Source organism: Pipistrellus hanaki (assembly GCF_964339955.1).
Source record: "Pipistrellus hanaki genome assembly, chromosome: 4".
NCBI classification, from domain to species: domain Eukaryota; kingdom Metazoa; phylum Chordata; class Mammalia; order Chiroptera; family Vespertilionidae; genus Pipistrellus; species Pipistrellus hanaki.
In genome coordinates this window covers 81,513,388-81,585,476 of record NC_140506.1, presented here as the reverse complement: position 1 = coordinate 81,585,476, position 72,089 = coordinate 81,513,388, and the positions used below count along the sequence as shown (strand labels likewise).

The 72,089-nt window shown below is 42.3% G+C and overlaps 1 protein-coding gene across 1 annotated transcript; it reads left to right on the top strand.

Annotated features, from left to right (window-relative positions):
* Positions 1–23,245: 23,245 nt before the first annotated feature.
* Positions 23,246–54,186, top strand: ERCC4 (ERCC excision repair 4, endonuclease catalytic subunit). The gene is made up of 11 exons (XM_084881119.1): positions 23,246–23,642; positions 24,998–25,178; positions 28,445–28,640; positions 29,816–30,023; positions 31,198–31,378; positions 32,379–32,507; positions 33,876–33,986; positions 35,944–36,541; positions 38,537–38,629; positions 47,063–47,175; positions 52,490–54,186. The coding sequence occupies exons 1-11, from the start codon at positions 23,436–23,438 to the stop codon at positions 53,221–53,223; spliced, it is 2,751 nt and encodes a 916-aa protein (XP_084737245.1). The 5' UTR covers positions 23,246–23,435; the 3' UTR covers positions 53,224–54,186.
* Positions 54,187–72,089: the final 17,903 nt, after the last annotated feature.

Sequence of the window (72,089 nt, the reverse complement as noted above, 5' to 3'; positions counted from 1 at the left end):
GTATTTGCCAATCGCCATGGTGTAAACACTCCTGCCGTGGCCTATGTCAGGCTACCCATGTGACATCACCACATGCAGAGTTGGGAAAGGATGCATGCAATTGGCTCCTGCAAGCCAGCACCAGCGAGCACTGCCTGCTTCCCAACTAGAACCAACATTTCTCTTTGTGGTAGAGAATATGTCGCCAGATTCTTTGGCATTGCTCCTCAAGGGTCCTGCCAGGGGAGGAGAGGGTGGTTAAGCCTCAGTACTTAGGGGGAGTTGGATACCTGACTCTTTCCCCAATAGTTTTGTCCCTTTTGTTCATGCCAGCCCATGGGAGAAGGACTTGCTGTGATTGATGGGGACAACTTGAGACAGTCCGGGGAGCCCATTTGACTAGTCAACAGGGTGTGATGATAAAGGTAGGAATCACCAAGACCCTTCCTCTTTCTCCTCTGTGCCTGCACAGGATGGGCCCATCCCTACTTGTATTTCTCTTTCCCAGTCATGAGGCAAGAAGACAAAGCAGCAATGGCTGGTGGAGTCTGAGGTCCCTGAGTAGCCCACACACTCAGCATTATGAATTCTAGGGAGTAGAGTCCAGGAAACCCTCTAGGACTCCCACATCTGGACACACATACAAGAGAAGTCCACTGCTGTGGGGACAGAGGGAGGAAGGCACCAGGCACTGTGACCACCCTTAAGGCAGCCTGCACTTCACTTCTTTCTTGACCATCATCTTGGGGGGTTGGGCAACCTTAGATACAAACCCTGAAGCTCTAACCCCTAGCTCACTGCGTGGAAAAGAACAGGTACTTAGTTCTTTATGGCATGAGAAGAGCCTGGGTTTGGTGTCAGACAGTCCTGAGTTTAAATCCCACCCTATCACTTATGGGCCAATGGCTCCTGAAATAATCACTCAACCACTCTGGGCCTCAGTTTCCTCATTTATAAAATGGTAATAGTGAGAGCTACTTTTCAGAAGGATTTTAATCGAATGAGATGACGTGCATAAATCAGTGCCTGGGAGATAGTGAGCGCTCAGTAAATGACTCTTTATAAGTCTTGTTTTATGGTATCTTAAGCCAAAAGGCTCAGGTTTAGCCCAGTGTCTCAAGTTCAGCCTTTTAAGAGCTCCTCAGCCTAGAGACCTTGTAGGTCTGTGCTGCCAACCCTCTCTCCAGGGCAGCAAGTCCTGTAGGGTAAGGTGGGCCCCACAGTGGACAGCACGGTCCCACGAGGTAGCTGCAATGCAGATGTCTCCACTCTATGCCCAGTCCATTCCAGCCAAGTGTTCTCTACAAAAAGTAATTTACCGTCCAGGGGCTGTTCTCTTCACCAGGTAGCTCATCTCCTTCGGGAAAGCAGGGCCAAGTCCAAGTTCTCTGCCTCCTTGTTTAAGGGTCCTACAAATCAAGGGCTGTGGCTGAGCATTTGTTTCAGTGAACCTGACATTTAAAGAAATCCTTATATAAGGATGGTTGTACCCAGGGGCATAGAAGGAACCTCAAGGTGATAAAGATAGATTCTGTTGCTTCTCACTAACCATGCACAGGAATCCCCTGGGGTTGTGTTAAAATGCAGATTCTAATACAAAAAAGTCTGGGCAGGGCCCAACATTTTGCATTTCTATCAATTCCCAGGTGAGGCCAAGGCTGCAGGCCCATAGGCCCTGCTTTTAATAGTAAAGGATTAGACAATAAAGAGATTGCTGGCTGGGAGACTGGGGAAATACTGTCTGCAGGGTATAAAAGCCCCCATCACCTGGCTTCAAAAACAAATGAGGTTCTCCTACAACCTTACTGAAAGGGAAGCCTTTAGAATATGAGAAGAGTTTGGCTCCTGACTATATAAAAATTCAGGAACATGAAGTTAAGCTTATTTATGGTTTTATATTTATATCTTTAAAATTTATCGGTGGTGTGCAAATGCCATCCTTTTTTAATATATATATAACTTCATGCTGTTGTTACCCAGACATAATCCAGCCATAAATTAGAGTTATTGTGATTTTGAATTTAATTTAGAATTTTCTTTTATGTAATCATGCTTAGAGAGATATGCAAAATCAATATGTCATGTTTTTGCATTTCATTGGTTAGGATTTAAATACATTCGTTCATTTGACTATTCAATAATTACATTCTTAAATATAATCTATTTTAATGCCATTTTTCTCTATCACACACAAAATATTTTAAAGCCATAAAATTTTGTGATGAACAGTAACTCCTATTAGAAACCAATGCATTAGTGATTCCTTTGAAAACATTTTTTTAAAATAATTCATCAAAGATGAAATAATGTGGTTGTGTCTATGTGACATCAAAAACATCTGCAGCAGGACTAATTTATCTACCCTGAGCTGAGTCTTGAGATAGTTACACAGTTGAAGACAGAGCGGAAAGGCATCCTGGCAAATGATTGATGCCTGCATTCCAGTAAAGATGGAGATCACACCAAATAACAGCAGGAGTTCAAACATCCAACGGGGAAATAAGAAGCCAGCAAAGGCCACAAAGCACCCACCAAGCATCCCAATGAAATTACAGCCCACTTCAGTCTAATTCGTGGCTTCCTCCAGTGGAAAATCCAGACCAGAGCGAGGAGGAGAGGCTAAAATACCGCCAGGCCAGTTCTACGTGGGAGAGGATGGTTCTGTCAAGTTTAAAGCAGAACTTGGCTAATTCTGTTGCAATGCGGCCTAAATTCTAAAAAGTGTAACTGATTGTTTCAGGAAGCAGGACTCCACTGTGAGGGAACCCCAGATCAGGCTATCATTGCCGTAATAATGCTGCGTAACAAACACTCCCCACCCCAACCCCAGTGGTTTACAAAACGAGGATTTATTCTCCTGTGTTCCTGGGACTGTTGATCAGATGGGTTGGCTGATCTAGGCTGCAATTAGCAGGCGCCTTGGCTCCAAGCACTGAGTTCCTTCAGTTTAGGGTTGCTCCAGGGCCCAAAACTGAAGGAGCCGTGGTTTTCTCGCCACTAGAATGCAAGAGAGTAAGTCCTACTCTACAAGCACATTGCAAACCTCTGCTCACATGACACGCTCTAGCATCCCACTGGCCAAAACAAATGACACCCTGAACCCAAAGACAAGAAATGGGGTGAAGGATTGAAGAACTGGGGCCACTAATATAATCCACCACGCTAGATACACCAGTGTTTCTCAATCTTATTTTTATTGTCAACCCCCCTCAGGCTTTTTATTTTTCTAGTCTCCCCTCCCGCCATGATATAAACAGTTTTCATACTGTTTATATCTGTGCATTATATATAAAAAGCATAAGATTTATTTACACACCTCCAAAAACCAGCATTTGTCCCCTTGGAGGCAATAACGACCCTGTTAGAATGCATGAGATGCCCTTTACCAGAAGTAAAGCAAAGTCCCCTCATTCATTTCCTCCCAAAGTTGTCATCTGAGCTCACCTCCACTGCTCTATGGAAAGATGAAGCCTGCCACACATTTTCACTCCCAGTCCCTTTGTTGTGCACATCCACTCAAGCACCCGGGTGACCTGGATCTCTCGTTGACATGAATCATTTTCGTTTAAAGAAATCATCTTATTTCATGCACGGAAGACTCTCAAATGCAGCAGGAACATTATCACCAGTTTACCCATGTTTGCATGACCTCTCAAACAGCCAGCCAATCAGAGCACTGGTTCTGTGGTTGCTACCAAGATCATGGCTGCAGCTCGAAGTATCGACTTCTATCAGGGTAAAGGCAGGTTGCAGCTAACTTCAGAGCACGCCACGAATGCTTGTTATTGATATTACTAGCTTAATTTTAGCGTCTACTTCCCCTTTAATAAAAACCCTGCCATTTTTCACATTAGTGACAACAGTGATTAATGTGCCTACAAGCACATCACGGAGACAGTGACAAATGTCCCTGCATCAGCGAGGAATTGCATTCAGCAGCTAGTGACAAATCCCTAAAAGATAACAGTGGCTTAAACAAACTCAGGGGTTATTTTCCCACACGTAAATGAAGCCCAGGGGTGTACAGAACAAGGCTGGAAGGAGATGCACATCATGTAATTAAGCTTCTGTTTTCTTTCTACACTGTTATCCTCAGCATATGGCGACTATCCTCAATGTTGCCTCATGGTCAAAAAATGGCTGATAGAGCTCCAGATGCCATATCCACGTACCAGGCAGGAAAAAAAGGAGGGAAGGTGGGAGGACAAAGGGTATGCATTTCAGCTGATTCCATCGAGCTCATTTATTTCAGAGGCTGCTGATGTTGCTTCTGTGCACCATCTCAAATTGTCTCTTGTACCACGGGAGGTACATGTTACACACTTGGGCCGCAAGTACATGGGTGCACAATTGTCACTCTTAAATCTGTCCTCTCTGAAAGACTTCTCTTCCCCTTAGTTCACTGTCCTTCATTCGCCCCAAGGTCACCCCCACAGTGTGCAGTTACTGTCCTGTGACATTCCTTATTGAAGATCCAGGTCAGCTGCAGAAGGAAACTTTGACATAGGAAGGAAAAGTTTCAAGTCCTCACTTTTGGGGATTTTCTTTCTTTTTTCTTGTTCTTAATCCTTGCCTGAGGGTATTTTTTCCATTGGTCTTCAGAGAGAGGAGAGGGGAGAGAGGGGAAGAGAGGAAGACATAACGTCTATGTGAGAGAAGCAGATTGATTGGTTGCCTCCCACATGTGCCCCAACCAGGCCAGAGAAAGAATCAGCAACCCAAGTATGTGCCCTTGAGTGGGAATTGAACCCAAGACCCTTCCGTGTGCAGGGTGAAGCTCTAACCACTTAGCAACCCCGGCCAGGGCTAGGGCTTTTCTTTGAGTTGCCAAAGAAAAACCACCTACAAACATGGTCCTTTCACAAGGCTAAATCCTTCAGGTGCCATCTTCTCTGCTCCTGATCTGGCTTAGCCTAACTCAGGTCTGCAATTATCCCCCAGAACTTTTATCCAGATCTCTCCATTCAAATCTTTATCAAATCTTCCTGGGAAAGTGGGGAGGAGAGCTACTATTTTCTTAAAAAAGAAAGAATACCAGCCCTGGCCAGTTGATTGGAACACCTCTCTTCACTAATCCCGAGTTATTTGGTTTTCTTTTCTATGCATCTGCTGAACCTTATTCTAACTGAAACAGCAATCCTGGCTTTAAAAGATTTCATTCCAAATGTGAATGAACTCACTGGCTCAGTGGTTCTCAAACCTTGGCATGCATCAGAGTCACTGGTTGGTTTGTTAAAACACAGATTGCTGGGCTCATCATTGGAGGTCCTGACTTGCTCATTCTGGAGTAAGCCTGAAGATCTGTACTTCTAACAGGCCCAAGGGAGGCTGACGCTGATGACCTGGGACCACACTTTGAGAAACATTAAACTGGCTCATTCCTAATTTATTTGGGTCATTTTCTTCTTAGAGACTGTGAAGAAAACAACCCACTGGGAACTGAGTCATTCTTATTCTTCCCTTTCTGGCTTTTTGGCCCAAAAATTGCTTTCCCAGACATAACACAGTGTACCTTTTGCCTGATTTTTTTCTTTTTGGGCAGCCTGCCCCTCCAAGTCTACCATTGTATGAACCATTGCTAACTTGCTAACTCGGGCTTTTGGTCCTGGCGGCGATCCATGCAATTAATGTAAATCCACAGTCTGTGCGCACTTTATCTTGTTATCTTGTATTTGCACATTTTTTATTTTCCTTTGATCTTCAATGCCAGGGTTTCCACAAACAATAGCTCAAAATTGTGTTGCAAAGAAATAAAATAGGTTTTTGTGTTTATGGCTTTTGGTTTTATTTTGCATTCAAACATAGTTGTATACTATATATATTTTTCCACTAACATAGTATTTTGATTCATAAAGCAGGTCAGTTCACCCACAGCCAAACATGATTTTTTTTTTTTTCTTCAGAGCTCTTTCCAGTTAACACCTGTGTTTTTCTCTTCTCAAGGTTTCAAACCAATGATAACATATCAGTCAATAATTTTTTTTCCGCCCAGCCCCCGTTCTTCTGCATTTTGATGATAAGAATCTGGTTTCCACTTAACAATAACCTCCCCTCGCTCTCAGCCCTTCCCTTACTGTGGATCATGTAACCCAACCATAGCCAACCAAAGCCCATATTATTCTTGTTTTGGGCTAAATTGTGCCCCCTCCCCAAATTCATATGTTAAAGGCCTAACCCTTAGAACCTCAGAATGTGACTGTATTTGAAGATAAGGTCACAAATTACCTGATTTTAAATTAATTACTAAAGAAGTAATTAATTTAAAATGAGGTAATTAGTGTGGGCCCTAAACCAATATGACTGCTGTCCTTATAATGAAGGCAGTTGGACACAGATATGGAAAGGGAAAACATGTGAAGACACAAGGCGAACTCAACCATCCAAGGAGAGAGGCCTCACACAAAACCTAGTGACATCTCATACTTCCAACCCCCAGAATCATAAGACAATAAAGACGGTGCCTTTGTTTTGACAGCCTGAGAAAACTAATACACCCCTGATTCTGGAGCTGAAAAACTTTTTCGGTAAAGATCCAGACAATAAATAGTTTCACTTTTGTGAGCCACACAGGCTCTGTTATGACTACTCATGTCCGCCATTTTAGCATCATTGCAGCCATAGGCAACACTCGCAAACGAATGGGTGTGACTGTGTTCCAATGAAACTTTATTTAAAAATAAGCAGGTTGCCCTAGGACTGCCATTTGCTGTCTCCGGCCCTAGATAATTAGTCCAGGAGTAGACATGTGACTGAGTCTAGCCAATCAGCATGATTCTATTCCTCTAGCCCAGGTGTCGGCAACCTGCGGCTCCAGAGCCGCATGCGGCTCTTTTGAAGCTTTACCGCGGCTCCGACAACTTGCAAGCCTGTGTAAAAATGAAGGTAATGTCTTACAGCCCTGATGTGCTGACACTGTGCACTGAGGTTCAGGAGCAAAAATCCCATTAACCAGGTAAATTAAATATTTTAATTAGCTATTAATTTGCAAAAATATATTTTGCATTGTTAAGTGAAAAAGTCCTTTTTTTCTTCAGATTGACAGCTAACTGCACGATCCGGTATATAGCATTAAGGTAAGAAACAATATATGCAGTGTTATATTTGTTTTAAATGTTGCAACGGTTTTGCGGCTCCCAGGGTTTTTTTTCCCCTTCGGAAAAGGGGCCAAGTGGCTCTTTATGTCTTAAAGGTTGCAGACCCCTGCTCTAGCCAGAATGTTTCAGTGTCCATTGAGAGTGGCTCTCAGAGATTGCTCCAAACTATCAGGAAAAACACTCTCTTTTTTAGTAATGAGGATGTGCAAATGCAGCTATTGTTTTCAGAATAAAACCCAGAGTCCCCTGTAGGACTCCACGACATCCTGAACTTCAGGCACACACCTACCATCGTTTATCTCGTCTTACCAGAGACCAAAAGCCAGCAGATGCACGTAAATCCCTAAAGAACAAGTAATCAGTAATCAACAAGGTAACCTTTAAAAATGAATGGCCTTGGCTGCTCCCTTTTAACCAAGTCAACTGGACTGTCAATCATGTAACCGGAACCAAGGTTCAGCGGCCTGCACCGAGAAAACCAGACTTGTGAGGCAGATGCTGGTGAAAAAGGAAAGTGGTTCTATTCAAGTGACAGTCACCCGAGGAGCTAGAGGACTCTCATCAGCCCATCTCCACATCGCAGCGCAGACAGAGGTTTTTATAAGGAGGGAGAGGGAAAGCAGGACAAAGAAATTAAGGGGGAAGAGGTTGAAAAGTTCTCTATGTAGAGGCCAGCACAGTCCATTGACCTTGAAATTGGTCAAGTGATGGTCTAGTGTGGGTCATCCTGGCTCTTTGTCGTCTTGGTTCTACGTTTGAAGGTCACAGTCTGTATCTTTGAAGTTAGTCATAGGGTTCTTATACAAGCATGCTGCTTTTCTACAAGCTACATATACGTCGGAGTCAGCATTTATAGAAACAATGTCAAAGGAATGGTGAGGTGGGTTATAATTTTCCACTGTTACAATTGCGCTGCTTGAAAACAACCTAAAGTCATACATCATGCTGTATTTACCTGGTGCTGATGTAGTAGGAGCTTTAAAAGAATAACAAGGCCCTGGGGAAAAGGCAAGAGGGAAGTCATTTATCGAGATTCTCTGAGAATGCCCAGAAACAAAGAAACGTTGAAAACATGTCTGATCAATAATAAATAAAAGAGATGTGGGGCAGGCTAATGTTTTCCCCTCCAACTAAGTTATGAGATTTTAATTTATATCACCAACAAGAGACTTCAACTTAGCTTCCCAGTATGGATCAAATAAGAGAAAATTTTGGAGTTAAAAAAATAAAAAAAATTGAAAATCAGAAATTTTTTTTTTCAGATTGACATTTATTTTTGTGTAGTAATTATTAGCTAAATCAGATGCAGCGAGGAATAAGATATGCACATAAATGAAAGAGAGGAAACCATTCAGTTACTACTCAGTTCAGTTGTTCTTCAAAATGTACCTGTATACCAATGGCTGCCCATGACACTGTTTGCTGACCTGTTGTATAAAGAAACAAACAAGGAATATGTTATTATAAAACTAAATTGACAATTTGGTTCTTCATAGTTGCCAAGTTAACAATAATGAATGGCCTTCCTTCAGTTTTTTGGCTTTAAAATGTCATTACTTTTGTGAATTGATGCTGATCATAGTTAGGAATTATTTATCTAATGCCCTCATTTGGCAAAATAAAAAGTTGGCAGCCACCCATAACTTTCTTCATTTTTTTTAAGTTACTGTGTCCATCTGTAAAATAAAATTCTGGGAGCCATCGATCTAGTTAATGGTTGTGCCTAGATCTTGCTTTGGCTATATAAGGAAATGTACTTTTTGAGCACCCACTCTGTACTGTTTAGCATGTTCCTTGATCTTTCCATTACAAGAAAGAGGTATGAGAGACTTAGAAGAAAATGCTCCTGATTATAATTTCTCGGTTGTTGTACTTTTCAACCCTCTAATAAACCCCTATTTCATATTCCTCCTATGGGTCTCTTCTCTGAAAGAACCCTAGCTGATACACACAGGGATCCTCATCCCGGGGCTGATTCTAGGGACCTGATTTAAGACACAGATCTTAGTAGATTATGGGCTGGCCCTGGCTGGATAGCTCAATTGGTTAGAGTGTCTCCCGATACGCCAAGGTCAGGGCACATACAAGAATCAACTAATACATTGGTAAATAATTGGAACAACAAATTGACCTCTCTCTTCCCTTCTCTCTCTCTCTCTCTCTTTCTCTCTGTCTCGCGCGCGCGCGCGCGCATCCCCCCTCCTCCGCAGAGCATAAACTGACTAATTCTCAGCACAGGTGCTCTTGTCAAGTCTTGATAGCTGGTCTGAAGTCAAAATAGAGTGTCTCTGGCTCTTTCTACACCAGCAGGTGTTTCTCACTCCCAGCACCCAAAACGTATGTGCCTCTAAGACTACAAAAATAGACACCTCTCACATTTCTCTATAGGAACACTTAGCAATAAACAACATTTGGAAAGCAGCATACATCCTATATGAAATTATTTCGCTTTTACAAAAGGACTTGCTAAACCTGATGTGTGAGCATAGATACTTGTATATTCATAAATTTCTGGTGCTGATGCACTTAAAATTCACAGATCATGAATAAGTATTGCTTTTTTTGAGAGTTCTTCACTAAACAGATTTTTAAATATCCAATTGCTTTGTGTTATTAACACCCTAAATATGATAAATTAAGATTAAAATGTCAAATTTTAGGTAGGCTATTGGGGAAACCTCAAATAAAATTTATTTTTTTTAATTTAATGAATTATTACTATCAAATGAGGCAATGTTTATACCAAATATTATCCTTCTATATAAATTTCTAACTATTCCTCTTATTATATATCTAGACTTTTCTCTTAGTAGTTGAAAATACATTCTACAGATCATCAATTATTTTAAAACTACTTTTATTCTGGAATTTCAAAAAATACACTGGATATGTGTTGTTTTTTTTGTTTTGTTTTGTTTTGTTTTTTGCATGTTCTTGTAACTTGGGACTCATAATCCATTGTCATAAAATATCACAGATCTTATTGTTTATAGGCAATATTTTGATAGAAGTTAACTGATGGAATGATTTGCTTCCTTAAAATTATTATTGATATTGGAGGCCTATAAAAAAGGTTCTAAAGCATAAAGAAAGAGAATTATTTATCCTAAAGATCAGAGAAAAAGCATAAATTAAAAATGATTGTCTAGCCGGGACCGGTTTGGCTCAATGGATGGAGCATCGGCTTGGGAACTGAAGGGTCCCGGGTTCGATTCCAGTCAAGGGCATGTACCTTGGTTGCGGGCATATCCCCAGTAGGGGGTATGCAAGAGGCAACTGATCGATGACTCTCATCGATATTTCTAACTCTCTATCTCTCTCCCTTCCTCTCTGTACAAAATCAATAAAATATATTTTTTAAAAAATGATTGTCTAAAAAATAGAATTTTTAAATATATTTTGGTAAGTAGTAAGTAATTTTATATCTATCTGCACATAGATAAGGAAGGAAGAAAGAAAAAGAAAGAGAGAAAAAGGAAGAGAAATGAAGAAAATCAAGAATCCCCTGTAAAATAAAAGCAGGGAGTGAAAAGAGATGAAGACCAAAAAGGAAAAAAAAAAAAGCCATATGACATTTTTTAAAAGAACTTAAACTTTAAGAGAAGAATTAAATCCACACTAGGGGTTGTTGAAAGCAGAAAGGACACTGTAGAAAACTATCATAAAGAACAAACTTGAAAAACCCTAAAAAATATCTGAGTAGGAAAAAATAAGCAATGAAAAAAAAAATTTTTTGAAAGATACAAGTAAGTACAAAAGCGGTAATTATAAAACAAATGATCAGCTGAAACCAGTTTGGCTCAGTGGATAGAACGTCAGCCTGAGGACTGAAAGGTCCCAGGTTTGATTCCAGTCAAGGGCATGTACCTTGGTTGCAGGCACATCCCCAGTAGGGGGTGTGCAAGAGGCAGCTGATCTATGATCTCTCTCATCGATGTTTCTAACTCTCTGTCCCTCTCTCTTCCTCTCTGTAAAAAATCAATAAAATATATATATTTTTTAAAATGATCAGATGTAAGACTAAACATGTTTGTTGTGACAATAAATATATATGGCTTAAATTTTCTTGTCAAATGACTAAGAATTTTAAATAAGATTTTAAAAAACACACATAGATTTTACTTAAACTGTACTGTATATATATTAGAGGCCCAGTGCATGAATTCGTGCATGGGTGGGGTCTGGCCAGCCTGGCCAGAGGGAGGCGACATGAGCAGTTGGCTGGCTTGCCTGCTGGTCAAACTCCTGGTCAAGGGGACAATTTGCATATTAGCCTTTTATTATATAAGATTACACTGAGTGGCCAGATTATTATGTGTTCAGAGATCATAATAATCTGGCCACTCAGTGTATATACTAAAAGAAAAGATTAAAATAATGGAGAAAGATCTATCAGGCAAATGCAAGCAAAAAAAATGAAGCATGAATGAGAGAAAAAGTAGGTGAGAATTCCGCATCTTTGCACATATATATAGACAGGGTGGCTGAAGGCATCTTGTACTGGCTCACAGAGCTGATTATACTCATCTCTTTCACCTGTGCATTTGGTGACATCACATTGTTTTGGGAGAGCTGGTTTACCAGCACACCACTGTATGTATTTCTTTTCTTCACTTCACTCCTCAACATTTCCCAGATTTATGAATATAATTTGTCCTTTTAGATCCTGGTTATTATCATTGAAGAACTTAATTCATTGTGATGGTTCACTCTATGTGTCAACTTCACTGAGCCCTGGGGTACCCTGATATTTGGTCATTATTGTGGAAGTCCCTACAAGGGTATAGTGTTTTTATATGAGCTTAACATTTTAATAAATGGAGTAAAACAGATTGCCTTGTATAATGTAGGCAGGCCTAATCCAATCAATTGAAGGCTTGGATGAACAAAAAGAAGTACCTTCTCCCAAGTAAGAGGGAAGTCTCCAACAGAGATACCTCTGGACTTCATCTCCATTCTGGGTCTTGAGCCTGATGACAACTGTTAATTTGAACGTGCCATTCTCCATGATCATGTGAGCCAATTCCTTATAATCTCTCTCTCTCTCTCTCTCTCTTTCTCTCTCTCTCTCTCTCTCTCTCTCTCTCCTTTTATCTTTTCTTAAGTTGATATTCATGTCTTTATCCTCAGCCTCAGTTTTGGGGAAAAATTTGTTAGCATATCTCCCACTTTACTGGTTGCATTTTCTGCAATAGATGACCTTTTAATAGACAATTGTGTCCTTTGCAGATTTTAATTTATCTGCCATGTATTTTTTCTCCATGCAGTCTTTACCTCTTTCCTCTTTAAAAAAAAAAAAAAAAGTCTGCAAATGTAGTGTTTACAAATATAATGTTCCAAGAATTGTGTTAAAACATAATTTATACATATTCTAAACTTGATGTATTCTCCCATTTTTTGAAGCACCTCTAGTTTACTAGACGACTTTGGTTCTGACTGCTAAAAATGCGTCTACATTTAAGCTAAATCGGATCTCTATATCTACCTCCAGTTCTTTCCCTTGGATTTATTGCTCACTCAAAATAAGTTCACCCAAAGAGTTAATATTTAGTTTCAACTTATTTAATTTCAATCCTCTTTCTTTGGAACCATAGTCATCTTGCTGGAAAAAGAATAGAGAAAAAAGTTTCATCCTAATGTATTTTCTTTACTTAACCCTATCTAATAAAGAGGGAATATCCTAATTGACTGCCATGCCCTCAAAAATGGCGGTGCCCACAGCCTCAAGATGGTGGCGCCCAGTCCCCTCAGCCCTGCTGGGGTGGCAGGCACACAGCACGGTTGGGCCCACCCCCAGGTGGGTTCGACCACTCCCTGTGCCTGCCTTCGGAGTCCCCAAGTCCCCTCAGCCTCCCAGCCACCCACTGCTGGCCCAAGGCACAGGCAAGCCTTGGATGGCAGCTGCCCAGCTGCCCAGGGCTGCCCAAGGCTCAGGTAACCAGGGCTGGCCAAGACTTGTGCTGCTGGCAGTGGCAGCAGCAGAGGTGTGATGGAGTATCGCCCTCCTCTGATCGCCAGAGGGGGCAGGCCAAGCTGAGGGACCCTCCCTCCAGTGCATAAATTTTCATGCATTGGGCATCTAGTTTTAATAATATTTTAATATTCAACAGATGCTAGGAACAAATTGTGTGAATAAAAAACTTGGAAGAGAAATATGTTTCCTCAGAGCGCTGACAATTTGATATGAAATATAATTCTTTGAAGCTGCAGCTCACAGTAACAAAATTACCTAGGCACTGTCTCTTGAGATGTCCACTCACCAAATTGCTCTGTTCTTGCAAGAATTCACTTCATTCAAAAATATCCTTCTTCTAATACTTACTGAGCTCTGACTATGTGTCAGGTTAGCTCAGTTAATCTCCAAACATTCTCATGAGTTGCCTTTCATTTCTGTATGCCCATTTTATAGATGAAAAAAATCTGAGGCTCAAGAAATTTGCCCGCAGGCACATAGTTGGTAAGACGCCAAAGCAGGCCAGTCTGGTTTCAGAGCCTGTGGTTGCCAGTCCATTCGGCTGAAATGCCTTGGCTCCTTTGGCTACGGTGAGTACACCCACAGACACACTGCTACAGACTTTCTAAAGGAACCGCATCGGGCAGGCAGCTGTGCTCCAGTTATCTATGGCAGCGCAACAACCAGCAACAGTGCCTTAAAACAACACGTTTATTTTGCTCCAATTCTCAAGGTCAGCTGGGCTCAGCTAAGCAATTCTCACTCAGCATCTCCCGTGTGCTTACAGTTAGTTGGTGATGGGCTGGGGTCATCGCAAAGGTTTTTTCTCTCACATGTCTGTCCTCTGGGATGGGAAAGCGCATAAAGCCAACGACTGAAATGTCTAGTCTCAATCTATCTCTCTCTCTCTCAAAAAGCCTTAGGACAGAAATGTCTAATCTCAAAACCTCCTCTCTCTCTCTCTCTCTCTCTCTCTCTCTCTCTCTCTCTCTCTCTCTCCCTCACACACACACACACACACACACACACACACACACACACACACACACAACCTTGTTACCTGGCAACTGAAGGCTCCCAGAGTAGCATGTCCCAGACACTAGCTTGGCCCTTACTAATCTGAGCTTGGAGGTCTCACGGCGTCATCTCTTCTGCCACATTTTTACTCATCCAGGCAGTCCAACCCAGATCAAAGGCAGGAGACCTGGGCAGCACCTATTGGTGGAAAAATGTCCAAGAGTTGGCTGGTAGGTTTCAAAAGCAGTCAGGGCTACTACGGTGTTGAGTTTGCAATGTTCAGTCTCAACCACCATGATTCACCTGACTTTGCAGGGGACAGACCAGTGAGATATGATGAGTATGGCTATCTCTGCACTATGGGCTTTTATTTACTTCATGGCTGGCGTGAAGGGGAGGTCACTTTTTGCTGATGGCCTGCTCCCACTATGACAGTTTTTATTCCATAGGCCAAGGAACCCATGTGGAGTTCTGGCAACCACCAAATAGGCCCACACACACACAGCTGGGCCCAGGAAAAAGTGACCTTGGGCAAGATGGTCCCCTTCGGCTGAAAGCAAGCCGCAGGGAGACTCAGATGAGAATTGCTGGCCTCCAGCATTTCCAGCAGACAGGACAATGAATGTACTGGCTGTGAACAGACCGTGGGGATGGGGACCTGGGTGGCACCCCACAGCATCCACTGCGCCAACTGACCCACATATTCTTTGATAAAATTCTTGTTGAAAAATCAAGGACTTATCTGAAAGTGGCAGAGGAGATAAAAGAGAAAGAATGCCATTTACTTTCGTTTCTCCAGATTGGGTAAAGAACTAACCTTTTGATTCCTTTATCTTAGAGTAATTCCCACAAATAAGCTTTTCCACAGCCTCAATTCTCCCACAGAAACGGTACAGAAACTATCGTGCTATTTCCTCCTTTCTGTCACTCCTAGCAGTTGTCTTGCTTCTAAATGTAATTCCTGTGCTAAATGTCGAAGCTATATGTCATACTTTCCTGTGAAGGTCAAACTGGGCAATGATTAGATCTACGTTAAATAATTATCAATCCCACTTTTGAAATAAGCCAACTTTGAATTTCCTAAATCTCTTTTTTATGGAGGAAGGTTTTACCCCAAGGCATTTCTTAGGAAAATATAAGTAGCAAACTCCAAATCAGGCATCTCAAAGCTGAAGAAAGGACCAGACCATAAAAAAATTAAAAGAACATTTTTTCAAATAGGCTATAATTTAGATATATTTATTTAACAACTAGAGCCTTTAACCCAAGATGTAATACAATATATAATCATTGGTATCTTTTTAATTGAATTCCATTTTTATATGTTAATTTTGTTTAATTTTTAATACATTCTTAACTATATGATTCAAAAAAAATAAAAGATAAACAATGGGGGGAATTTTTTTCTCTCTCCTTCTCACTCCCATCTGTTCAATTTCTTCCAGCAGAAAACCAACAGTGTTTGCTTCTTATAGATACTGCCAGGATCTTTATGTATAGTCAAGCATACATCACAAAAAGTTATTTTACACAGCACTCTGCTTTTTTTAAAAAAATATATTTTATTGATATTTTACAGAGAGGAGGAAGGGAGAGAGAGAGCTAGAAACCTACAGGGATGTGCCCGCAACCAAGGTACATGCCCTTGACCGGAATCGAACCTGGGACCTTTCAGTCTGCAGACCGACGCTCTATCCACTGAGCCAAACCAGTTTTGGCTGTACTTTGCTTTTTTTACTTAACAAAAGCAACTCTTTCTGATTAATGAGAAGCCACAAAGTTTGGGGACAGGGGTTGCAGCAAAATATTATTACTTCAGCTATTTTTTATAATCATAGTATCATTGCAAGTATGCTTGGGATGATATCTATTACTTATAATTTATAAATTTAATCCTGTGTGCATACTCCACCTCGATGACAAGGTCCTACAATTAAAATGATATTATTTGTATCCTTTTAATATTAAGTTACAGGTCACTACAAGCAATGTGGTCCAATCATTACACCCAAATTTAATGTCTTCTTCCACCTGTGCTTCTTCTCCTATCTGTGCTTCTACGAAACTGTAGATAGAACTAAAGTTAGAGAAAACATCAAACTTCTACATGTAAATCCCCTTGTGAATAAGATGCCCAAAGAAATGACCCCCATCACCACCAACTCTTCCCTCCTCCACAAGAGCTTCTAATTCCAAAATCAGGCAAATATTTATTGTAGAGAGCGCCTGCGAAGGCACATGGGCATTTCTTTAAATTGTCAGCTGAACCCAAGGAGACAGGCAAAGCCACGCCCTGGGAACAAGCTTTGCCAAAAAGGAAGGTCAATCAGCTTGACCTTCATTTCAGCCCAGGTGTCCCGTAGTGGGTTTTGATATGAAAATCCAGCCAAGCACCAGGAATACTTGGCCTACTCAAGAACATTATAAACAGATGAACCAAAAGATAGATATAGAGACAGTAGAGCAACAAGCAGACTGTCAAATTACTGCAGGGAGGATAGGGAGATCTGGGGAAGATAAGAGATCAACCGAAGGACTTGTATACATGCATATAAGTACAACCAATGGACACAAAACTCTGGGGAGGGAGGATATATACGGGAGGGGGGCAATGGTAAGATATGTACACAGATAATAATTTAATTTAAAAAAAATAAGGTAAAAAATAAAAAAAATAAAAAGAATGCAAATAATCTCCTTTGTATTGACTTTTGGTGAAACTTCCTGGTATTTGGGGGTATAAAATAAACACGCTGTATCAGCTCTGGGTCACTATCTCTCCAGGAGAAGAGGGCAGCAGTCCCACCCGGTTCCCAGCTTTTTCCTTCCATTTTGTGTCTTGTCTTTCTTTCTTTTATTTCTCAATCCCTGGCTCCTGTACTCAGGAACTGGATCCACTCTCTAGCCATACTGGATGTGGAAAAGAGAGAAATATTTTTACATCAATTCATAACAACAGCATCATCGGTGCCTACTGACAAAGACTGATAACTTGGAAGGTCAAAGCTCTTTGCCAGGACCAGCTCCCATCATCGGTGCCTACTGACAAAGACTGATAATTTGCAAGGTCAAAGCTCTTTGCCAGGACCAGCTCCCAGGCATGGGCAGTCACACAGGGCCCCATGCTCAGAAGGGCCCTACGTTTGGTTGATTGCTCTGCTGTTGCCATCTGGAAATTCCCTATAATTTTTTTTTATCAAGATGCCCTGCGTTTTCATTTTGCACTGGTCCCCACAAATTATGTAGCTGGTCCTGTCCGCTGCCCCTTCGCCAAAGATATTCTAAGAGAGAGGATGCATTAAAGGAAAAGAAATGTCCTCATAACTCCATAAATAAGGGGAAAACACACTCCACAGAGCTTGTCTGACTTAGGTATTGTTTTCCCCATAGAAGAGCATCCTGGGCTGCTCATAAATCCCCACAAAAGGTTAATTGCCTACTCCATAAGAACCACTATCATTTCCAGAACAGCCTATTTGTCATTGCAAAGAGGGGCAGCTAATTAGTTTTCATGTTGAGTTTCATTCTTACTGGTTTTTCCTTTTCTGTTAATGGTGGATGTCTTGTCAAACAGTGAAAGCATTTTTATTTTTATTACAGTCATCAAAATGCCTTACTTCCAAGAGAAAAGATTCCTTTAATGATTCAATTCCCTCTGCCTCCATGAGGAGTAATTAGTTAACTAAATACTACTTCTCCCAGGGGACTGATGATACAGAATTGGTATTATACTAACACACCAGTGACTGTATTTTCAGAGAATTAATGTAAGTGATACACACCAGTGGATTGCCTATGGATGTCAGATCCTGGGAGAACTCTGCAGACATTGCAACTGCTTCCCCAGTCCTGTGTGTACCAACCATTGCTTGCAGACAGAATCCGTAAGAAACTTCCCAAAGTTATATAACAAAGTTTTGCAAATGTTTGTAGAGGCCATTGGGGTGAATACGTCCCAAATCTACATGCAAGTGTTGTTGAATTCACAGTAGTCTTTAACAAATATCTTAGCAACCAATAGACACAAAACTTCTGCCATCAAGAGAAATTGATCCAAAAGTATTCTAAATTTATGTTTAAGGGTGGGAACCATCCGAGACACAAGTTCAAACTTAACTGATTCAGGATGGCATTCAAATATTAGGCATCTGCGATGGCAGTAAGGGTAAGGAAGTTCTTAGGCAAGGGAGACTGTGACACGTGGCCTCGGCCTCTTTCTCAGTCCTGTCCGACGGTAAGATAGTGGTCGGCAAACTGCAGCTCGCGAGCCACATGCGGCTCTGTGGCCCTTTGAGTGTGGCTTGGCATTAGAGCCACTTCTTCAAAATAGACTTGCCCAGACCAAACACTGACTTCTGCGCATGGGCCACAAAATTTCAGCCGCACTGTATGTGCACGCCCGCACGTGGTATTTTGTGGAAGAGCCACACTCAAGGGGCCAAAGAGCTGCATGTGGTTCACAAGCTGCCGTTTGCCAATCACTGAGGTAAGACATCTTCCCTGAGAGCTGGTCAGGGCACTTTCCAGGCCCATAGAAACCTCCTTGCTTACTAACCATTCCCCACACCCAGGCCTTCCTTCAAGTTCTTAACCCACACTCTTGTTAGTGCTCCACATAACACCTCCTAATTCCCTCTTTTCCTCTCACAATCATCTTTAAGACATTTTAAAATCAGGGCTCAAATGACTCACAACCACAAACTATTTTCTCCTTATTAGAGGGCAGGAAGGATCCAGGCATCAAAGACTCCTTAGAAGTAAGTAGGGCCTGTTCGGCCTGGCTCAGTGGTTAAGCATCAACCTATAAATCAGGAGGCCATGGTTCGATTCCCAGTCAGGGCACATGCCTGAGTTGTGGGCTCGATCTCCAGTAGGGGTGCAGAAGGCAGCCGATTAATGATTATCTCTCATCATTGATGTTTCTATCTGTCTCTCTCCCTTTCCCTTCCTCCCTGAAATCAATAAAAACATATATTATTAAAAAAGAAGTAAGGAGGAATGTTTGGTTTCCATCTCAGAGGCACATGCGCCTCATATTCTAGAATAGGTTGGATCATGTTAAGCAGTTGTCATTATGTTTCTGAATTAAAACTAGTTGACTAGCCATATCCTGCTATATTCTTCATTTCAATTAATCTACAACAAACCCATGCGGTTGGTCATATTATCAGCCCCATTTGAAAGATGAGGCAACTCAGGCACAGGGAGGTTAAGTTACTTGCATGAGATCACACAGCTAGTAGACAACCAAGCTGAGCGCCTTAAAGCATACATGCAAACTCTAAGGCTTAGGAGAGGAGTTAATCCCAGAAAGTGTTAGCTCTTTATCCTCTCTCCAGCCTCTGGATCTACTAGGCATTAACACAGATATGGGGTGTCCCCCCAAAATATATACACACTTTGACAGTTGACAGCTCAATGTTGAAAATTAAACGTGTTTTAATAAACACTGCCCTTATAATTAGTCAACATGTGTGTGTACATTGTTGAAGACACACTATATGGGAAACACTCAGATGGCTAAGAGAAATTACGATGGCCTCCTATGGCAGCCAAGCTAAGGGTACGGAGGCGTGCTGGGCTCTATCTCAGGTCAGGAGGAAAATAATGCTTAATCTCACTTTCAGCCCAGTGCCAAAGGCCAAACATGACAGCCTGCCCTGTGTCCTCCTGGGCTCACCTGAAACTTGCAAAGTGACTTGGAAGGAATATGACTCTGGTGATCAAATTATCAAAAAAATGAAAGAAAGGTTTGGGGAGTTATTATAACAGCTACATGGCAAGTGGGAAATCGCTAACCAGATACCAACTTTCGGCATTATTACCCACCGCACATGTATTATATGTAGAATTCACCAGGCGATATATTTTAGTGATGATGAAATATAGCACCTGGGAAATTTTTCTTTTGTTTTTATTATATAAGCAATATAAGTTCATTATAAGAAAGTCAAATAGAAGAGAATGAACTGAGATATAAAGGTCTTACCCTGATACCAACCATTCATTTCAACGTCCCAGAAATAACTGCTTTTATTAATAGCTTTTCTATGCAGTCACAGAAAGTATTGTTTATTTGTTGATGTTTTTAGACAAATGGGAAGATACTATGCATTCTTGCTTTTTCAAATGCTTTTTTCAGTATATAATATATATTGTGGGTCTTGCCACATATAGCTTTTACTGATTGCATGATACCCCACTTTTAAGGGATGCATGAAGAAATTTTTGACTAGTCTCCTAGTAAAAATACCTCCCAATGCCTCCTAATTTCCTGAGAAACAATGGTAGCTCACAACATAATGAAATGAATAAACATCATTACATTTGTACACAAGCTCCCCACTAGCTTAGAAGTCTTATGGTGGCAAAGGTTTTGCCTGCTTTGCTCATTGATAAACCCTCAGCACTTAGTGTAATCTCTGACACGTAGGGGATGCCCAATAAGCACTCATAGAATGAATATATCTTCATGTGTATATATGTACCTACACATATATTTTTAAATTCCTATATGTATTGGCCAATCATCCTCCAAAATTACTTTACCATGAACTCCTATCTTTGTTTTGATCAGTTGGGGACTTCATTTTTAGAGCTCAGTGTAATAGAAATTGTGAATGCTTGTGTATTAGTTTTCTGCTGCTGCTGTAACAAGTTACCAGACATGTGGTGGCTTAAAACAACACAAATTTATTATCTCTTGGTTCTGGAGGTCAGATGCCCACAATGGGTTGTCAGGGCTGTGTTCCTTCTGGGCCCTTAAGGGAAGAATTCATTGCCTTGCCTTTGCCAACTCCTAAGGGCTGCATTCCTTGGCGTGTGACTCTTCCACATCATTCCAACCTCTGCTTCCATTATCACATCTCCTTCTCTGACCCTCTTGTTTCCCTCCTTCCCTGTGATTACACTGGGCCCATCTTGATAACCTAAAATAATCTCCCCATTTTGAAATCTCTATCTTAATCACATCCTCAAGGCCCTAATTGCCATGTAAAGGGCATAATCACAGATTCCAGGAATTGGGATGTGGGTATCTTTGGGAAGCCATTATTATTCTGTCTACCACAGCTTAGGAGTCAGGTCTGACTTTCAGCGTTGTCATTTCACAGCATCTTCTATGTGTTGAGTCCTGACCTAGCTTACCATGTCCTGACCTAAATCTAAGTAGTATGCTAACTAGCTTGGTGGTCTTGTTCTCACTTGTAGAGCTGGAGAGATCGATACCTCTCTCATTGCTGGTGTGAATGTGAATTGGTACAGGCTCTTTAGAAGGAAATGTGGCACTGTGAATGTAATGAAAATCCTTATGAATGTCTTTTCTCTTTAGCCCAGTAATTATCCATTCCTAAAGTGTATCTTAGGGCATTGATGAATTTATGCATTAAGTTGTGTAGTGAAATATATTATTATATATTATCTATAATACTGGGGCAGAGGAAGTGGAATCGGTCAACTGGAGAAAGAATTTACCTACTAAGAAGAGCTTAGTAGGTGGCTCACTGGGCTCAAATTTTAAAAAAGAGAGCCTAACAGCTGTTTCTAAACAGGGGCCTCCTATGAAAATCACAATTCAGGGAGAAGCCTGCACTAAGGGGCCTGCCTCCCATACTGCCTACACTGTGTTCCTAACTTCTGAGTCAATCTTTATAAAGAATCATATTTTGACCAATAGGACTTAGACTTTCCCTGTCATTCAGTGTTTCTCAGCTATATCATTAGCACCTTCACAGACCAATCAGAGAGGCTCCATTCTGACCAATCAGGACAGCGCTTTTTGGACCAATCAAACTGTGAGAATTTATAGACCTCATTTGCATGAGAATTGACTAATCAGAGACCGGAGCAGAGACTTCTTTCTGTAAAAGTCCATTGCCCTCTGGCTCAGCCCATACACTGTCTCTTTCACCAGCGGTGATTGTGTTTCCCTGGCTGAAGCTGAACCACCAAAGACATCTCTGCAATCCAGAGTTGATGGGACTGGAGTGGAGCAGAGCATGAATGGTGCATTGAATAACGTTTCCTTCCTCACCACACGCCAACTTGGGGATTCCTGTTGACATTGAATTGTTGCTATAAATCATTGGTTGGAAAAACAAACTGTTTACTAATAAGGATTAAGGAAATAAGTATCATACCTTCTCATTACAAAAATCTCACCCTATGAAAGGATTTTGTGAAAGGATATTAAACACCATGTTCAGAGGTTTGTCAAATGTTAGTGACAAACTTAAATCAGGACTACTTCTTATATTAAAAAGAGAATTTTGTGTGGTGAAAGAGTGTGTATATATTTGTATATAGGGTGTCCCAAAAATGTATGAACACACTTTGAATAATTATAAAGGCAGTGTTTGTTTAAAAGTATTTCATTTTTCAAAACTGAGCTATCAACTGTTAAAGTGTGTATACATATTTTGGGACACCCAGTATATATTAAAAGTATACATTTCACGTTACAGAGCTTATTTCTGGACTATAGAATCACAACTAATTTTTATTTTGGCTTACTTATATTTTCTATTTTCTAATAATGAAGGTGGGGGGCATTTCTACATAGAACAATTCTTTTCATTAGATTATCAGGCATTTCTAGATATAGAACAAAAACTATCAAAGGTGTCCCTCTAGTGGAAGGTGGTACAGGGCTGCTGTGGAACACGTGGTTGAGACTTTATTTTAAATTGCTTATTGTATTCGAGACCTTCCGAGAGAAACAAGAGCCCTGAAATTAGTAAGTGTTCTACTTAACTCAAAACATTCTTAAAGAACAATCTCTTTGGGAGACTGACAAGTAACTTTCTCAATGGTAAGAGTCTGGGATTTAAACTCCTTGAATTTCATTCTCCTCTCCTACTTTTTGGTAGTTTGTTTTCTAGGTCCAGGTCTAGGATGCCGGACTTTCATATCCGAAGTACCAGAGGAGGTGGAATGACTGAAGGCTCGGGAGAGGAGGCTTTTCATAGCGGGCACCAGTCTGGACTACTCGCACCGCCCTATGACTCTATGAATCTTCGCTCTGCTCGGCTTCTCGTGGATTGTGTTCGGCCAGCACTTCTCGGCTCGGCTCGGCTCGGCTCGGTTCGGCTCGGCTCGGCTATCTTCGGCTTCATTCGGAAGACGCACGGCTTGGTCTCAGTTCCTCCTGGGCGGAGCTCGGCTGACGCTCGCGTTCTGGAGCTCGGCTCTCTTCGGCTTCTTTCGGAAGATTCTCGTCGCGGCCTCGGTTCCCCTTCGGCCGGCGCTCGTCCTCTCGGGCTCGGCTCTCTTCGGCTTCCTTCGGGAGACGCTCGCCCGGGCCTCGGCTCCTCTTCGGCGGAGCTCGGCTGACGCTCGTCCCCTCGGGCTCTGCTCTCTCCGCCCGCGCTCGGCCGCGGCCCGGAAGGGCGCCCATGGAGCGGGGACTGTCGGCGCGGCCCACGGCGATGGCGCCGCTGCTGGAGTACGAGCGGCAGCTGGTGCTGGAGCTGCTGGACGCGGACGGGCTGGTGGTGTGCGCCCGCGGGCTCGGCGCCGACAGGCTCCTCTACCACTTCCTCCGGCTGCACTGCCACCCGGCCTGCCTGGTGCTGGTGCTCAACACGCAGCCGGCCGAGGAGGTGCGGCCGCCGGCGCCGGGCTCAGGGACCCCGGGAGCCAGGGGGACCCCGAGCGGGTGGATGCGGCCCCGGCGCGGAGGCGAGGCCGCTGAGGGCGGCGCAGGCCCCGGACGCCGGGATGGGGAGGCGTGGGATGAGGGGCCCAGGGACAGAGGCAGGTCCCTGACCGAGGACAGTGAGCGGGATGGAGGGGCTCTGACAGGAGTAGGGGAGGCCCCTTGGGAGGATAGGATAATGATGGGATCCCCTATGTAAAGGGTTTGCTGGGGTCAGAGGAGTAGGATTGGGGAAAGGGGTGGGAATGGGGATGGAGGAATCTCTGAGCGTCATGGGGGGACGTGAAGGATGCTGATGCTGGGAGAGAACCTTGAAGGGAAGGGGAGGGACTGAGGTTCACCAGAGCTGTGGGAGGAGGGCGGAGGACCAGAGGGGAGGGGAGGGAGCTGGAAGTTGGGGATATTGGGGAAGGGGACCTGGGATTCTGGGCGGTATACCTGTGTTGGGGTGTTGTCCTGGGGGTGTTGAGAGGTGACAGGGCCTGGTCTGACAAGGCTGATGAGCCGGAGACAGAGCAGGTGGCAGAAGGGACGTGTCAGCTGGGAAGAGCGACCACAGCCTCCTTGAGGGCAGGGCTCCTGTGCCATCCACCTAGGCATGGCCTGTGCCTGGCAGAGGCCTGAGCCCCGCCCCGCCCCGCCCCACCCCCAGGCCCCGGTGAAGGCGGTGCTGAGCTGAAGGTGTTCGGGCCAGGGCCCCATTGACATGATGAGATTCCCTCTGGGAGGATCTTGACAGAACTACTAATGCACACATTACCCCCAGGAGATACCCCTGGATATCCTCTCGCTGGTACAAACCTGGCTTTGGTGGGAAGTATTTTTTTTCTAGGTAGCAGGATGTCTTTTCAACTGAGGGGTTGAAAGCCTTTTTTTCCCCCCTCACTTTTTAAATTAAGGTATTATATGTGTACTTACCTTACCAATCCCCACCCCCTCCCATTACCATACATGCCCTCCCTCCCCAGAGTTTTTCGCCCATTGGTTATGCTTATATGCATGCATACAAGTCCTTGAAAGCCTTTTTACAATAATCATTATTAAAATGCTAATAACAACTGCAATGATTCCTTTGTGTAAGCCTCAAAACAAAAATAAAACCCTAGTGAAGTGCAGTCTGGCTGGTTGATCAACATCAAGTAGTGACTTGGTGTGTGTGTGTGCATGATTAATGTAAGTTCATGTAAGTTCCTTGTCTCTGGGGAAAGCTGCCCATCATTCGAAAGACAAGTCCCTGCAACCTCATAAAAGCTTCCCCTTGTATGAAACAGCCCACTAACGAGGTTTCCTTTGGTTTAGGAGTATTTTATCAATCAGCTGAAGATAGAAGGAGTGGAACACCTCCCCCGCCGAGTGACCAATGAGATCGCCAGCAACGGTCGCTATGAGGTTTACACACAAGGAGGTGTGATCTTTGCAACCAGCCGGATACTCGTGGTTGATTTTTTGACTGATAGAATACCTTCAGATTTAATTACGGGTAAGCATTTGAAAGTTTGTCATATGTAAATTTGCCTTTTTTGTGTGTGTGTGTCTGTCCCCTCTGCTAAACTACTCTAAGTGAGAACCTTGTGAGTAACATTGTGTGTATTTTCTCAACATTGTCCTTTTAGCCGTTAGCACAATATCTGACACATTACAGATGCTCAGTAAATGTTTGTGGCCTGAATAAGTAAACCAATAAATGTAAGATTGACTTTTCCTTGTTTTCTAAGCTCATGTTCAGTAAATAACGTGGTACGTGGATAGCATTTGCTTTTAGGACCTAATCGGACTTGAAATGTTTATAAATGTTCTTTGTATATTTCCTAAAATATTTGGTTTTCCTCTTTAAAGAGTACCTTTTTTCCGTGATGGGAATTAGACCAAATAGTTGCTTAATTATTTTGAGAAGAACGGTTTCTTAGCTAGAGTTAATATAGAAAAGGAACTATTATTATTATTATTATTACTTATTTTTTTTAAGAAACCTTTTCTGATTTCCCCAAAACTAATTTAGAAGCTCTGCCTCTGTGACCTCAGGTTATGCCATCCTTCTCATAGCACTCAAAACACCATGAAATGTTTGCTTACTTCTTTGTCCGTCTGGCTCATGAGAGAACAAGCTTTATAGGCACAAGGAACAACTTGTTTGTCCCAGGCTCCAAGTAACTGGTACACAGTAGGTACTAAGTAACTGGTACACAGTAGGTACTAAACACACATTTGTTGGGTGAATGATGCATGGGTGTACTGTGATCTGTAGTGAACTTTTGGAGGGGAGAGAGGCTTAGGAAAGTCATAATTGTACTTTCCCGTTTTGTCCATCCTATTGCTCTGAACCTAGGAGACCCTCAAAAAATATTTAATGAATAAACATAAGAATGCATTCTTTTTATGGTTCATGGTGAGCTGATTGTTATAAGTTGCGGCACAGACCGTGCAGTCAGAATCACCTGACTTTGGTAATGCCACTGCTTACAAGCAACTTACTTAATTTTTCATTAATTTCTTTTTCGTGAGTCCCAGTGTTCTCATTTCTTAATTGCTTAGTATTAGGGCCTGGTATGTGAAAAACACTTAATGAATAATATAAAAAAGTGTATTGGCATTTTATAACCAGAAATCATGATAGACCATGAAGTCTTTTACTGTTTGCACCTTTCCTATAAGTTTTATCTGTCTTTATTTTTTAGGTTGATAAAATGAAAAAAAAATTCTTGAAACCACCACCAGATGTCAGTATTGCTCTTTCAATAATAGTGCAACCTACTTAAGCAATCTGAGTCCAATAAATGTCCAAAGTAGAGCTTATACGCACTTTCTAATTAAAAGTTAATTTCTGTATGACCCAGTAACTCGTCTGTAAATCGGAGGCAGTAATAATACTTTCCTTATAGGGTTATTGTCAGGGTGAAATGAGATACCCTATGTAAAATTCTTAGCATTGTGCATGGCACATAGGAAGCATTCTGTGACTACTGTGTGTTGTGAGTGTTCCTGTCCTCAGGCAGTTTAGTGGAGGAGAACGATGTAAAAAAATATTTACAGCACAATATGAGATGAGATACAAGATGTTATTGGAGCACAAAAAAATTCAGTACGCTTTTGTGGGATTAGAATTGCCCCCAAAATATGACCAGCTTGTGTTGTTTTTATTTCTTTTTATAAAATGTGGGGTTCTCAAATGGTGTCACTTGTTAGGAAAAACTGGGTTTTGGAATCTTTGGTCTCCCATTACTTGTTGGAAGACCTTAATTAAGTCACTTCCCTTTCCTGGTCTCATAATAATGCCTACCTCATAGAATTATTGTGAGGTTTAAATTAAATAAAACTCTATAAAAGTGCCTAACCCCAGGGCCTTGGATATTAGTTCTTTTATCCTTCCTCTATTGGGCTTCAAAAAAATGACAGCCTGGTAGAGCACAACATTTTCTTAAATTGAGGTTCACCTTTTCTTTAGAAGTCATTTTTAATTTTATATAATATTTCAATTCAGGCCAGCAAATGGGGCCCAGTAGGGTACTTGGAAAAACCCACCTACTAGGTACAGAATCTTTTTCTTTCTGAGTAGTAAATTAATTATGAACATGTACTGGAGTGATTGAAAATCCTTTGTTTACAAATTCTTAAATAATACTATTAATTTTTACCATATTGGAAAAACAATTTGCTTAGGCAAATAAATGTTACCTCCATCCACCGTGATCCAGAATTTAAACACTAAAATAGTAGAATCTGAATTGAAGGGTCATATATTGCAATTGGTGTCATTTTCTAGAAACTAGAAGTGATGACAACTGGGGCAAAAATATGCAAGTGCATTTATAGCAAATTTATATAACAGTATATATAACAGGCTTGGTTTGCATCTACAAGGCTGAGAATCATCATAGAATAATTGAGTTTTTGACCCAGAAATTATGTCTATGCGTTCTTTTACCATCTCATGTCTGTCCCTAATTTATCACTAATCATACCACAACAAAATTATATATATTATATATATGGAAGGTCATCTGGTTCAGTGCTTGTTTTATAAATAAGGAAACAGGTATCATTGTCTGTGTTTTTTGTGATTCAGAGGTGTTATCACCACACCCACATCAAAAAAAGAAAAAAATGTATGTATTAAACATACTCATTAAACGTGTTTATTTTAACTGGACTAATTTAGCTCTCAATTGAATACTCTGATTCTGAAAACTGAATTATTTTAATAGGCGAAACTGAATTATTTTAATTGCCGAAACTTCTGAAATGCAGCGATCTTGTGCAGTCCACATCTCATTCACAATAAAAGGAGAATTAGTAACCCACTTAGCTTTCAGAAATGCTTCCACTGTGCCAGACACAGCCTACCCCAGGGCCCTTGCTTGTATGATCGCCTCCATCTGGAGGTCTCTTGGCCCACAGAGTCTGCAAGGCTCATCTCCTCATCTGCCTTCACTCATGTGACCTCAAGTGAGGCCACCCTATCTAAAAATTCAAACCGCATCCTTCACACATGCACCCCCTCCTCTGATTTGTTTTTTTCTCTCCAGCTCTTATCACCTTATAACCGACTGACTATTTTACTTATTTATATTGTGAATAGAAGTGACATAAGGACTACTTATTTTCTCTGAGACTATACTACTCCCAGCCTAGCGCAGTGCTTGCCCATGCTCAAGTAGGCACTCAAGAAAAATGTGATGAGTAAGTGACTGAAACCGAGCCTGAAAACTGCGTCTGCCCTGTAACTGAAATTCTAATTCCCCCCTTCAGGCATCTTGGTGTATAGAGCTCACAGAATAATCGAGTCTTGTCAGGAAGCGTTCATCTTGCGCCTCTTTCGCCAGAAAAACAAGCGTGGCTTTATTAAAGCTTTCACGGACAACGCTGTTGCCTTCGATACCGGTTTCTGTCACGTGGAAAGAGTGATGAGGAACCTTTTCGTAAGGAAGCTCTATCTGTGGCCCAGGTACGTAGCATTCTGGGATCACTTGCTGAGAGACTCTGCTGTCATTTCACTTTGCACTTTAATGCGATGTAAAACTTACTGTAATTGGACTTGATACATGCTAGTCAGGTTCATAACAAGTGCATCTAAATATAAATAATATATGGTCACCACCTTTGTGATTCTTTTTAAAGGAGAAAGAGATTTGGTAGTTATTTTTCTGGTAGCCCGTCAAAGCCATCCAAATGCAGCCACGCTATCCTTTCTCATCCACTTAATAAAACTCCAAGAGAGCTATCTAGAGACTCATATACACAGTAGCTGTAGGTAGACTGCAGATTTATTGGCCCACTTCCACTTTGAAAATAACCCATCAGGGAAATCATGCCCAAAGATCTTAAAGAATTTCAGTAAATTTCTAGGAAAGACAGAAGGCTTCAGTTTTCAAGCATTTTGCAACCTATACTAATAGGTAGTTTGGTTACACTTTATGGTACTCAAGAGTAGTTGTTGTCTTTTTTGTTTCTTGATTATGCCTTATTTTGGGTATCAGCAAACTTTTCCCGGAAGGGGCCAGTTGGTAACGATTGAAGTTTTGTGGGCTATGCGATCTGTTAGTTATTCAGCTCTGCTGTCCTAGCATGAAAGTAGCCATAGACAATACATGAACCGTGGGCATGGCTGTGTCCCAGGAAGACTATATATAAAAATAGGCCCAGGCCTGGCTGCTGTCGTAGAAATTCATGCTGTGGCTCAGTTGTTTGAACATCATCCAGTGCACCAAAAGGTCGCCCGTTCGATTCCTGGTCAGGACACATGCCCAGGTTTTGGGTTCAGTTCCCAGTCACAGTGCATAGAGGAGGCAACCCATCAATGTTTCTCTCTCATAGTAACGTTTCTCTCTTCCTCTCCCTGCCTCTCCCTAAAAATTAATGAAAACATATTTTTTAAAAATAGGCCCAGGAGTTAGCCCAGACCATAGTTTGCTGACCCCTGCTTTCTTTGAACAATTTTCATTTATGAAGGTTAAAAGTATTTCTGAAAACATTGTCATTTTACTTTCTATTTTGTTTGTTTCTTACTTGCACTAAAAAAAAAAAAAAAAAAAAAAAAAAAAAATTATAAAGTTGATCCGAGACCAGAAACATAGCTGTTGAAACTCTAGAAAAATATTTGAAATATATTTGTCCCTTTAGGTTCCATGTAGCGGTAAACTCGTTTTTAGAGCAGCACAAACCTGAAGTCGTAGAAATCCATGTTTCTATGACACCTGCCATGCTTGCCATACAGACTGCTATACTGGACATTTTAAATGCATGTCTGAAGGAACTAAAATGTCATAACCCGTCGCTGGAAGTCGAAGATTTGTCTTTAGAAAACGCTATTGGAAAACCCTTTGACAAGGTACTCTATTTCTTTTCCTTTTTAAGCACAGTTTGTTATGTTATAATTTTAAAGAATGCCAGTTATTTTAATATTTGCAGTGTTCTTCATAGGAATTTGCTGTTGTTTATAATTAATAAAGTACAGATAGCATCTTCGGTTTACTGGAAAGTCATTTGTAGTAAAATATGTGGATTGACATATAAGCACAATTCTGATTTTGCAGCGATGATCTCATTTTAAATATAATTAAGAGGAGCATAAATAATCTTTGTGCTCTTAAATGACAGCATTCGGCTATCTACAGGTAGAAGAGTTTTACATGAGACTGCTTCAGAATGTATAATCTCTTGTTTAGAGTAAAAATAATTTGGATGAGTTTTCTTTACTGGGGAATGTGAAATTTGTTGTCTGGTGAGCGTCCGGACTGTGGGCTTGATCCCCAGTGTGAGGTAAGCAGGAGGCAGCCAATCAATGATTCTCTCTCCTCATTGATGTTTCTATCTCTCTCTCCCTCTCCCTTCTTCTCGAAATCAATAAAAATATATTTTTAAAAAATATTCAAATTTAGTCAGTTTTTAATTTAACAATTTAGTCAATTTAACAGTTTAGTCAGTATTTAACACTATTGCCCATCCATGAATCACACTTAAAAAAATAAAGAGCTAAGATCTTTGCACCAACAAATTAAGGTACAGTTATTTAATTTAATGCCATGTAGTTTCCCTGGCTTATGCCCTCTGTTCCATTGTACCACTGGACCCCACAACTGTATCAATCCAGGATAAGGTCACAGCTGAACTTGGCAGAAATTGAATGTCTGAGCTGCATGCTTTGACTCTTCTTAAAAATAAATCATTGATTATCTGATGTTTATCAGGCCTTTTCTCTTCTGACTAAAATTGTACATATGGACAATTATGAATTGACTCTATCTGATTATAAAAATTCTACTGATGAGGCACTCTTGATTGTATTTGAAAAATTAAACATTATTTTTAGAATCTTATGAACTGAAATTTCTATCCACTTCCTTACATGATAATATTTTGGATATTTTTATTGTGATAAAACATATAACATAATTTTAACCATCTTTTAGGTATATAGGGGATGATATTTTGAAAGTATAATCTGTATTAATAACAGCTATATGAACATATTTTAGCAATACTAATTCTTATTCTTATTTTAGACAATCCGCCATTATCTGGATCCTTTGTGGCACCAGCTTGGAGCCAAGACCAAGTCCTTGGTTCAGGATTTGAAGATATTACGAACTTTACTGCAATATCTTTCTCAGTATGATTGCATCACATTTCTTAATCTTCTGGAATCCTTGAGAGCAACAGAGAAGGCTTTTGGTCAAAATTCAGGTAGGAGATAAAAATACTAATATTCTTCCAGAAGCTGATTTGAATATAGTACTGGGTTTTGTTGAGGAATCAGGTATGGGGAGTGCTATATTCACCTACTTGATATGCTAAAGCTTCAGATTACATTTTACATTCCTAGCGCAAAGATATAGGTTTTATTGATAGCTAATGTTTCCGCCTACTTAACTTCTGTTCTCTAAAATAATAAATATTCATTATCCATTCTGGGCAATTTTATTTCTAGAAAAAAATTTGTATAATACAAGCAGTTCCCAACCTAGAAATAGCTTGCATTCTGGAAGGTTAGTTAAGAATTTAAAATTCATTTTCCATGCAGAAACAGTAAGGCAGTATGGGTTTCATCAGCTAGAGTGCTGAAGACCAAAGATGAGCTGTTTGTAAGGAAACATAGCATGCACATATGACTGGGCACTGTCATGCTCTGCTGTCAGTCACATCTTTCCCTCACTGTTGTGGCCGAGGCGGGTAATTCTCAAAGTATGGCCCATGGGCCCCTGAGGCCAAGATTTAATAGGATTCACAATTTTTACTGCTTCATCAGGGACATTCTTGAGTGATAAACTGCAAATGCATTGAAATGAAGAATACATTGATGGACTGTACACTTTGATTCCACTGCCTTGATGGTGCTTAGGCATCAGCAGTGTTATGTACTAACGCTTTTGCACCATCATAGGCAATGTCAGTGCAGTGGGAAAAAGTCAAATCAATTAGTATTATAATGAGAATAGTTGTATTATTATGAAGGTAGACCCCCTGAAAATATGTTGGGGTTCCCTGAGAGCCTAAAGGCCACACTTTGAAAACCACTGGTCTAACCAAACGGTGACAGAGGCCATAGGAGGAGGGAAGGTGTAGTTCAGAGAACAAGATGGCAGCCAAGTATAGATATAGATCATGGGACCATCAGAGATTCTTTAAAATTTTAAGGTGTTTGTTTTTGTGTGTGTGTATGTGTGTTTTTAACTCTTTATATTAGGTTGGCTGTTTCTTGACTCCAGCACCTCGATGTTTGTAAATGCTCGAGCAAGGGTTTATCGTGTTCCGGATGCCAAAATGAGTAAAAAAGGCAAAATGTCCGAAAAAGTGGAGATTAAAGAAGAACAAGGTATCTTGTAGGCTTGGGTTTTTAAATGTGTCTATTATTTCAGTATTTGGTGTGGAATTGCTTATCAAGTTACATTGAAATTTTAAATCTTTTTTGGTCATGTGAAAATGTGTACCTGTCTGTTAAGTGTAGGTTATATGTAAAGTATGTTAAAAGTATTCACCATGGGAAAAAAACAAACAAAAGGAAAAAGTATTCACCCTGGAAAATCCTTAGAATCCTTTATCGAAGAATTCAAAGTAACAAATACCAAGTATCAAGAGTGTATTCTTACTGCTGCATAAGAAGTACAGATTTTCATTTTAACTTCAGAATAATTACTAGTTAGGGCACTTAAAGTATTAGTGGAACATTTTAACATCCCTTTAGTTTTTAGAGAACATAAATATACTAGAATGAGGCAAATACAGATTTTATTTCAATGTAATTAATATCATTATGTTTTTAAAATTAAATTTATTTGGGTAATGTTGGTTAATAATACCATATAAGTTTCAGGTGTACAATTCTATAATACATCATCTGTATATTGCATTGTGTAGTCTCCTTTTATCATCATATATTAGACCTCTTGCCCCTCTGATAACCACCATACTGTTGTCTGTGTCTATAAGTTTGTTTGTTCTTTTGTTTTATATCCCACGTGTGAGTGAAATCATATGGTTCTTGTCCTTTTCCATCTGACTTATTGTACCTAGCATGATACTCTCAACCAACACCAAACTAAAAAGTTTCTGCACAGATGAAACCATCAGCAGAACAAAAGGCAACCAACTGAATGGGAGAAGATATTTGTAAATGATATATTTGACAAGGGGCAAATATCCAAAATATGTAAAGAACTCATATAGCTCAATAACAAAAATCATTGGTTTCTTAAGGCATGGGATAAGGTTAATGCTTACTTTCTAGTTCAAATATCTATCTTAAAACTTAATTAAACATATTAGTGTTGTGAAATAAAAAATTGACTGTTGTCTACTTCAATTTTATGTTCAGGATTGTGAAAATAATGGGGATTTTAGAAACGAAATACTGTTACTTTCTATTGATCTGTATAACAGGTCATATATAGCATCACAATTGACAACTAACACAGACTTATCTCTTGATTAGTGACCATGAATATCACTTTCTAGCAAGGCATTATTAAACTTGAATTAATGTTGACTTGAAGTGCCTTTGATTTAAACCACGAAGAGACTCTTTTCTTTCAAAGAAACAGATTCTCCCTGGCATTATGGAGGAAGCTCAAAGGAATGGGCTTATGAAGTGACGCTTGTGTTATCTATTGATTTGAAAATCTTCGGAACACTTTGTGGGTAAAAATGATCACATAGAATGAGATTATATTTTATTTCTGTACAGAAACAAAAAAGGAGCTGGTCCTAGAAAGCAACCCAAAGTGGGAAGCGCTGACTGAAGTACTGAAAGAAATCGAAGCAGAAAATTCGGAGAGTGAAGCCCTTGGTGGTCCAGGTAGGAAAAGGAGGTGCTGACATCTGCTTTCAAAAACCAAACCAATGAGTCTTTTTTATTAGCTCTTTAAAATCGGCTTACTACTGTGTTTATAAAATGTAGAAGAATAAATGCCAAATGAACACAGAAATCTAGCAGCAACCCCCTATCTCTATGACTTCCTCCAGGCTAAGTCACCGTGTATTCATGAAAGCAGGTTTTTTTACCGGTCGGGTTCTCAGGAATTCTATTTAAAGACACAGCTAGTCTCCACATATACATTTACCAGGCTTAACATCTGGAATCCCCAAGGAGGAAGCTAAAGGGACTTGTGTTTTATTTTCTCAGCAAGTATCTTTTCAGGGAAGCCTAGACTAGTATATGGAGTGACATGGACTTAGCCTTACAAAAATTCTAACTTTCAGGGCTGCTTTCTTCAAACATGAGTATACTAGATTAACATAGACTAAGCCTGAGCTAAATTTAAAAAAAAGTAAGCCAAACAGAAGGTAAAAGAAAACTAGATTTTTAAACTAATTGAGTCTGAAATTCTGCAAAACAATAAAGGCAAGCACACAATCCTTTTATTAGTAAATGTGTTGGTGATATTATTCCATAACTTACAGTGCTGGATTTTAGACCAAAGGCCCACATGCTCAATTAAAAAAATAAAAATAAAAATAAATACAGAAAAAAGAGAAGGCAAAAAATTGTATCTGACAGCCATGTTATTAACAATGGCGTTTATTAACAATGTTTTTAACTTTGGCACTTTTCCTTCCAGCCTTCTTTTCCTGTATCTTCTATTTCACTTTGATAAATCATATGTACATGAAATTTCTGGATATAGAATTGATGAGTCAAATAATACTAACATTTTTTAAAGTTCTTGAGACATATTACCATATTGATTTACAAAAAGTTTGTCAACTTCTGTTTCTTCTAACAGTATAAGAGTTTATTTCTTTTTCACTTAGGTAACAATGACTAGAGTGTCTGTCTATTTGTGTATATATGTGCACATCCTATATAATAAAAGGCTAATATGCAAATAGACTCAATGGTAGAACAACCAGTTGCTATGACACGCACTGACCACCAGGGGGAGGACTCTCAACGCAGGAGCTGCCCCCTGGTGGTCAGTGCGCCTCCCACAGGGGGAGTGTAGCTCAACCAGAAGCCAAGCTCACCAGCAAGAGGGCACAGGCTGAGCTGAGGAAGGCCACCCCCAACCCCACCCCCACCCCCACCACAGTGCACTAATGCCATGCCTCAAGCCTTTAGTATATGTATAATTTGTCAATTTGATTGGAGAAAAATGTTATCTTGTTTTAAGTTTTGATGTTTGATAGGCTCAGTATTTTCTCAAATGCATTTCCTCTTCTGTCTTAGTTTTCTTTGCCAACTTAGGCTATGTCCTTAGTTTATATCATCTTCTTACACAGTAAAGATACTAACATTTATCATTGTTGCATAACATTCTTTCTTTGTCTTTTGTTTTTTAATGCACAGTGTTTTATTCTTATAGAGTCAGTTTTAACTTATAGATATTGATCTTTCTGAGATTTTTTTCCTGTTGCTTTTAAGCCTAGAAAATCATCTGTAGCCACACAGGTGAAAAAGAATAATATATATATACCATATATATATATATATATATATATATATATATATATATATATAATTTAATCTTTAACATTTGACTCTGAAATCCACTTGGAATTTATTTTGGTGTATAAGGTCTTCTGGGAATTACTAATTTAAAAGAACTTTTTAGAAGCTTCCATTATACAGTGGCTATACTTTCATGAGATTAAATATTTCTGGCTTAATTTTACTTAAAAGTTTTACATGATCCTGCATCCAAGACCCCTTTTAAACAAATTTAGCACCAAGAGATAAAACGTTTCTTCCTTGTGAGGAAACGGGTGAGGGGGCCTATGGGGAAGAGTGACATAATGTTGTTTTCTAATTTTAGGTCAAGTACTGATTTGTGCAAGTGACGACCGAACGTGTTCCCAGCTGAGAGAGTACATCACCATGGGAGCAGAGGCCTTCTTGCTGAGACTCTACCGGAAAGCCTTCGAGAAGGACGGCAAAGCTGAAGAAGTGTGGGTGACTTTCAGAAAGGAGGACGGTGCAAAGAGAACTGGGAAATCTAACAAGAGACCCAAAGACCCCCCAAACAAAGAAAGAGCTCCTGCCAAAGAGAGGGCTCTCAAAAAGAAAAAGCGAAAGTTAACGTTAACTCAGATGATGGAGAAACCTGAAGACCTTGAAGAGGAAGGGGACAGCAAAGAAGGATACCCTAGAGACCTGTGCAGCAGCCCAGAGAGCTGCTTAGGAGACATCCAGCACGAGGAGTTTGATTTAAACTTGTCCTCGGATGCCGCTTATGGGATTCTGAAAGACCCCCTCACCATCATCCACCCACTTCTGGGTTGTAGCGACCCCTATGCTCTGACGAGGGTACTCCACGAAGTAGAGCCAAGATACGTGGTTCTGTATGATGCAGAGCTAACCTTTGTGCGTCAGCTCGAAATTTACAGGGCAAGTAGGCCCGGGAAACCTCTCAGGCAAGTGACAAAGAGTGTGGAGTGTGAACTGCGTCTTTAAGGCTTCAAATTCACAAGTTCTTTAGGATTTAGCACCGCAACTATACCTGTTGCATGTGGGTTTTCTTGTCTTTCACATTCTGCTGTTACGTGTTGGTTACATTTGATGAAACCTTAGTTTGCTTTCTGATGAATCTGGGAGTTTGCATAGGAAGGATATCCAGTGTAGCATAACAGTGAGTCCAGAGGACTACTCGTGATCTCATTACTTGCTGCTCTGTCGTTACGTTGCATATTCTTTATGCACTGGTTTGTACCTCATGGGGTGCTCTATCTAAACAAGTCTAGGGAATTTATATCCTCACTTCTCCCCCAAATTAGCATCACTATGTCTCGGCTAAATAATTTCAATCTTCTAAAATGTCTTTTTTTTTTTTTAAATATATTTTATTGATTTTTTACAAAGAGGAAGGGAGAGGGATAGAGAGTTAGGAACATCGATGAGAGAGTCATCGATCAGTTGCATCCTGCACACCCCCTACTGGGGATGTGCCCGCAACCAAGGTACATGCCCTTGACCGGAATCGAACCTGGGACCTTTCAGTCCGCAGGCCGACGCTCTATCCACTGAGCCAAACCGGTTTGGCTAAAATGTCTTTCTTATAAATTTTAAGAAGTGACTGAGTTACATTCACATAAAACTAAAGTATTTGAGGAATTATTGTGCCAAGTTTTCTTGAGTTTCAAGAAATATCAGGTGAACAATCTACAGAAATATCAGATGAGAAAATGATGCCTCCCAAAGAATATAGTGTTCTGGCTCTCCAGTTATCTGAGAGGAAATAAACCACAAAATTAATATCCTGAACACAGTCTGAACCAAAAACAGAGCCAAAGGGGTTTTTTTCTAGCAAGTTTAACGAATGCAGCCTTTCACAGTAGAGATGAATGGAGGAAGTGGATCAGAAATAATGCAGAAGGAAGAGATTAGATGAAGCTGGTAAAATAATTATAGGCTGGTAAGTTTTTCATACTTTGCCATTGATCAACTTTGTAGATAGCTTGTCTGCTCTTTGTTGCCTGAAAATAAAATAGTGTGATATTTGCAAACAAAATGTCAGAATCAGAAGGAACCTGGGAATTCAACTGCTCACTCTGTCAGTGGGAAACCAAAGCCCCAGAGATGGTGAACGACTTCCCTCGGCCACGTGGCACATTCATGGAAGAGCTAAGGTCTCTGGACTCACTGTCCAGTGGGCTCTTCCCTGTTCACATTTCAAAGAATCTAGGAAGATGAAGTCTAAAAGAAAAATCGAAAGCTGAAAAAAGGGAAATATCTCTGATAGAAGGTGCAGGAAAGGGACAGAAAAAGGTGCTTAATTCATCTTCATAGCAACAAGCAAGATAGAAAAGCAGATCTTTCTAAAAGAAAACCATATATCGAGTTATTTCTTGAGGACCCTGATGTAATCCATGTGTCTTCAGTGTCTGTGTGCTTATATAAAATGTGCGATAACGCGGTGCTGTTAAGACATGAAGAAAAAAGAACTGAGAAATTACTTGTGAAGATAAAGTTCATATAGATCTCATTTGTTTATTTTTCACTAACATAAACTTCCATAAGCTGCTTTTTCATAACTACTGCCCAGCGTTTTAAATGCTTGTTTGGCAGAGATGCAAAGAAGCATTGAAGATAGAGAAGCCACTGAGATTTTGTGTTTTCTGGTTTGTTTGTAGTTATAAGGAGAGAATTATTCTATCCCTCTCATTCTCTTTCACTGTTTGCCTAAACTTCGTTCTTCCTTTGGCAAAAGAAAATGACCCATGTGGCAGTGAGACCTGTAGCAGGTGGGGTTCAGGGAGATGAATTTCAGTGTGATAAATGGAACTTTTATCCTTAGTTAAATATTTATTATTTGAGCACTTCAGGTTGCTGATTTCAAATGCTATGTGCTCCCTTTCAGGGACTACAAGCTAGGTCTTTGCAACCTAAACGAGTTCTGTCCTAATTTGCAGGGTTTACTTTCTCATATACGGAGGTTCGACCGAGGAACAGCGCTATCTCACTGCTTTGCGGAAAGAAAAGGAAGCTTTTGAAAAACTTATCAGGTAACGCATGGACAGTATGAAAGCACAAACTCTATTGGAAAGGCTGTTCTGGGTGGGGTAATGTCTTAGAGCCCTCTGGGAGGATGGAGAGAAGAGGGGGAGAATCACATCAAGGTAAATCAATCTCTAATTGCTTTTCAGTGCTTTAATAGGATATTAGGAATGTGAGAAAACTGCTCTTTCTTCTGCCTGTAAAGAAATATAACCTAAAACACCAGAAATATAACTAAAACACTGCTTTTCAAAGATATATGTTCTTAAAACTTTCTCTTCCTCTCCCCCATGCACAAGATTTCTCCGATTCCTTTGAATTATTTTTTTTTAAATCCCTGTACAATTTGCATTGTCTGTGGTGCGTGAGTGCTTGACTGTTTACTGGGAAATACTTTTACATCCAGGTCAGTTTAGATCAGATCGCTCTCTGAAAATATTTTTGAAAAGGTGTGATCTTTTTCTGAACCTAAGTGTATGCTTTTGAGAATGAGTGTCCTTTAAAGTTATACATCTAAATAGAAAAAGCTTCTTAATTTAATATAAGGAAAATATTTCTAAGTGAGATATTCACAAACTGGATGGCTACCTCTCACCCCTGGTAGTGTTTGAGAAATCGGAGAAACTCCCACCAGGGACATTGTCAAGGAGATCATAGCATAGTGAGGGAAAATGGATCAGATGATCCCTTAGGGCAGTGGTCGGCAAACTCATTAGTCAACAGAGCCAAATAACAACAGTACAACGACTGAAATTTCTTTTAATAGCCACATTTTTAAAACTTAAACTTCTTCTAACGCCACTTCTTCAAAATAGACTCGCGCAGGCCGTGGTATTTTGTGGAAGAGCCATACTCAAGGGGCCAAAGAGCTACATGTGGCTCGCGAGCCGCAGTTTGCCCACCATGACCTTGGGCAGTGGTTTGCCGACCACGGCCTTAGGGAAGATGATCCCTAAGGCGATGGTCGGCAAACTGCAGCTCGTAAGCCACTTGCGGCTCTTTGGCCCCTTGAGTGTGGCTCTTCCACAAAATACCATGGCCTGGGTGAGTCTATTTTGAAGAAGTGGCATTAGAAGAAGTTTAAGTTTTAAAAATTTGGCTCTTAAAAGAAATTTCAGTCATTGTGCTGTTGATATTTGGCTCTGTTGACTAATGAGTTTGCCGACCACTGCCTTAGGGGCCTCAGAAGCCAAGGCAGGGCTAGACAGGACATCCTGGAGCTGAGGCAGATAAAAGGTTAGACCAGAAGAGACTATGACCTGAGCTGAGAATAACTGGGCCATAGCCATCTCCCAGGCCTCAGACATGGGCAGTGTATCAATGGCAATGAGAAGGCAGAGACCATTTTTAGTGGTAGCTAGCCTGCCAGGGCCTTAGGCAAAATTTCAGAGTCGACAAGCATCCTTCAACACTGGCTGTGGACTCTCAGTATATGCATAAAATATTCACACACTCAGTTTGTCTAGAAGAGTTGAGTGAGTCAGTGCTGTTGAGTCCCCATGGAGGGGCTCAGCATACTACATGGATATATCTTTCCCCTCCTCTGCAATTGTGACATGCCTTATTCGTGGAGTCTTCCAGCTTCTAGTCATACAATTATTAGTCAGTCCTTTCAGCCTATGGAAATATATTTTCTATTAACATGTTCTGTGGAATGGTTTATACGGTATGTGTTTGGGAGAGGGGTTGGGTGTATGTTTTTTGAAAAAGTATCTCAGAAAGAGTTATAACAAACAAGGTATTATATAAGCTATCTGTTCTTGGTCCAAAGTTTTTGGTGCTTCTCTGTCTTCTATAGCTTTACTTTCCTCAGATTCAGTCAACAGATATTTATTGAACACCTATTATGTGCCAAGCCCTGTGCTTACATTAATGCTTAAGTTTCAGAAGTGGTGCAGAAAATGCCTCTGCCTTCCAAGAACTTGTCCTCTAGTGGGAAAGACAAACATTAAGTAATGAAGCATGCAGTGAATATTATAATAAATTGACATGTGCAGAGTGCTGCTGGTTGTAAAGATAAAAGAGATGGGCGTAATAAGAGAGTGTGTCAAAGAAATCTAACCCAGTGAGGGGACTAGGGACACCTTCACCGCAGAAGTGGTATTTAAGCTGATACACGAATGTGTGCTAGTTGCTAGGTAGACGAGGTGGACAAGGGGGTTGTGTGGACTGAGGGTGTGTTTGAAGGTTCAGAGGTGCAAGAAGGCTGTTAAAGGATTTAAGGCTTGACTCCGAAGGCAATAAGACACCATTGAAAAGTTCTAAGTATGCTTTTAAAGGCTCTCTCTGGCATCCAACTGAAGAATGGATGGAGCAGGGAAAGTGGTCAGAAAGCTTTTGCAATTGTCTGGTAAGGTGGTCGCCAAGACCCAGTTGATGAAGAGAGAGGCACAGGCGTAAGAGATATTTAGGAGATGGAATCAGAGAATTGGTGATCCTGGATGTGGGCGTCTAAGCACTCCTTCACTCTTTTTACAACATCCTTTGCCTAAGGCTTCTGTGATTAAAGTAAGTGCCACCAAGTTACAAATGAGCACATAAAGCTAAAATATTCAGATTAGGTTACTCACGTTGGTGTTCATGTCGAGGATCCCCAAGACTACCCTAAGCTCGGTGATTCGCTAGAAGGATCCACGAGAATAAAAACAGGCTGGTTTCTCACAATTATGGTTTATTACAACAACAGGATGCCCATTAAAATCAGCAAAGGGAAAGAGCACCTGGGATAAAGCCCAGGAAGATCCAGGCACAGGCTTCTGAGTGTCCTCTCCCAGTGGGGTCACCTAGCAGAGCTTAATTGTCCCAGCAGCAGTGCATGACAGTACGTGCAGTGTTGTCAACAGGGGCCCGGCCTGAGCATCTTTATTGAGGGTCAGTCACACCGACACAAGAGTACCAACCTGACAGACTCTACCCAACCCTGGAGCAAAAACACATTTATGCATAAAGCATCTGATCCAACTGGTGCTGTGGGCCCCAGGCCTCAGACATACAAACACCAGGCAGAATACTCCAGGGGCTCAGAGCTTATCTCCCAGAAGCTGGCCACGGGCCAGTCCCCAGGAGACAGGCCTTTCTTAGGAATGTGCAGGGTTTGAGCAGCCCAAGCCTGCTGAGTTAACAGTTTTCGTGCCCAGTGCTGGAGCCTGAGGAGCCTGGTCAGACGTGGGGAGGAAGGTACTCAGAAGGTGAGTTTTTATGCTCCAGACTTCCTTCACGAGGCTGTCTCTTCTCTGGTACATCAGGGAGAAGAGTACTTAGCGGATTGTAGCATGGTATTGGGGATCCCAGGTCACTCCTGGTTTATGTAAGTAATCCTGTAGATCAGAGGGTTCAGTGATGAGGGGTGGATAAATAAACCTGGCACTTACTGGAAATCTTACTCAGCAAAACCCGGAATGTGGACTGTCTCCGACATTTTCATCTATACAATAGTCTCCATAGCAGATGTTAATGTATTAGTAATTTTATCTAAGGTCTGGCATAATTTTCTAAACTCTCTCAATGGTGATTGTCTACTTACAATTAGTTAGATCTTCCCATATTAAATAGCAATCAGAGAGTTATACTATTTAGAATCTTAAAATATTTACTTTCCCAATACTCCTGGGTAATTTGAGAAGTGTTTGTTTTGAAAAGCAAAATATATGTAAGGTGCATTGCTGAAAGAGCACTTGCACTGAACCTGTAGTTGGAGAAAAATTATTTTTAATATGTTTTTTATTAATTTTTTACAGAGAGGGATAGAGAGCTAAAAACATCGATGAGAGAGAATCATCGACCAGCTGCTTCCTGCACACCCCCTACTGGGGATGTGCCCGCAACCAAGGTACATGCCCTTGACCGGAATAGAACCTGAGACCTTTCAGTCCGCAGACCGACGCTCTATCCACTGAGCCAAACCGGTTTCGGCATTTGGAGAAAAATTTAATGTCAGAGTCAGATAATGTGCTTTTGCCAGGACCTCCTTCACGGGTTATGTAAGAATAAAAGCAGTACAACTATTTAAAATAACCAGAGAAGAATGAATCAAGCAAGTGAGCTGATGATGAAGAGATGGTTTGATGGGACTGAAGATCAGTAGATTACAGATGAGTAAAGAGAAAAAAAGATTGCATAATAAAATGCTCCCTGGATAGGAAAATTAGTAATAACATTCTGAGCACACATAGTTTTGGAAAGGTCACTGCTTTTCAAAGGAAGGGGCAAGATTATCTGAAATATGACAACTAGAAAATACAATCATGAAATGGGTTAGCATGAGGGCTTGAGTAAAGGCCCATTGGAAGAGATTTCAGTTCAGTGCCTCCTCCCTGCATTGTCATGTACAAGCAATTTACACATCATTGAAGATGTTGAAGGGAAAATAAGAAACTTCAGTATTTTAGATTAAATGGAAGTAGGAATCTGAATTTTTAAATTATTTTGTATCTGTCATAGAGAGTAACTTGGATAATTATGTAAATGCTGAAAGCAAGGGACTGAATATAATTATGGCAAATTTCTGTTAAATTAATGTGAAAAGACAATATTTTCTTCACAGCTGTGTTTTCAGGAGTATAGTTTTTCTCAAAATCAATTTGCAGTTATGTTATAACACTTAATGGTAAACTAGCTCTTTTATTTAACAATACTAGAGGCCCGGTACATGAAATTCATTTGGGGGAGAGGGGTCCCTCAACCAAGCCGGGACCCCTCGGGGGATGTCCAACTGCCAGTTTAGGCCCAATTTGAGATTGAGCCTAAACCAGCAGTCAGACTTCCCTCTCACAATTCGGGACCACTGGCTCCTAACTGCTCACCTGCCTGCCTGCCTGATTGTCTCTAACTGGCCCCTCTGCTGGCCTGGTTGCCTTCAACTGCTCCCCCACCCCCACCTGCTGGCCTGGTCACCTCTAACTGCCCCTTCTCTGCCAGCCTGGTCATCCTTCACTGTGCCCCTCTGCCAGCCTGTTCGTCCCTAACTGCTCTCCCTGCTGGCCTGGTCGCCCCCAAATACCCCTTCTGCCAGTTTGGTTGCCCCCAACTGTTCCCCCTCTGCTGAACTGGTCACCCCTCACTGCCCAACTCTGCTGGCCTGGTTGATCCTAACTGCCCTCGCCCTGAAGGCCTGGTCACCCCAACTGCCCCCCTGCCAGCCTAGTTGCTGCTCATGGCCCCCCTGCCAGCCTGGTCACCCCCAACTGCCCCCCGTTGGCCTGGTCACTCCTCATTGTCCCCCTGCCAGCCTGGTCACCCCACAAAGCCTGCTGTTCAGTCATTTGGTCATCCCTCACTAACTCCCCTGCTGGCCTTGTCACCCCATGCAGCCTGCTGTTCGGTCATTACTGTGAGGGCATCCTGACCAATTTGCATATTGCCTTTTTTTTAAAAAATATATTTTTTATTGACTTTTTACAGAGAGGAAGGGAGATGGATAGAAAGTTGGAAACATCAATGAGAGAGAAACATTGATTAGCTGCCTCTTGTACACCCCCTACTGGGGATGTGCCCACAACCAAGGTACATGCCCTTGACCAGAATTGAACCCGGGACCCTTCAGTCCACAGGCTGACACTCTATCCACTGAGCCAAACCAGTTTCAATGCATATTGCCTTTTTATTAGTATAGATTAATTGAAACAGTTGTGGAATCACTTAAAAGTAATCTTTAGTTTTTTAGCATAATCATAGATAATTAGGGGATGAAGTTACCACATTATAAGAAAAGTACACTTAGGTCTGCCCAGTATGACTCAGTGATTGGGCATTTTCCTGTGCACTAAAAGGTTGCTGGTTAGATTCCCTGTTAGGGCACATGCTCTGATTGTGCAGGAGGGGGCATGCAAGAGGCAGCCTATCAGTGTTTCTCTTTCATTGATTTTTCTCTCCCTCTTCCGTCCTCACTCACTAAAATCAATAAAAACAGATTAAACAAAGAAAAGTGCACTTAAAATAACAGCTAGCCTTTTTTATGGTACTAATTATGTGCTAGGCACTGTTCTGAGTGCCTTACATAAAATGTGTAATCCTTATAATAGTTTTTTGAGATAGGTTTTATTATCCCCATTTTACAGATGAAACAGAAGCACTGAGCCATTAAATGACTTGCCTAAGACCATACAGCCAAAAAGTGATTTCAAATCAAGGAAATAAAGATTCTCCAGAGTCTGCATTGCATCATGCTGTCCCACCATTCACAGATTACAAATCGATCGGGAGATGGGAGTGCTCCCCTAGGTGATAATGCAGCTTAGCCAGTGAAAGAATCGAAATAGAGAAAATCCTCAATTATATTCTTTCATATTTAACCCAAATATGAAAGAAAAAGAAATTTAAGAGCAATAATTTTTTTTTTTGAATGATTGGTCCTTTGTCCTCAACTAGAGCCTAGTAGATACAATGAAATAGTAATGAGCGGCTGCCAGAGCCATTGTCATTGCAAAGAATTTTCCAGCAGGCAGCACTTGGCACTGGTATTGAGGATAAGGAGGGAAAATTGAACGGGAACTACTGTCTAACACTTTGCGTCTAAAATGATGTAGTGATTATAACTGTGCATTTGTATGTCATTTCAAATAGTATGGAAATTAAAATTACAATATCTATTCTTTAGAGTTATCATTTAGTAGTACTCTGCTCTAAAATTTCCTTTGTCATCCAGAGTGGTTAGAGAATTGGTCCATCTGGTTTCTTTCCTTCCATTGGAAAGTCTTTGCTGTGTAACCCTTGTTGAAATTATTAGTTAACATTGAAGATTCCTCTTCTGTTTCACCTTACCCTAGTCTCTTTTAGTGCAGTTTGTTCCATGTCCCCCATCTCTCATGGTTCCTTTGTTTCCTCAATTCAGTTGCAAGCCCTACAAGGAAAGAGACTAGCCCTGTTCTTCTTGTCTGCCATACCTTGTACTAATTGGACACACAGTACTTGCTGTTTCAAGGCCTTGGCCAGTTTGGCTCAGTGGATAGAGCATTGGCCTCCCAACTGAGGGGTCCTGGGTTCAGTTCCAGTCAAGGACACATGTCCGGGTTGTGGGCTCATTCCCCAGCAGGGGGTGTGCAGGAGGCAGCCCATCAATGATTCTCATTATAGATGTTTCTATCTCTCTCTCCCTCTCCATTCCTCTCTGAAATAGAAAGGACAAAAAAAAGAATATAATGTACTTTTTCTTTGGTTAATGATTATAGTTCCTGATTACAAACCTTTGTTATGAATGTGCAGTTCTGTTGATCTATGCAGTATAAGGTACTGAGCTACCTTGAAGACAAGAATTATCGTGTAACTATATTTGCATCTAGAGTTCTTAGCACAGCACATAGGCACACTCATAAATATTTTTAAATAAATTCACCAGTGAGTGAATCAGTGCTAAGATGCTGATTTTTTTTTTGTTTAAATCTCAGTTGGAAATTTGCTTTCTTGAATCAACCCTGATTTTTCCTTTAAAATTGAGTGTTTAGTGGAGTTTTTTAAAATCAGAGTTCTATCATATATGTTTTCATTTTCTAAAATTATTGATTTTTAACCATCCCTATTTATGATTACTTATCCTATATAATAAGACCCTAATATGCAAATCGACCGAATCGTGGAACGACCAGTCACTTAAGACGCACACTGACCACCCTGGGGCAGACGCTCAGTGCAGGAGCTGCCCCCTGGTGGTCAGTGCGCTCCCACAGAAGCCGGGCTCTTGGTTGGAGAGCACAGTGGCAGTGGCAGGAGCCTCTCCTGCCTCCACGTAGGGGTGTTGAACTCAATCAGAGAAGGGGCCAAAATCTAAAATCCAGCCTAAATCGCGGGCCAAATGGTTTACTGAACAGTCATAAACTGACAATGTCATAAACTGACAGTGGAGTGCAGTGATGACAGCGCGGTGCGGGCCACATTGCAAGGCCTGGCGGGCTGGATTTGGCCCGCGGGCCTTGTGTTTGACACATGTGCTCCACAGCAGTGCTGAGGACCCTTTGGAGGATGTCTGACTATAAATTGGCAGGTGGACGTCCCTAAGGGGTCCCAGACTGTGAGAGAGTGCAGGCTGAGCTCAGGGACCACACCCCTCCAGTGCACAAATGTCATGCACAGGGCCTCTAGTTGGAATACAAATTATTTAAATTATTTTTAATGCTCAATAGCATTAGCATGTTTTTTATTAAAAGTTTCAGTAATTTATCTGCAGTGTTTTTACATGTTTATTTCATGTCTGAAAGTGGTTAAAGAACATATAAAATAGAAAATAAACAGCAGCTGTTTTAACTCTGGAAAATGGGAAATAGTATCCAATCAAAAAATCCTTTTCTTGCCCATTACTTGTCTGGGCATATTGACTTCTAAAGTATTTCTTGTATTCTTTTTTTACCACTACAGTCACGTTGGTCATTTTCAATATTATAATTTACAAAAGATTAAAGTCTGGAATTTGTAAATTAATTCCAAATGTGTGAAGTGTTTTTCTCTCGCAGGGAAAAGGCTAGCATGGTTGTCCCGGAAGAAAGGGAAGGCAGAAGTGAATCAAACCTGGACCTGGCGAGAGGCTCCGTGTCCGCAGGGGATCCCGCCGACACTCGGAAAGCAGGTGAGGCCTGCCCTCCCGCTGCCTCTGAAGGAGGCTGTGAGGTCCCAGAGTTTCTATGCCGAGACTTGGTTTTCTCAACACTTAAAGATGATGTCTGCTCCCAAACCCTGGTCTCCACTCTGCCATTTATTAACCCTGTGTCCTTCCTGAATCTAAGGCTCCTCGCCTGTAAAATAAGGGGGTGTAGTAGCTGCACCCCAGCTTGGAAATTAGTTAAGTTCCAGCACTGCTTTTCAATGTGGTTGGTTGAGACTCAATGTACTTTTGCAAAGAAATTTTTGTAAATGGTGATTAGGTTCTTATCTTAACTGGAAGGAGCCGGTTTAACCAGAGATAAATAGGCAGGAGTTGTTTAGGTACATTCCCACTTGTCTTTCTGGGGTTGTTTATTGCTTCTTGAAGCTTCTCCAGATCCCAGGGGCATGTATTCTCATTGCTGTGCAGTATCCAAACTGCAGCAGACCACCAAGACCTGCTGGACTCCAAACGCACCCTGATCCAGGAATGATTCCCCACATCCCATTTCCCCTCATCCCATTTCCCCTCATCCCATTTCCCCATCCCATTTCCCCTCTTCCCATTTCCCCTCATCCCCCTTCCCCTCATCCCATTTCCCCTCATCCCCCTTCCCCTCATCCCATTTCCCCTCATCCCCCTTCCCCTCATCCCATTTCCCCTCATCCCCCTTCCCCTCATCCCCCTTCCCCTCATCCCATTTCCCCATCCCATTTCCCCTCATCCCATTTCCCCATCCCATTTCCCCTCATCCCATTTCCCCTCATCCCATTTCCCCATCCCATTTCCCCTCATCCCATTTCCCCTCATCCCCCTTCCCCTCATCCCATTTCCCCTCATCCCCCTTCCCCTCATCCCCCTTCCCCTCATCCCATTTCCCCATCCCATTTCCCTCATCCCATTTCCCCATCCCATTTCCCCTCATCCCATTTCCCCTCATCCCATTTCCCCATCCCATTTCCCCTCATCCCCCTTCCCCTCATCCCATTTCCCCTCATCCCATTTCCCCTCATCCCCCTTCCCCTCATCCCCCTTCCCCTCATCCCCCTTCCCCTCATCCCATTTCCCCTCATATCCCTTCCCCTCATCCCATTTCCCCTCATCCCATTTCCCCTCATCCCCCTTCCCCTCATCCCCCTTCCCCTCATCCCCCTTCCCCTCATCCCATTTCCCCTCATCCCCCTTCCCCTCACCCCATTTCCCCTCATCCCATTTCCCCTCATCCCCCTTCCCCTCACCCCATTTCCCCTCTTCCCATTTCCCCTCATCCCCCTTCCCCTCATCCCATTTCCCCTCATCCCCCTTCCCCTCATCCCCCTTCCCCTCATCCCCCTTCCCCTCATCCCATTTCCCCTCATCCCCCTTCCCCTCATCCCCCTTCCCCTCATCCCCCTTCCCCTCATCCCATTTCCCCTCATCCCATTTCCCCTCATCCCCCTTCCCCTCATCCCCCTTCCCCTCATCCCCCTTCCCCTCATATCCCTTCCCCTCATCCCATTTCCCCTCATCCCATTTCCCCTCATCCCCCTTCCCCTCATCCCCCTTCCCCTCATCCCATTTCCCCTCATCCCCCTTCCCCTCACCCCATTTCCCCTCATCCCATTTCCCCTCATCTTCCCCTCACCCCTTTCCCTCTTCCCATTTCCCCTCATCCCCTTCCCCTCATCCCATTTCCCCTCATCCCCTTCCCTCATCCCCTTCCCCTCATCCCCCTTCCCCTCATCCCATTTCCCCTCATCCCCCTTCCCTCACCCCATTTCCCCTCATCCCATTTCCCCTCATCCCCCTTCCCCTCACCCCATTTCCCCTCTTCCCATTTCCCCTCATCCCCCTTCCCCTCATCCCATTTCCCCTCATCCCCCTCCCCTCATCCATTTCCCCTCATCCCATTTCCCCTCATCCCCCTTCCCCTCATCCCATTTCCCCATCCCATTTCCCCTCATCCCCCTTCCCCTCATCCCATTTCCCCTCATCCCCCTTCCCCTCATCCCCCTTCCCCTCATCCATTTCCCCTCATCCCATTTCCCCTCATCCCATTTCCCCATCCCATTTCCCCTCTTCCCATTTCCCCTCATCCCCCTTCCCTCATCCCCCTTCCCCTCATCCCATTTCCCCTCATCCCATTTCCCATCCCATTTCCCCTCTTCCCATTTCCCCTCATCCCCTTCCCCTCATCCATTTCACCCATCCCATCCTCATCCCATTTCCCCTCATCCCATTTCCCCTCATCCCCCTTCCCCTCATCCCCCTTCCCCTCATCCCCCTTCCCCTCATCCCATTTCCCCTCATCCCCCTTCCCCTCACCCCATTTCCCCTCATCCCATTCCCTCACCTTCCCCTCATCCCATTTCCCCATCCCCCTTCCCCTCATCCCATTTCCCCTCATCCCCCTTCCCCTCATCCCATTTCCCCTCATCCCCCTTCCCCTCATCCCATTTCCCCTCATCCCCCTTCCCCTCATCCCATTTCCCCTCATCCCCCTTCCCCTCATCCCCTTCCCCTCATCCCCCTTCCCCTCATCCCCCTTCCCCTCATCCATTTCCCCTCATCCCCCTTCCCCTCATCCCATTTCCCCTCATCCCCCTTCCCCTCATCCCCTTCCCCTCATCCCATTTCCCCATCCCATTTCCCCTCATCCATTTCCCCATCCCAATTTCCCCTCATCCCATTTCCCTCATCCCATTTCCCCATCCCATTTCCCTCATCCCATTTCCCCTCATCCCCCTTCCCCTCATCCATTTCCCCTCATCCCCCTTCCCCTCATCCCCCTTCCCCTCATCCCATTTCCCCATCCCATTTCCCCTCATCCCATTTCCCCATCCCATTTCCCCTCATCCATTTTCCCTCATCCCATTTCCCCATCCCATTTCCCTCATCCCCCTTCCCCTCATCCCATTTTCCCCTCATCCCATTTCCCCTCATCCCATTTCCCCTCATCCCCCTTCCCCTCATCCCCCTTCCCCTCATCCCCTTCCCCTCATCCCATTTCCCCACATCCCATTTCCCCTCATCCCATTTCCCCTCATCCCATTTCCCCTCATCCCATTTCCCCTCATCCCCCTTCCCCTCATCCCCCTTCCCCTCATCCCCCCTTCCCCTCATCCCCCTTCCCCCTCATCCCATTTCCCCTCATCCCCCTTCCCCTCATCCCATTTCCCCCTCATCCCATTTCCCCTCATCCCATTTCCCCTCATCCCCCTTCCCCTCATCCCATTTCCCCTCATCCCATTTCCCCTCATCCCCCTTCCCCTCATCCCCCTTCCCCTCATCCCATTTCCCCTCATCCCCCTTCCCCTCATCCCATTTCCCCTCATCCCCCTCCCCTCATCCCATTTCCCCTCATCCCCCTTCCCCTCATCCCATTTCCCCTCATCCCCCTTCCCTCATCCCCCTTCCCTCATCCCATTTCCCCTCATCCCCCTTCCCCTCATCCCCCTTCCCTCATCCCATTTCCCCATCCCCCTTCCCCTCATCCCATTTCCCATCCCATTTCCCCTCATCCCATTTCCCCTCATCCCCTTCCCCTCATCCCCCTTCCCCTCATCCCCCTTCCCCTCATCCCATCTCTTCCTCATCCCATTTCCCCTCATCCCATTTCTCCTCATCCCCCTTCCCCTCATCCCATTTCCCCTCATCCCCCTTCCCCTCTTCCCATTTCCCCTCATCCCTCTTCCCCTCTTCCCATTTCCCTCATCCCATTTCCCCTCATCCCCCTTCCCCTCATCCCATTTCCCCTCATCCCCCTTCCCTCATCCCATTTCCCCTCATCCCCCTTCCCCTCATCCATTTCCCCTCATCCCCCTTCCCCTCATCCCCCTTCCCCTCATCCCATTTCCCCTCATCCCATTTTCCCCTCATCCCCCTTCCCCTCATCCCCCTTCCCCTCATCCCCCTTCCCCTCATCCCCCTTCCCCTCATCCCATTTCCCCTCATCCCATTTCCCCTCATCCCCTTCCCCTCATCCCCCTTCCCCTCATCCCCCTTCCCCTCATCCCATTTCCCCACATCCCCCTTCCCCTCATCCCCCTTCCCCTCATCCCATTTCCCCTCATCCCCCTTCCCCTCATCCCCCTTCCCCTCATCCCATTTCCCCTCATCCCCCTTCCCCTCATCCCCCTTCCCCTCATCCCATTTCCCCATCCCCCTTCCCCTCATCCCATTTCCCCATCCCATTTCCCCTCATCCCATTTCCCCTCATCCCCCTTCCCCTCATCCCCCTTCCCCTCATCCCCCTTCCCCTCATCCCATTTCTCCTCATCCCATTTCCCCTCATCCCATTTCCCCTCATCCCCCTTCCCCTCTTCCCATTTCCCCTCATCCCCCTTCCCCTCTTCCCATTTCCCCTCATCCCATTTCCCCTCATCCCCCTTCCCCTCTTCCCATTTCCCCTCATCCCATTTCCCCTCATCCCCCTTCCCCTCATCCCATTTCCCCTCATCCATTTCCCCTCATCCCCCTTCCCTCTTCCCATTTCCCCTCATCCCCCTTCCCCTCATCCCATTTCCCCTCATCCCCCTTCCCCTCATCCCATTTCCCCTCATCCCCCTTCCCCTCATCCCCCTTCCCCTCATCCCATTTCCCCTCATCCCATTTCCCCACATCCCATTTCCCCTCATCCCATTTCCCCATCCCATTTCCCCTCATCCCCCTTCCCCTCATCCCATTTCCCCTCATCCCCCTTCCCCTCATCCCCCTTCCCCTCATCCCATTTCCCCTCATCCCCCTTCCCGTCATCCCCCTTCCCCTCATCCCATTTCCCCATCCCATTTCCCCTCATCCCCCTTCCCCTCATCCCCCTTCCCCTGATCCCCCTTCCCCTCATCCCATTTCCCCATATCCCATGTCCCCACATCCCATGTCCCCTTATCCCATTTCCCCTCATCCCATTTCCCCTCATCCCCCTTCCCCTGATCCCCCTTCCCCTCATCCCATTTCCCCATATCCCATGTCCCCACATCCCATGTCCCCTTATCCCATTTCCCCATGGCAGCAGCTGAGATCAGCCAGGTTTGGCTCAGTGGATAGAGCGTCGGCCTGCGGACTGAGAAGTCCCGGGTTCAATTCAGGTCAAGGGCACATACCTTGGTTGCAGGCACATCTCGGGTAGGGGGTGTGCAAGAGGCAGCTGGTCGATGCTTCTCTCTCATCGATGTTTCTCTCTCATCGATGTTTCTGGCTCTCTATCTGGCTCTCTATCCCTCTCTCTTCCTCTCTATAAAAAAATCAATAAAAATATATATTTAAATAAATAAACAAACAAACAAACAAATAAATAAAAATGCTACTTTTTTCTTAATAGGTGGCCAAGAACAGAAAAGTGTCCAGCAAACTATAGTGGTGGACATGCGTGAGTTTCGAAGTGAACTCCCATCTCTGATCCATCGTCGGGGCATTGACATTGAGCCGGTGACCTTAGAGGTCGGAGACTACATTCTGACTCCGGAAATGTGTGTGGAACGCAAGAGCATCAGCGATTTGATTGGCTCTCTAAACAACGGCCGCCTCTACAGCCAGTGCGTCTCCATGTCCCGCTACTACAAGCGGCCAGTGCTGCTGATCGAGTTCGACCCCAGCAAGCCTTTCTCCCTCATCGCCCGAGGTGCCTTCCATCAGGAGATCTCCAGCAACGACGTTAGCTCCAAGCTCACCCTGCTCACCCTGCACTTCCCCAAACTCCGGATCCTCTGGTGCCCGTCCCCCCATGCCACCGCCGAGCTGTTCGAGGAGCTGAAACAGAATAAGCCGCAGCCCGATGCAGCGACAGCCATGGCCGTCACGGCAGATTCTGGAACCCTCCCCGAGTCAGACAAGTATAACCCTGGGCCGCAGGACTTCTTGTTGAAGATGCCCGGGGTGAATGCCAAAAACTGTCGCTCCTTGATGAACCAGGTGAAGAGCATCGCGGAATTAGCCAGCCTGTCACAAGATGAGCTCGCTAGTGTTCTGGGGAACGCTGCGAATGCGAAGCAGCTTTATGACTTCATTCACACCTCTTACGCAGAGATCCTATCTAAAGGGAAAGGGAAGAAATGAACAGTGGTGGCTGTTTACTTACCCCGTCCGTGACTGTGCTTTTCGACTGCTCTCTGCCAGCTGCAATAGCTCATTATTAATTATTAGCTCAGTCTTTCATTCTCTCCCCTTGTTTTTAATGTTTGTGCTGTGTTTCCTAGTTCAGTGGGTCAGAAGCCAAGGTTTCTCCCTGAGCTTTGCATTTAAGCACCTTTTTAACGTTCTCGTGCCAGCTCTCCCTCCCTCCCTGCGCTGTCCTTCCATGCCTGGGTGCGTTCAGTTTTTAAATAAGAGTATCAGGATCAGGTAAAGGTTCTATAAGTGCTTACAGAAGGCCACGTTTGAGACAAGCTGAAGTTGACATGTCCTGCACAGACTGACAAAGCACACGATCGTGTTTTCACCCTCTGTCTGCAGAGGCCCCGGCAAGTCTGAGAAGGAAACATTTCTTTGCCATTCCTGACCAGCTTCTCCCCACATCTTCCTCAGACATCCTTCTGCCACCTGTCTGCCTCTGAGAAAACTCATGGGGGTGGCCTCCTCCTAATTTAAGACAACCACCTCTAAACCTGACTGGTTCATTTTCTAGTCACCTGAATAGATACAGATGAAGCCCTCAGTTGTTCCAAACAAGTATTTTTAAAACATAAAATGAATTACCTATTTACAGAATTTTATGGTGTTGATGAGGAACGCCTAGAATTCTGTTTTTACTGATAGTTAACGTCCTAAAGAGTTTTGTTTTCCTTCCTTGAGTTAAAAGGACTGTAAGTAACTGGAAAATCAATTTGTAGATTATATAAAATTCTAAATAAATATATATATGTATTTAAAACATTATAAAGAGCCCTGGCCGATATGGCTTATGAGTTGATTGAGTATCATCCCGTGCACTGAAAGGTTGCCCATTAGACCCCCAGTCAAGGTGTGTGTGGGAGGCAACCGATTGATGTTTTTCTCTCTCTCCCTCTTCCTTCCTCTCTCTCTCAAAAAAAAAACACAAAACAATAAAAAATATTTTTTTAAAATTCATAAAGAAAACAATCTCATTGTAAACCTGATTTATTTGACTTTTAAGGTGTATATAAAGGGCATTCATAACATCTTTGTGCAGTTTTTAAACTTTATATTTAAACATTATTAACTTAAGTATTTCACATATCTAAGAATGAGTAGTAAAATTTCTACCTCAAGGGCTGATATAGACATCAGTTCCACTAGCCATGTCCCAGAGGGTAACGTTTCTTTAGGTCGGCCCTGTTTTTGTTTGTTACATTAAGTCTCAACTCCGAGGATACAGTGGATAAATGTCCTCTCTAAACGGAACCACACTGATTCCTCGGTTTCTTGGTATGTTAATGAATGTTAATATAGTTAAAGTATATGTGGATTTTGCAAGGATACTGCACAAATGAATTGAGGGGCATCAAAGAGTCCTATTGGTTATTGTAGAACTCTATTGAGAGATTTGGAGAGTAGAGGACAAAAAACAAAAACTAGTTTAAGGTAGATGAAAGATTTGGGCTACTAATTTTGTTTAAAATAGGGTTAAAAATATACCCTTGAGAACAGAAAGCAAAAATGTCAGATACACATGTATTTTACATTAAAATCATAATTAAAAGGAATGTTAAAACTAGCGTGCCACCTCAAATAATCATGGTTACTGTCATTTTTATTCACCCTATTCCATCACTTTATCTTGAGGTATGTAATTTCTATTATTTTATTATTTCTTCTCTTACATTCCATCTGCCTTTTATTGTTCTTTCGTTACATAAAAGGAAAAACCTGACATAGCACATTCTTTGATAAGGGTTTTATTACAAGTTAAATTTCCAAAAATAATCTCTTAAAGCTTCCATTTTAAACAATCCTAGTTATTAGTACAACTGAGGTAGCAGTGTTCATTGTATTTAGGAAGCCAGTGGCCCCTGACTCTCAAGTTTTGTTACTTGTCATTGTACCAAGGGGACATTTGAAAACAGGTGCACCGTCTTGTGTGTATTTGACTTTGAGTGATAGTGTCTAATGACTCTCCCTGCCGTGTCTTCTCCCAACTTACTTGTATGTATTTTAAATGTGTCTCCAATTGTGGGAACCATCATGTCTTTACCTTTATCAAATATTTAATTTAATAATTAAAAAATTATTTAAATGTTTACAATCCGTGGCAAAGGAACTAGACATGTAAAGTTGAAAACTTCCAATAACACTTTATATTCTAGCGTCATTTTGTTAGTTCTGCCTCTTTCTTTGAAAGTCAGAGATATCCAGTATACATATGAACTTACACTTAGCTTTTTAAAAACTTGAGCTCGGCATTATTTTACTTGACGTTTTCTACATAAAAACTTGAGCATATGAAATAGTGTGATACGTTGATTTGTTTACATCATTGTGCCGCTGTGTTAACTTAAAATCATACAAGAAGAAATCATTGTTAATAGTGGCCATAAATAATGTCCTTTGACAATAAGTTGCTGTTTCTTTGATCTGTTTCTTTCATCTGAGGCTTCATATGTCTACGTATGTTTTCATGCAGCCAGGAAACAGTTTCCCAGCACATGGGGGACTAAAAATAACGTTGGTCCCATTCGTGAACCCATCGGGAACATGGAGGGTTAATCTAGATTTGGTTGTGTGGAGAGCGTAAAATCAATAAATGGCCTTGAACAGGAACGCCTGCACTGAAGCAGATCTGAAGTAACGGGTGGGGCAAAGTGGCAGACATTAGTCTTTGCTTTTGTTTTTCAAGCATAATTTGATTTTCCTTTGGCTCAGAAAGCCCTTTAGGGAAATTCCCTTCTCTTTGGTGTTTAGTTGAAACTAGAAATGTCCTCTTAAAAACCAACTTTGTAGGAAAATTCTTTTCTCGGGCTTAAGTATATAAAAATGTATCCAGGCTTCTGCACGAGTTGTCATATTTTTTCTTAATTATTGCGCGGTGTATTTTGAATTACAGCTCTTTCCTGTTTGATTCTCAACTTCAGTACTTCATTTACTGTCTTTATCCACAGGTTTTTCGTGGCTTACGGGACTGTGTTTTGATTTAAGGGTAGGGAAGCCAACATTGGGGTGGGATGGAGACACAACTGATTTATATCAATTTGTAACAGAGTTTGTGTGTTTTTAATAAAATGTGTATTTATTCAGTATTTTCCTTAGCACCCTGTGGGTAAAGTAAAAATAACAATACATACTGAAAGGGCATACATTTCCCAGTGCATTATATATATCATTGTGTTAGTAATATAATTTGTGATTCAGAGAGTATTTAGTTTGGTTTCTTTTTTGTTCTGTAGAATAAATGATTAAAGCTGAGCTGCTCTTTGAACCACTGCTATTGTGTGTGACATGCTTGGTCAATCTACTTTCTAAGGCTTCGGCATATTTTTCTTTTGGCGTTTCTTTATTTATTATTATTTTGTAGCAATTCTCCTTAAGGAAGAAAAAAAACAGAACTATTCTCCTCCTGAAAACACTCATTTGTTGACATATAATGACTATGTGGTGAGCACAATGCCTGGTCGTCTTAACAGAGATTAATTTCCTGCCACCCCTGACTCATACATTTTTGTTCCTTGAACGTCAAAGTTGAAAGAAGTGAATTATCCTTTGACACATGTGGAATCTATTAATCCCATAACAAGTTAATTATTAGTTAACTAATTGGCTCATTACTGTGATTTAATTATTTTGCTTCTGCTATAAAATGTAGAACCAAATCCCTTTTTAACAAGGGGTAAGACAGGCTATTTCTCAAAATGTCATAATAAAGATCCTACTAGAATAATTAACCCTTTCTTTGTAGTAGTAATGTACGTTATTTCATTTAATCCTCATAGCAAAGCTGTAAGGATACTACTATTTAAAATGTTTCCAGCCCCTGTGAGTGCACACACGTGGGGGTGATGTAAGCAGGAGAGCAGCGTCCTGTAATGACGACAGAGGATGCATATATACATACGAGTGATCATTGGAAAAAAAACAATAAATAAATAAATAAATAATGTTTTACTCTGAAACTGAGGCACAGAGATGCTAAGTAATTTACCTAACATTGTAACGATGGAACCTTAGGGTCTGACTCCAGAGTTCCTGATGAAACAGTGGTGAGCGGTGGGAAGAGAGAATGGGAGATTGGTTAGCATCCACGTTTATATATCTAATTATAGGTAGTCATAGAAAAAGCAGATTGGTTTGTTTTCATGCACCTCTCTTTTAAAAAATAAATAAATAAATATATATATATATATATATATATATATATATATATATATATATATATAAGGTGTATATATATATAATCAATAATATATATATATATATATATATATATATATATATATATCTTATTGATTTTTTACAGAGAAGAAGGGAGAGGGATAGAGAGTTAGAAACATCCATCAGCTGCCTCCTGCACACCCCCCAACTGGGGATGTTCCCGCAACCAAGGTACATGCCCTTGACTGGAATCGAACCTGGGACCCTTCAGTCCCTAGGCCGATACTCTATCCACGGAGCCAAACTGGCCAGGGCTATTTTCATGCAGCTCTTAGTTAATAGTGTAAGGAGCAAGTATGCAAAACTTGGCAAGAGGTCAAAGTGAACTCTGAGCACCCTCTCTGTGCTTCCGGGGGACTTTGATTTTCTAGGGTATAAACCTCAGGCTGACTGATCAGGAAGGCTATTGTGCAACTTTGTAAGAATAGACAAACTAACCTGTAGAAAACCTGATAGCAATACAGGCATACACTTTTGGAAAGTTCACAATACGCCACTTCGCTTTTACAAAAGCCCTTCATAGTACCCGAGGATTTTCACTTTTACAGAAAAAGGCAAAAGCAAAAAATAGCATTATTTCTCAGCAAGCTCTCCCTGAGGCAGCCAGCACCCCCAGCAGTGAGAGCAGCCCGTCAGCTCCTTCCCCAGGAGCCCACTCAGCCAGACAGCGTTGAACGGTGTCTGGGAGCCTCTGATCTTCGTCTGGATCCACTCTGCACATCCGTCAGCAAGAGGAGGCCTTAAGGTGTCAGGAAAAGCCTGAGAGAGTGGGTGAGGGTGTTACTCTTATCGGAAAACTGGGCGTAATTAAGTGTCTTGATCGTGTTAAACAAAGTGAGATATTACGTGCCTGTCAAATTCGGGTCTGGGAATGCTCAAAAACTTCTCCCCATAAAATAACGGTCTTTGCTTCTTCGCTTTACGCCATTTCAGCCTAAGGAAGGTCTCATAGGGACGCTCTCCCTTCAGAGGGCGGGTTCTTGTCCAGTAGCATCACAAAAGCCGTAGCCTGAAGGGACATGAAACAGTTTTTGTATTTTTATTTCTGCATTCCTTTGAACAACTACCGATCTCTATGTCCTTGAATATTCTTTTGAATCAGTCTTACCATCTTACTGGTTTCCTCGTTAATCGAATGGAATAAAATCGTTGACTTTTTCTTTCTTTCTGTTTGTATGAGTCAATGCACTTCTTGAAAATTATACTTTGCAAATGGTATTGGCAACAGGAGCTCTCATATATTTCCAGCCTCATTCATCCTAAAGTTAAACCTTGTAAACTATAAGATGGATAACATAAACCTGCATATCTTAAAGACGATACTTTGAAACTCAATATGAAAGACTATAAAGATCTCAATCTTAAAAACTATAAATTGATCAAATACTTAAGAACTATGGACTCATTTTAAGAAACTGATTCTATGGACCCCTGTTTCTTTTTTTATTTTTATTTTCAGAAGCATCTGAGTTTGATTTTTTTCTGTGTACCATTGACGATCTGTATTAAAGACATTGACACATGAATCAGAAAGAAAAGGAAGTTTAGATGTTCTCAAGGGTCGATTTGCCTGATGACGATGTTAGTTCATCAAAAGAATGCTGCTCCCTCAGGGCCCAGGAGACAGGTCAACAAAACCAGCTTGTGATTCCAACCAAGGGATTCAGGAAACTAGTAAGTAAACTGCGTCCAATGAATGATGGCGCCATATATTTGAGATGATGGTATTTGGGGATACTTTTCTGTGATTATGAGCTCAGGAATTTGGTGTTGGTGAGAGAATGACTCTCACTAAGAGATGTGCTTCCCTGTGTAGTTTCTGGGAAGGGTAACACTCAGCAGAAGCTTCGGGGGAAAGATGGTTTCATAGTCAGAGGGGAGTGTGAATGCAGGTTTGTGTTCGGCATACGGCAGTCATCGCACAGGGCAGAGGGCTCTCTGGGCCTGAGGCTGACACGATCCCTGCCATCAAGGGGTGTTCAGTCTTGCCGTGAAGACATGCCACAGGAAGAACGTGAGCAAGTGGAATAATAATAATAATAATAACAACAACAACAACAACAATAAATGCCCCCAAGAGGTAGGTGTACGTGCCCTGGAGGTCAGAGGAAAATGACGTGTCCACTTGTAGGAACCAGGAATGGCCTTGGGAGAAGGTAGGCTTTAAGATGAATCTTAAAGAAGAGTTAGTAGCTGAAACTGGTTTGGCTCAGTGGATAGAGCGTTGGCCTGCGGACTGAGGGGTCCCAGGTTCAATTCCAGTCAAGGGCATGTAACTTGGTTGTGGGCACATCCCCAGTGGGGGGTGTGCAGGAGGCAGCTGATCAGTGTTTCTCTCTCATCGATGTTTCTAACTCCCTATCCCTCTCTCTTCCACTCTGTAAAAAATCAATAAAATATATTTTTCGAAAAAAGAAGAAGAGCTAGTATTTTATCAGACAGAGATGTAGGCCGCATCCTTCAGCCCAAGACCAGAGAGTTAGAAAGAGACATATAGGAACTAGAATGGCAGTGTTTAAAAAAGAATCCTGAACGACAGAACGGGAGCAGCACAGGGGCCAGGCGGTAGGAATCTCTTTAGTGCTGGGCTTGAGGAGTTTGTTCTTATTTCGGTAGAAAAACGAATGTCTGAATAAGGAATCAAGAAGTCTGTTTTAACATTTCCATCTGGCAGTAGTGCTCTTGAAACGGAACAGAATCAATACTGAGCCAGCTAATTTAGATGTGTTTCCCCCTTAAACCCTCACACCCGCCTCCCCAAGTAGGGATTACACTTGCTCTACAGATAAGGAGAGATTAAAAAATTAAAGCCACAGCTCAAGGAAATGGCAGAGATAGGCTCCAACTCCAAAGCCTACTTGCTTTCTACCAAACCTTTGCTACCTGGAAGCAAGGACCGGAGGTGCAAGGACCATCTTGGAAACTGCGGCCACACTCTAAGCGACAGGTGACGAGGGCCAGGACCGAGACTATATAGACCAGTGTTTCCCAAACTTCTCTCATGATGAGAATCACCTGGTGGAGTTGTTAAACCACAGATTCCTGAATCCCAACTAAGAAGTGCTAAACTAGAATTTTTGGGAACATATAGGTAAAATTGTATACTTAACTAGTGCTCTAAGACAGATGTTATATACAGAGCACTAAGTTAGGTATGCAATTTTACCTATATGTTCTCAAAAATTCTAGTTTAGCACTTCTTAGTTGGGATTCAGGAATCTGTGTTTTAACAACTCCACCAGGTGATTCTCATCATGAGAGAAGTTTGGGAAACACTGCTATAGACCATAGCTCTGAAAATGGAAAGAAGGATGTAAATTAAAGACCTATCAAAGGACAGCCTGTGGGAAGTGGTAATGAAAATACACCCCTTCGAAGAGTCTAAATGACAGGGAGAAGGTAAGCCCAGGCTCAGGAGATGGAGCTGCTCACAGAAGCAGCGACTGGAGAAGACCCTGATCGTGTCGGGAAGACGATGAAGTTCCACTTTTACCAAGTTGTTTGCGAGATCACCCATCACCAGGCAGACCGTCTCAAGTGAAGACGAAGTAAGCATCCGAATAGAAGTGAGAGTCGAAGACATCAGATGATGTAAAGAGCAAAGAAGTACGAATGAGACAGAATTTCAGAACGTGCCAAGGTTTAGGTGAGAAGATGGAGGAGACAGACGATTAGAAGAAGAATCTGAATCATGCGACAACCAGGATCAAAACAGAGTGAGAGTTTCGAGGGAGTGAGTCACAGGCTTAGGAGTCGAACAGCATGTACACCGGTGGCCTCAGGGCACAGCATTGCAGAGAGCTCCGGTCACCCTGGCTGGGGGTCCAGGAAGCCCTCGGGCACATGCCTGGCTGAGGCCTGGGAAGCCAGGAGACAGCCGATGCAGAAAAAGAGAAGGGGTGAGAGGGGGTGAGCAGCACGTCAAAGGTGGTTCTGCCTACTGGTGGTCAGAGGAAGGAACAGAGGGGGGAGAGTGAAGGAAGATGCTAGAGAGAAAACAGATAATTAATGGAACCAAAACCCAGTGTTGGGGGTGGAGGGGAAAAAAAGTGGTTTTGCTTGTCTTCCTTCCACATCCACAGAAAACCTGTTTCTGTATTGACGTGTCTCTGCTTAAAACCAGCATCTAGAGTACAATCAAGTACACGGAGCCTTCTTCTGGGGCCTCTGTTTGCACACCACGATGCTGCCGTTTGGCAGTGAGGCCTGCCTGTGTTTGAGCCGGCAGAGGGCATGGCCTGGAACCCCTCTGTTTGGAGCCTGGCCCCGTAGAGTTTTATTATTATGTAAAGTGTCACTTTCAGCAATTTTATGAAACCGAAATATGTGCTGGCTAATGTTTTCTGGAAACTGAAAGTCACTAGCCAATCCTAAGACTTGGTGAGGGTTTTTATTTTGGTCCTCCTGAGCTTACTGTAGCTGGGGTGGCCACGTTGCTATGGTGATTTGTTTTCAAAACAGCCCTTTGCCATAATACCTTGAAACAGCAGATGACTCTACTTTGTGTTGACTTGATGGTGACATTGATGCTGGTGGAAACATCCCCCATGCTCCCATCAGGACCTGTGTGTGTGTGTGTGTGTGTGTGTGTGTGTGTGTGTGTGGAGGACTGTCGCATTGGTGCCAAGGCGGCATTGGCTGAAAGAATCGCAACTGCGGCTTTTTAAACCGGGGCCTTCACAATCTGTACCGCAGAGCGCTGCTGGCTCACAGCCCAGAGCTCCACCACGGGGGTGGTTGCAGCTGCAGAAGGTTCATCATTGAAGCAATTAAGCTGTTTCATTGCTCCAGTGTGGGCATAACCTGAAAGTTGTGACTCACACCCCATTCTGTCACTAATAATCAAGGGGAAGAGGGGACAGGATGCACACAAAAAATGTCAGCTGCTTCTTCCATTCTTCTTGCCAATCTGCGCCTCCCTGAGATGTGTCCTTGAGGTGCGGGAAGAAAGGCAGGCAGGCAGGTCTCAGCGCCAAGGCGTGGCGCTGCCCGTCTCCGCCGGTAGGCGTCTCCCTGGAGTCACAGCTCCCGACCTAGCTCCGTGGGCCCGGACACAGGGTGACTGCACTTTGAATGGGGAAGTGTCTGCCTCTGATTCTTGCCTAACCGTGACAGGGGAGAGAAAAAAAAAGTAGCTGACTTCCAACATGACTCATTATAAACAAAGAGAGGACAGATTGACTGCCTCTTATCAGAGCCCGAGTATGCCGTCCCAGGACTGAGGGTGAGTCAGACTGACCGCAAGTCGCAAGTCTTCTGTTGATTGCAGAGATTTTTTTTTCCATGCGGAAGAGGTGGTTGGGGAGCTGGGGGGGGTGGGGGTGGGGTGGGGTGGGTGTGTGTGTGTGTGTGTGTGTGTGTGTGTGTGTGTGTACTATTGCTATCTTAAATACCATCAGTGGCCCCAGGGTAAGCCCTGGGTTTCTAGGTGAGGTCAAATTTCCCTTACAACCTAAAGGGCTCCCAAGTTGAAGGAAAAAAACTGGCCATACTCCCAGGTAACTGGTTTGGCGTTGGTAGGAATATTAGGAATTCCGCGGGGACCGTTTCACAGCATACACAGGTGCCAATAACCCTCAGAGCCTACGCTTGAAGTATGTGTCACTTACTGTATGTAAATTATACTAACAGTTTTATGGGGGCGGATTCCCGATTCCGCCAACCTATGTTCATTGTGATTTACCCCCTCCTTCCGCCTCTGTTGCTTTGTTTTTGGGGTGCAAACACAGACAGAGGGGACATGCCTGAAGGACCCACGATGTCATATCATCAAATACTGACATGCTGATCCCGAGCTCCCCGAGGGTGCGTTGGTAGGTGGGTTTATTTTTACTGAATGGAGCCAGTCGGGAAAGGCGCATAAAACATAGGTTGGCAACCAATTTAGAGTGGGGGGGGGGGGGAATGCTGGAGAGCCGAAGACTAAAGAAGCGCCTTTACTGTGTGGGCCCCACCCTCTCCCAGGAAGCCAGGAACCAGGAGAAGTCTGTTTACGCCTCTGGTGCCTTCATATTACAGCAAATGCAAGTCAGGTCAAGCCAACAGCTCAAGAAAGAGCCTGGCTGAGGGGCCGTGCAGGCAAACTACGAGCACACACACACACACACACACACACACGTGAAATGACTTAACACTTGGAAACGAACAAACCAGGGAGCAAGTTCATGTAGGGGGAAATGTACACACATGTGCATGGATGGCAAGTGGGACTGACAGGAGAAAGAGCAGCAATGAGGGGAGGGGTAGCCCAGAGTTTTATTGTTGTGGCTTTTTTCTTCTTCTTTGTAATGTAAACGACCTCAGTTGGGAAAGTGTGATCATGTGTTTATGCACAGACTTGGTTATGATCTTCTGCAAAGTACGTGCGAGTTTTCTCCTCTCAGATTATAAGCCCTGAGCGGGCCGGAAATGTGACTCATCTTCCTCTTGCTATAGTCTCTTCACCAAAGCCTACTTCTGACTGATAACCTCATGGGAAAGGTCTGCATTCATTCCTCCATTTTCCCAGATGTCTGTTCCTGTTGCTGACCTTTGGTTAACAGAGTCAACATACACGTCAAAGTGGTTTAACAAGATGGTCCTTTCTTGAGGAGGGTTTTGGTTTTATTAATTTTGTAATCTCTCTGTCACTGTTGCTAAATCTGGGTGGCAGGGTGTATGTATGTTATTTTTTGACTCCCTGGATTCTGTATACACTTTGAAGGCGTGTCTTTGCCACAGTGACTGATAATAACTGTGTCCTTAATTTCAGAGACAGTCCCAAATTTCAACTATTCTTTTGACAGGGCCCCAGAAGGACATCTTTTTAGGTCACATCTACACTAATAAGAGAGAAAGATGCAAAATGAGCATACCTTCGTGATGCCCACCAGGAGTGAGTATCCAAATTAACCCAACAAAGATGGTGGGTTAATTTGCATGCACAGTCACCGAGCTGCCGGGGGCAGGACGCAGGGTTCCATACTGCCCCAGCCACTCCAGGCCTCTGGGCAGTGTGGGAAGGCAGAAAGGTAGCTCTGGGCCCAAGCAAAGGCAGTGCTGGCAGCCAGGGAAAGAAAGGCCCATTCTTGCACGAATCTTCCTGCATCAGGCATCTAGTTTTTGCTGTATCAGATATGATCTGTAGAAAAGTGCATGTTCACTCGACAGGTGTTTTCCTCTTGCAACCCAGGGTCTTCAAAAGTATTATCTGGAAAACAATGCCAGTTTACTCAACAAACATTCATGAAGTGCCTACTATGTGCCAAAATAGTTTTCACAGCCCAGAGGTTGAAGTTACAGATGGTTGTTTTTTTCCAGATCCTAGAGAGTCTGAAAAGCAGAGCCAGCTTTCCTATTTGTATAATCATGGAATTACAGTAAAGATTAAGTATATTTACAAAACACGCACTCATTGCCTGGAAATGACCAAGACCTCAAAGCACTGTGATATGCATTACAGAGTTCTGGGTGCTATGAGCATAGGTTACAGAAGTTGTAAAAGGATCCTTCGTGGCAAGCCGCCAAGCAAGGCCTTATTTCACATTTAATGCCTTGTAGGAATAAGATAGTGTGAGACCCGTCTTTGCAGACGAGAGAGCTTAGTTATCTTGAAACGCCGCAGAGCCCAGGCCCTCAGTTGTTGAAGATCTTCAGGCTCTCCCTGGTTTCGCTGAGTGGTGTTGGAGGGTACGTTTGAAATGGACGAAAATGTTTGTAAACGAAAAGACGTTCTCCAGGTAGGTCTGTGCAACTTCTTCCTTGGAGCAGTTTAGGGGATACCTTTGTATGTGGCTTTTAGTTGGCGCTCCAAATCTTGGATCTATCCCTTCAAACTGACTCTTCAATCTGTCATTGCTTCCAAGGTTCTCTCACGAACAGTCTCCTTTCCTGTGCCCTATTCTAACGTTTGTTTAACGTGAGTTTCTCTCATTGGACCGCTAGTGCATAGAACTGGAGTAACTCTGATCCTCAGGTCATGAAACATGCCTACTGTTGACTCATGCATGACCTGCTTTCATCTATTTAGCTTTATATTTAATAATCCAGAAAGTACTCACGAAGCTACTAACCCCCCCCCCCCCCCACACACACACACACAAAGGACTGGAACCTTGCCAATAAGTTTATAATTCACATATAACCATATTCGTTCACCCCCACCCTATCTCCCTGCTTCTCCCAAGCCAAAGTGGATCTTCCTCCTGGTTTTTGTTCAATATCTCCTTGCTTTCTTTTTTGTCTAGTCTGTTTCTTATATGTATTCTAAAAATGTGTGGGCGTCTCGTTCTTTATAGAAAAGATGTCATGATTGTTTATTGATAGGACTAATAATGTTAAGATTCATCCTACTGTCGCATGTGGCTGTCACGCATTTGTTTTGGCTCCTCTATATTTCATCCTATAATATTTTATTTTGGTCATTTGGATTGCTCACAGGTTCTTAATAATATACAGTGTGTGTGGGGGGGGGGGTGTACATGAGCGCTCTAGCTTTATTCATCAGCCAGAGCTGCCACTTTATGCCTTTGATCAGCATCTCCCCATGTCACCCACTGCCCTGCCCCTGACAACCAACATTTAGTCCCATGGTCGGCAAACTGCGGCTCAGGGGCCACATGCAGCTCTTTGGCCCCTTAAGTGTGGCTCTTCCACAAAATACCACGGCCTGGGTGAGTCTATTTTGAAGAGGTGACGTTAGAAGAAGTTTAAGTTTAAAAAATTTGGCTCTCATAAGAAATTTCAATCATTGTACTGTTGATATTTGCCTCTGTTGACTAATGAGTTTGCCGACCACTAGTTTAGTCTCTGCTTCTATGGACACAACTTTTTTATATCCCACTCATGAATGAGGTCATGCAGCTCTTTTCTTTCTGTGTCTAGCTCATTTCACTCAGCACAATGCCCTGAAGGCCCAGCCACGTTGTTGCAAATGTCAGGGTCTCTTTCTTTTCTAAGGACGAATAATATTTCATTGTGTATATGCACCATGATTTCTTTATTTGCTCATTCCTGGATGGAAACTTAGAATGTTTTCTCATCTTGGCTACAGTGAATAATGCTGCAACGAAATAGGGACGCTGATGAGGTGCTGATTTTTCTTCATTTGGGTATCTACCCAGTGAGGGATTGCAGAATATATGCTAGAAAAAAACTCCTTTTGAATCACTTGAGCAGGGGCACAATTTCTCCACTGTGCTTCTGTGTGGGTTCCTGCTGGCCCCATAGCCTCAAATCCCAAGAGCGATTTGCATGAAGAAAAAAAGGTTAGCAAAGGTCCCTGTGGGGACAGGGTAGTCGGGTAGAGATCACCAGGTCCTTCTGGTCATGTAACAGTACTTTTATGAACATGCTCGAACCTAGTCTTACACACGTGCAAACATTTCTCGTGAGTACATACCTACACGTGGAATTGTTCCGTGGAATAGCATATGTGTATGTTCAACTTTGGAGACCACGTCACGCTATTGTCTGAAGAGGTTGTACCAATCTGCACTCCATCAATGATGTGTATGAGAACCGATGGATCCACATCCTCTCTGACACTGGCTAATGTCAGACATTTTCATTTTTCTTGATTGATTATGCATGAAATAGTACCTCCTTATGGTCCTGATTTGCATTGTGACCTATAATGCTGAGCATCTCGTTTATGTGTTTGGCCAAACAGATCTCTCTTCTTCTGAGAAGTATCTGTTCAGGTTTTTGGTCCATTTTCCTCCAATTGTTTGTGACTTTCTTGTTAAAGGAGTACTTACCATATTCTCAATACTGATCCTTTGTTACCCACTTTGAGGTATCGCTTATGAATAAAAGTTCTTAATATAGTAAAATGCATCAATCTTTTATAGTGAATAAAAAGCTTTTTATTTAAGAAAGCTTTTTAAAAAATTATTTCATAAATCTTTTCCTATCATCATGTCTACAAGGTATCTATCTGTATTTTCACTGAAAATGAAAAGGCTAAGAACCTGTGAAAGTACCAGTGGGAAAGAGGGAGCAACTGAATTCCAGGCATTGGTGCCCAGCAACCTGCAGGGCACAGGGGTTGGAATGTGGTGAGTGGCAGTGCCAGACCCTGGTGACATTTATAGCCATGGTAGGCTTTAAAAAAAAAAAAAATATATATATATATATATATATATATATATATATATATATATATATATAATTGATTTTTACAGAGAGGAATAGAGAGTTAGAAACATCGATGAGAGAGAAACATCGATCAGCTGCCTCTTGCACACCCCCTACCAGGGATGTGCCCGCAACCAAGATACATGCCCTTGATCAGAATTGAACCTGGGACCTTTCAGTCCAGAGGCCAACACTCTATTCACTGAGCCAGACCGGTTTCGGCCATAGTAGGCTTTTACAATATTAATTAGTTGTGTACAGTTGACCTTTGAACAATGCGGGAATTAGAAGTGCTGACCCCCCAAACCCCAATGCAGTCAGAAATCCATCTATAACTCCCCGAAAAACTCAATGACTAATGGTCTACCGTTGACCAGAAGCCTTACTGCTAATGTAAACAATCAACTCACACATGTTTTCTAAGTTATATGTATTACATACTGTATTCTTACAATAAAGTTAGCTAGAGAAAATAAAATGTTAAGAACATCATAAGGTAGATAAAATATATTTACAGTATTTATTGAAAGAAACCTGCATGTAAATGGACCGGCACAGTTCAAACCTGTGTTGTTCAGGGTCAGCTGTATTTTTTCCTTTGGCCACAAACAAACATAATCTTGTCCAATGTGGGCTATGGAAAAGAGTGTAGAAAAGAAAAGGAAACCATCCTCCTGTCACTCGGGTGTTTTCTATATACTTATTCATATGCAAGTCTCCTGACACACACGTATCTTGTTCTCTTAAAAGCCTCTAACCCTTCCCTGACCAGTTTGGCTCAGTGGATAGAGTGTCGGCCTGCAGACTGAGGGGTCCCAGGTTTGATTCTGGTCAAGGGCATGTACCGTGGTTGCGGGCACATCCCCAGTAGGAGGTGTGCAGGAGGCAGCTGATCAATGTTTCTCTCTCATTGATGTTTCTAACTCTCTATCCCTCTCCCTTCCTCTCTGTAAAAAAAAAAAAAAAAAAAAAAAAAAAAAAAAAAAAAAAAAAATCAATAAAATATATATTTTTAAAAAGTCTCTAACCCTTCACCTGGTCACCAGCACCCTAACCCTAGCCATGGACACTTTCCAGATATTGCTGTCCTTGACATACCAGTGTTGACCATTACCTTAAAGAACAGTGAACTTTTATTAAAGAAATTATACTTAGGACAAGCTGGTGTTGCTCAGTGGTTGAGCATTGACCCATGAACCAAGAGGTGACTAGTTTGTCTCCCAGTCAGGACACATGCCCTTGTTATGGGTTTGATCCCCAGTCAGGGGTGTGCAGGAGGCAGCCGATAGATGATGTTTTTCTCTCTCATCGGTGCTTCTATCTCTCTGTCCCTCTCCCTTCCTTTCTCTCTCTCTCTCTCTCAAAAAAAAAAAAAAAGTTTTAAAAACTTAAAAGGAAAGTATACTTAGACTCTTCTGTGATTGTTGGAAAATAAGAGTAGGCAAAAATACTGTATCTAATTTTACTAGCCAGAGATATATTTCTGGCATCTTTTCTTTCATTGCTTATATATATAATTTAAAATGGAATCTTTCTATATATGCCATTTTGTAAGTTTTTGCCTGACGTTGTATAGTTTTTTGTTTGTTTGTTTGTTTGTTTTGTTTTTTTAATGTGACAAATGTTCTTCTACATCATTATTTGAGTGATACAGCGTACTTTCTCATGCTGGTGAAATCTAAATACTTATAAAATGTGCATCACAGCCACAATCAAAACTGATGATGGCTAGTGCTCTCACACTTCCTGTCAGCCCTGGGTGTTGCTAAACCATTTCTCTGACATTTCCAATTGTTTCCTTTTAGAGGCAGCGATGACATGAGACTCTTTCACACTAAACCTTTGAGCATATCCGTGATAATATTCTCAGGATAAATTCTGATAAATGGGAATTTCTAATTATGGATTAAAAACATGTTTTAAAATATATATATGGCTGCATTACTCTTCAAGGAGGTTTTATGAATTTGTAAATTGATTAGCAGTGTATAAAAAAAAGCCTATTTTTTCACACTCTCACTAAAATAATATTGTTGTGCCTTTTATCATCCATCATCAGCATGCTAAGTTCAGATTCCATTTCTTTATTTTAATTTGCATTTCATCATTTACTATTGAGGTTAAATGTTTTCACATGTTTCTTGACCATTCTTTTAGTATAAATTTCTCTATCTCTGTCTCTGTCTTTGTCTTTCTTTCTTTGTGTGTGTGAATTGCCTTTGGAGTCATTTCCTCTTTCATCTAGCAAATATTTATTTATTTGTGAGAATTATATCTTTGAGGGGTTTCTCGAGTGTCATATGTTCTTTTAAATTTGTCTTTTTTTTCCCCTATGCTTTTGCCTTCCAGATTTTTAAAATTGTATATATTGTCAAAATGTTCAGTATTTTAAAAATTCACTTTCTTATTTGAGAATATATAAAACTCACCTAAAAGTTCTGGTATGCGTTTCATTTTTTTTTTTACATTTAAATTTCTGTGCTATTGAAAACGTAGGTCTGTTTGTGACGTGGGGTAGGTAGCTCACTGTTTTCAAAATGGTTAACCTAACACTATTTGCTGAAAATATTCTCTTTACCTGCTGATTTGAATTAGTACCTTTATGCTTACACTTGGATACAATTCCATGCTTTCAATTTTGTTCTTATTATGTTGATTGTTCCTACAATTGTATCTTCTATGTTTGGTTATCATATAATTTGTTGGACAGATGCTTCCTTATTATTATGTTCTTTGAAATTTTTATTGGCTAACTTGCTATCCTTAGGTAGTCTTCCAGATGAATAGCTAAGACTCTTTTGGTCCAATTTCCCCTAAAAAAGGTTATGCTTAGACTTTATTGGCATTGCATTGCATGTATGTTATTTCGGTAATAATGGATAACCTTACAATATTAGGAAAATGGTTTGTTTAACTTGTGTTGAAGTCATTGTTCATGTCCTTCCGTATTTTGTGGTTTGAGCCATAAATGCGGCACATTTCTTGCTAATTCAGTTCAAAGTTATTTGTTGTTATTGCAGATCATGACGAAACTCTCTTTCCTTCCCAACCCCTAGTCATTTTGCTATATTAATTTTTATGGATTTTATAACTGACTCTCTTACAGAATTCTTTTTCATTTCAGTGCTATTTCAGTTGATTCTTTACAGATAGGGCATCACTTCATTCAAAACTAGTAATGATAGTTTTGTCCCCCTTCAATGATTATACTTCTTTTTCTATTGTGTGTCTTAAAAGCATGTATTCAGGAATCCAGATGCCCATGGGGCCCAGGCAATAACATACATGAGTGGACTGGGCCAGGGGAGGTCTTCAGCAAATGGGAGAGCACAGCTCTTATCTAAAGGGGGAAGTTCTTACTCAGCTCCAGCCAATTTCTGCCATTTGGAAAATAGGCCTGGTGTTGACAGATGGTCAGATTTTTTTAAAAAGAGATATACCAAAGTTCTTTTTTTAAATGTTAGAAATGAACTCAAAATTTTAAAACATCAGGCAAGTCAAATGTAGACTACCAGCCTCACAATGTGCCCCACTTTAACTAGAGCTTACAGAATGTAATAATGTACTGTGTTGGAATACCGGGCCTTTTTTGCCTTAGTCTGGCTTAAGTAGAAATGTTTTCATTACCTGACCAATTCGCTATTTTGTAGACTCTTGATTTATTATTTTTCATGTGAAGCCTCTGTCTCCGATTTAATTAAGGTTGTTGTAGGAAACAAGGACATTGAATTCTATTGGCTGGTGTGGTTTTCTTCTTTGACCTAGGAGTGCATTGAATCCATACATTTTCTAATGTCAAACCATCCTTGAACCTGTAATTTCTGAGCTGTACTTAGTCATGTTACATCGTTTACTTGGGAAAATAGTATGGCATGCTGCTTAGAGGGAAGAAAGAAGTAATAAGACTTCAGAGCAGCCAGCCAGACATGGCTTTTGTTTTGCTGGGGGAGGAAGGTGAAAGCCAGATTGTTCACGGTAAAGAATCTTTTTCTGGGCTCTTGGGGAAAAGAACTTGGGGGATGCGACTAAGATATCTAATAATGTCTGCTGCGGTTTGTATGTGGATCCTTCTCTGATGTCCCAATGCTATTAACAGAGTCCCCACTTGTCTTCGGTGTGCTGTAGAGTTGGATCTTTCTTTGCGATGTGACAAACTGCTAAGCTGCACCACCCTTAGATGCAGAAAAGGGCAGCTCCTGCCCTTACATTAGCAGGTCCTGCTCTGGCCCTCATTTATCCACACTCTTCCCCAACAGGTTAGGGGACCACAGGGCCAAGGAGAAAGCCCTGTCAGTGGGCACAGGCCCATTTGGGTTGGGGACTCTGAGATCCTGGATGTCTGAGTTCAGTGCCCCCGGTCTCCCAGGCATTCTCTACCAGAATTCTCTACCTAGCCTGCACCCAGGGCCTGTGCAGGCTTTTTCCCTAAAGACCCATTCTCCCAACCGAGGGCCACACACAGGCATCTCATTCCTAGACCTGAG

Bases quoted from the DNA above. Each gene is read 5' to 3' on its own strand.
- ERCC4 (XM_084881119.1), top strand. From the start codon at position 23,436: ATGGAGCGGGGACTGTCGGCGCGGCCCACGGCGATGGCGCCGCTGCTG. The intron at 23,643-24,997 runs GTGCGGCCGCCG...CCTTTGGTTTAG, and splicing joins ACACGCAGCCGGCCGAGGAG to GAGTATTTTATCAATCAGCT. The intron at 32,508-33,875 runs GTATCTTGTAGG...ATTTCTGTACAG, and splicing joins GGAGATTAAAGAAGAACAAG to AAACAAAAAAGGAGCTGGTC.